At 40.1% G+C, this 72,089-nt stretch overlaps 1 protein-coding gene across 1 annotated transcript; it reads left to right on the top strand.

Moving 5' to 3' along the window:
* The first annotated feature begins 31,702 nt into the window (after positions 1-31,702).
* On the top strand, positions 31,703-64,931 carry E2F7 (E2F transcription factor 7). The gene is made up of 12 exons (XM_054580300.1): positions 31,703-31,795; positions 39,304-39,579; positions 43,073-43,241; positions 47,197-47,487; positions 48,916-49,071; positions 50,507-50,641; positions 56,120-56,305; positions 56,793-56,865; positions 58,605-59,106; positions 60,722-60,977; positions 62,458-62,879; positions 64,761-64,931. Exons 1-12 carry the CDS (start codon positions 31,703-31,705, stop codon positions 64,929-64,931), a joined length of 2,730 nt encoding a protein of 909 aa, XP_054436275.1.
* Positions 64,932-72,089: the final 7,158 nt, after the last annotated feature.

Below are 72,089 nucleotides of genomic sequence, written 5' to 3'. Positions count from 1 at the left end.
AACTGGTATTGCCTGATTATAATATTAACTCTTTGGGCTCAACACGTGTTTGCTACTGAACAGAAGTAGCTAAAAATCATTAGCCAGAGTCAAGACTATCTTCTCATTCTCATTATGAGCTGGGCTGTTGATCTCCTGTTTTAGGACTTCCTTTTCTGAGACTTAAAAACAAACAAAAATCTGGGCATAGAGGAGAAAATAGTAATAATTTTATTCTGACTTTAAAATATGAGACCAGAAACAAGTTTAATCAGAGAGAATCTGGTATTAATTCCCTTTTATCCTGCACTCTCTCCATGCTAACCACCATGTTAGACCCTTTATATAATATTACCTCTAATTTAATACAACTCTTCAAGATAGCTATTACATCTTCAATGTACAGATGAGCACTCTGAGGCTTTAAGCAATGTGATTTTCCCTAGATCATGCAACAACCCACAGAAGCATCTTCCCATAATTATAACCTTCTACTGACTTGTGAGGGGGTGTATCCTGGTAACAGCAAATTATACCTACCCCAAAGTTGTTATAACAATTAAGTAGACAAAATAATACAACTAAAGCACTAAAACCAGTGTTCTCAACATAGTATTTAACACATGTTAGCTCTTAATGGGATTATTGTTATCATTATATATTTAGTAAGCTAGTAAACTTACCTTCTTTTTATTTTCTCTTGTCCTTTGGCCAGAAAAAAGATGCAATATGCCTTTAAGTAGAAAGGAGTGGCTCCATGACTTCAAAGATTTAAGTAAATGCTCTCCCTCCAGGACATCATCTCTGCTGATCAGTGCACAGTTCCTGTAGAACACAGCCTGTTCTGGAAGCCACAACATGGCTATTTAATGAGAGTTAGTGCCCAGTGTGAAACCTAGTTTCCTACCTGGCTTAGTCCTTCGGTAAGACCTGTAGTGAAGGACTCGGACTGTTTCCTGTGAGTTGCCAGAACCAGCACCATAAATAAAGTGATGTACATTGAAAGCACTTGTTCTTGCTCATTTGTCTCTCCCATAGACTCAGTAGAGATGAACACAAAGTAAGGTTTACGTGGACTTCTAGCCATCTTCAATTTGCCGACTCATGGCATGCTTGACTTGGATGTAAGCACAACAGCAGCCAACCTGCTTCTATCAACTCCTTTAATGCAATAGTTCCCATCAAAAGCCTCTATACTCTCACCTGATCAATGTTTTATAATTTCTTGTCTTATAATTTTCCCTGTGGGCTCCCTCACACATTCCCACATATGCTTAACACAAACTCTTTTCATCCTCTCCCAATAAATACCTCCCAGTTACAGGTGTGTTTTCTTCCCTTTTTCGCCTCGCATGAGCACCTCCACAGCTGGATCTAGTTAAATTTTGACTGCTTTTCTGAGCCAATTCCTCACTTCCCTCACTCAAGCTATTTGTGGATGCATAGCTGCCATAGGTTGCCCATCTCCTCCTCTCTTTAGGCCTCTCTTGGAGTTTCTTCTAACAATAATGTGAGAAGGGAGTCCTTCTGTCCCCTCCTCAGGTGTCTGCCCAGAGGGAAGATAAAAAGAAGGCTCTAATCTGGGAAACAACACTTTGTTACCACTCAGCACAACTATTTACTTTAATCCTGACAGCGCAATTTTTCTGCTATTACAAAGCATTACAATATAGCCCCATAAGATCCACATGTGTACACACTCATTCATCGATACACGAATCCATCCAATAAAAATACCTTACTTGTCTGCTATGTGCTAATTACTGTGGTGTGTGTCAGAAATACAAAGGTCAATCAGATGGAAACTAGATTGAGGAGGAAGGTCCCCAGTAGGACCAAAAGCCAGTTCAGACAATATGGCAATTTAGGCAAGAAATGTTTGGGTCCTCGCTGAGCCCAAACAGTGACAGTGAAGCTAGGGAGCAGTGACAGAGACAGTAGTTGTAAGGAGGTTATAACAGAAGGATGTAGGTATTTATTTGGCCTCACTCCTTCTGGGGGATATTTTGTTTTCTCCTTTATTTTTCTTTTTTGTTTTATTTGTTTTTTGCCTAATGCTTATTTCGTACTATTCAGTTGGACTTTCTTGTATCTTTTTAGCAGTTCAAAATCATTTCTGAGACAAAAATGTATGGTTTAGAGTCCATGAATCCTCAGCCTATAGATGGAAGTCACAGAGGAGAATGAGATGTCCACTGAGCATGTACAAAAGGAAGAGAAAAATGGATGATTCTCATTTTAGGGTAGGAACAAGAGAAGGAACTGGCAAAGGAGACTGGACAGAAATCATGAGATGACCCTGAGAGAACTGTGCCATGGAGGCCAAGGAAGGGAAGCTGACTGTGGGTCAACTGCTGCAGAGAAATTAACCATGAGGAAGTCTGAAAGCAGCCCATTGCATTGGACAAATAGGAGATGATGGCTAGAAATGGAAATTTCATTGGCCTGGTGGAATCAGTTGCCTGATTCCTAAGGAATGCGCCAAGGCAGAGAGTAAAGGCAATATACGTGAGGTATTTGACTCAGAAGAGAATAGGAGATATGAAGAGACAATTAGACATCATGGCTTGTGATCAGGTATGATACACACACACACGAATGATATGATATTTGGGTATGTTAAGATTAGAGGGAAGAACTGAATTGAGAGAATAGAATAAAAAAAACAGGAAAGGCAGTAAAAAGCAGTGGGTCAGGTTTTGGGTGGTTGAAGGCTAGAGGCAAACACTGAATTAAAGATTTCAGAGGTGGTGCTGACTGAGCCCAGCAGGTAGCCATGTGGCTACTTGGAATATAGGAAGGCCAGGAAACTTTGACACTACAGTATTGATTTCATCATTCACGTAGATAGTAAAGCTACCCACGATCATGGTAGGACTTGGAACACTGTGATCTAGATGCCAAAATCCTCAACAAATAAGGAGTGACCTCAATTGTGTGACAGCCAGAACAAGGTTAGATGGTAGTATGAACATAAGGCAGAGTCCACAGTGACCAAGGGTTTTGCTTAAAGATGAAAGAGAGATGGCTTTCCAGGGATGATGGCAACATTGAGAGCAGTCAGTGCTGCCTTGGAGCCTGCCCACGAGCTCTGACGGTGGGAGGCAATGTTTAAGCGTCTCCATGCAACACCCGTTGAAGGAAGGCATGGAGGAGGAATCCAGTCAGAAGAAACATGAGCTTCATTTAGGGCAAGATGGTGGGAGGTTAACCGAGACTCTGACGTCTACTGTTTGGAGAAAGGTTAGAGATGGAGGGTAGAGAAGAAAAGTTTCTATCCATCTGTCCCTTGTTTCCTTGAAAAAGTGAAGATGACCACAACATGCACAAGCCCCCAAGTAAATACCTAGATACCAGGTTAAGGATGTTGAGGCTGGAAAGCAGATCTGAAATGTTCAGGGTTTACCATTCCAGGAAACTTATTTGGCAGAGAGAGAAGGAAAGAGATGGGCGAATAAGATGACCACATCGCCAGTGAGAGTCTACTGTGCCAGCATGGGGGATAGGTACCAAAAAAGGGGTTAAAAAATGCTTTTTTAAGTCATTAACAAATAATAAATTAATAATTAGAGGCACAGGACACCAAACTCTTTCTTTCTTTTTTTAAATAACTCATGAGAATGAACCGTGTGAAGAGCTCTACCATCATCCAAAGGGAAGAAAATCTGAACTTGTTTGTATCTTTTCATAAATCAAAGGGTATCAAATATACTTGACTGTCTTGCTTTCTAACTTTTATTTTTAAAAATTAGTTTTTTTCATGTTGTGCAGCTAAGAAAATATGTTAGTTGCTACAGTCACTTTAATGTTATAATAGTTCTCAGAGAATATTTTTAAGTGAAATGTAGAAATCCATTAATGTTCCACCTGTGATTCAAACTCTTGGGTATTTGGGGCAGAAATCCAAGTAATAAAATATTTCTGTAAAGATAATTTTGTATTGCAGATTATTACACTTATATCCTTTTTTGTGTGTATGAGAAAATAACTTTAATGTGCCAAAAGGAAATAAGTGCCAATCTAGAAGGCTACACCCAGGGAAAAATATCTATCAATAATGACATTTCAGAACAATGACAAACAGAAACTAAAGTAGTCCATCAACAAGTGAAGCAGACATAAAGGGGGTCATTTCATTGTGTTTAGTTTCACTTTAGCAGGAAGAGATTACAAACTTAAAGTTGTTTATCTAAATAAAATAGCCTCAAAATACATGAAGCAAAAGAACTGACCGAAATCCAAGGAGAAATAAACAATCCACCACGCAGAGTGGGCCACTTTAACATCACTTTCTTAGTCACATAAAAAAGCTAATAAAAAGAATTTTAAAAGTAGGGGATATTGGAAGAACACAATCAGCAAACAACTTCACAGATCTATACAGAGCACTATTACAGGCAGTTTCAGGATACTGCCTGTTCATGAATACATAGAACATTCACAAAAAATTGACCATTCACAGCCTGAAATGCTATACAATGAGAATGAATGATATGTAGCTACCCACAACAATATGGATGAATCTCACAAATAATCATATTTAGAAAAAATGGCAAAACAAAAGTGTATATACTGTATAATTCCATGTATGTAAAGCATTAAAACAGTAAAACTAACAAAACTGTGAGAAGCCCGAGTGGTGATGACGCTTAAGTGATAGTGACTGGAGCCTCTGGTGTGCTAACAATGCTGTGTCTCAGTCGTGTTCCAGGCACACAGGTATATTCAGCTTGTGAACATTTATCCCCCTGTATGTTTATGATGTGCACATTTTTCTTTTTATTACACCTACATTTTAAAGAGTTGTAACTTGGACTTTGAATATTGCACAACCTGAGTAGCAGCCAGACTGATACAATAGATCTTAATGCTGCTAAATTAAAAAGTCAGTAGCTATTTGCCAACTAAATTTTGATTGGCTACATCAATTTTTTCATAAAAACTATACCCTCTAGAATTCTACATTTTTACAGCTCTTTCTCATAATGAATAGTACATAGTCAATGCAATGTTGAGTTCTGACATTTTTGCTTTAATTTTTCACATTTGTGTAATTTTCCAAGAGTATAATTTTCTAAAAAGCTAAAAAATGGACTATTTCAATGCTTACTTCCACAAAATTAAATGCATATTATAAAAGCAATTATAATACTTAAAAAACATTGTTGTCTTCCCTTCACCAAAAAAACCCACTTCCAATTTAGAATCTGGAAGAGGCAAACTGCTTCAATATTGCTACCTTATACATTTGATTTACAATAGTTATATTTTCCCCATCATTTTCATCTAATTTTTAAAAATATAAGCACCTAATGAATACATGATTCAAAGTAGAGGCAATCATTTAAAAGGGCATTAATAATAGTTGATACTTTCATAGCACTTCCAAAAGGCAAAACATTGTTTTTAATAATTTCTATAGCAACTCTAGCCAGTGTTGACCACGTTCTCACAATTCATAGGTAAGAACTGTGAAACGCCTGCGGATTTCCCCAAGATGGCACACCGCCTTGCTCCTGTCTGCTCCGTGTACCTTGCTCTGAACTCTGTCCCACTGTGAATCCCTCAGCTGATACCACACTTTTAATCCCTGTACATTTTGACATCTGCTGGGGAACATGATCCTCATTGTTCTTTTTCTTTTCGTGCTGTTCTCAGTCAATCATCACATAATTTTCATCATTAATTTGAAAGTTAATATATATTTTTGAATGGAATTGTATGAAGTTTACAAATTTGGGGGAATTTACAACACTGGGTTTTCCCATCCAAGAAAATGCCAAGATTCTTTATTTACCTGGATCTTCTTTTTGTGCCTTTCAATAAAATGTTATGGTTTTTCTCCATGTAAGTTTCACAAACTTCTTGCTAAATTTATCCATAGGCATTATCTATTTTTTCCCTATTTTTCATTATATTTTCCATCTTTCACAGATTAACACATCAATCAGAAAGCTCTTGCTTTTTGTATTTTTCTCTCACATCTTACTGAATTCTTGTATTCATTTCTAATACATTTTCAATTGATTCAATTGTATTTTGAGACATAGTTATATCTTCTGAAAATAAAAATAGCTGCATTCATTTTTTTCAATATTTCTATTTTTTTCTTTTGCTTTGATTAAAACCTGCAGCCCTGACTGGGCAGCTCAATTGGTTAGAGCATCATTTGGATACACCAATGTTGCAGGTTGAATTTCAGGGCACTAACAAGAACCAACGAACGAATGCACAAATAAGTAGAACAACAAATTGGTGTTTCTCTCTCTCCCTCCTCCCTCCCTCTTTGTCTCTCTCCTTCTTCTTTTCTCTCTCTTCAAAATCAATTTTAAAAAAAAAACAACAACTCTGTTGAACAATATTAAATAAGGTGATAAGGCAGGAAGTATTAGTTGTCCCCCAGAATATTTTCTTCATTCATAGGAAACTGTAGGTTTTAGATGAGCAACACAGTTACTTAGACTAAAGGCTAGTCTCCAACATTCTTTGCAACAAAATGAGGTCATGTGACAAATTACTGGCCAATATCAGAAATACTGCGTGGCAACTTCCATGGGCATTCTTCAAAAACAGCAGATACCACACCAGCCTATTTTCTTCTTTACTCATTGTACTTTCCTCCATCTTTCTGCCTTAAATAGAGATATGATATCTAAAACTTGAGTTATCATCTTAAAATCTAAGAATGAAGACCATACCCTAAGTGACAGAATGAATCTTGGTACCTGAAGAGCCCATAGAGTCAACCCACTTGACCAGCCTTAATTGCACTTCTACGGTTTTCTTTCTTTCGTTCTTTTTTAAATCAGTTATTATTTTAAAGATCGTATTTATTTTTATTTTTTTAGAGAGGGGAAGGGAGGGAAACATCAATGTGTGGTTGCATCTGATGCGCCCCCTGCTGGGGACCTGGCTTGCAACCCAGGTGTGTGCCCTACACAGGAAATGGAACCGGCGACCCTTTGGTTTACAGGCCGGTGCTCAATCCACTGAGCCACACCAGCTAGGGCTCTACAGTTTTCTTGAACAAGAGCAAAGACAGAACTAAAACCAAACCTAATCCTAATAGATACAATTGTGATAGTGATAATCACCCTTTTTCCTGAACATAATGGAAATACTACATGTATTCACTACTTAGTATATTTACCATTGCCTTTTTACATACACTATTTCTCAAGAAAATTTCCTTCCAGCTCTAATTTACAAGAATTTTAAAATAAAAATTACTATTTTAAAAAATGACTCTTAAGCATTTATTTAGATCAGCACTGTCCAATAGAACTTTCCACAGTAGTGAAAATGTTTATATTAGTGCTAATACCAGAGCCACAAGCCATATGTGGCTACTGAGTAATTGAAATGTGGCCAGTGGGAATAGAGCTCAATTTTTAAAAATCATTTAATTTTAATTAGAATAGCTACATGTGGCTAGATTCTACCACGTTAGAAAGAGCACACCCAGATGATCATTAAGGTGCTCTCTTTTAATCTATAAGATATTGAAATAGAGATATTGTAATTCTAAACCATCTTTCATTTCTGGAACAAAATCTACTTAATAATGTTCCATTTGACTTGCAAATATTATCATTAATGTATTAAGATGAAGAAAATTGCATTCACTGGGATTCTTAAAGAAAGTAATATATTCTTCAAACTAGTAAACTTTGCGACAGCATGGATGGAACTAGAGAGCATTATGCTAAGCGAAATAAGCCAGGGGGCGAAAGACAAATACCATATGATCTTACCTATAAGCGGAACCTAACCAACAATACAAAGATGCAAGGAAAATAAGACCAGCAACACTGAAAGGCAAAGAAACCAACAGAGACAAGAGGGAAGGAGGGAGGGGGGTGGGGGAAAAGGAAGGGAAGGGGAAAGTCAAAGAACATATAGCAAGGACACATGGACAAAACCAAAGGGGTAGAGTTGAGGGAGGGAGGGAGGGAGCAAGGGAAAGTGGTGAGGGGAAGGCAGAGACAAATGTAGTTGAAAAAAATAAATTAATTAATTTATTTAAGAAAAAAGAAAGTAATATATTCTTCAGAAGAAATGCTTCAGAAGGTCTCTTTGGATGGGATATGAGACCTGAGGGAATGTGCAAATAACAAGGATAATGAAATTTGCTCTCCATAATGAAGGAATATAGAATTTTAAGTCCCAAACAGAAAAACTGAGAGTGATGGCTGAGAACTAACTGCAGGCTGAGAACTGCAGTGAGGCTGAGAACTGCAGGAGGTAAGAAGGAAAGAAAAAATAAAACATTAGTGACGAAAGGAAAGGAACTATGAAGAAGAGAAATTTCAGATGGGGATTTTCTGCAACATTCTATACACATGTAATATATTGGGTTGGCCAAAAAGTTCATTTGGTTCTTTTCCATAAGATGGCTTTAGTAGGACTTAGTTGTCTTTAACTTCATTCAAAACAAATTTTTAGATTGTATTGTGGCAGCTGTCATATCAGCTTGCACTTTTTAAAAAATCAAAATTGATTAATTTTTGTAGTCATTTTAATATTGAAGATGGAAGAAAATATACAACATTATCAGCATACTATGTTTTATTATTTCAAGAAAGGTAAAAACACAACTGAAACAGAAAAAGATTTGTGCAGTGTATGGAGAAGGTGCTGTGATTGAATGTGCCAAAAGTGGTTTCCAAATTTTCATGTTGAAGATTTCTCTCTGGATGATGCTCAATGGTGAGGTAGGCCAGTTGATGTTGATAGCGATCAAATTGAGACATTAATTGAGAACAATTAATGTTACACCATATGGAAGATAGCTGACATACTTAAAATATCCAAATCAATAAAGTTGTTGGTGAAAATGAAAAATGTGTCTTTTATTTTACAGAAAAAACTAAACGGACTTTTTGGCCAACCCAATAATTTCTCTTTTCATCCCCACAAATTTTCAGTAAAGTTCAAAAAGATCATTAATAGTGCAGTGTGTGTGGGAGGGGGTATTAATTGGTATGTTCACAGATACTTTATTTCTCTGTCTTTCCAGAGATATGGCAGGATTTAATATCCTCAATCTCTTAAAATTAGTTGTGACTTGTATTGACTAATAAGTGTAAGTGGAGATAACATGGATTATTTCTAGACAGGCGCCTGCAGCGCCCATGCATGGTTTTCTACATTCCCTTTTCCCTGTCATGGCTATTGGCCATGTTCCAGATAATGGAATCTCTGAAAGCCCATGTCCCTGAATGAGGACTATATAGAGCAGACCCACAGTCAACCTGTGATGAACACAGTGTAAGCGGAACATAAATCTTTGCTATCATAGGCCACTAAAATGTTTAGATTGTTACTGAAGCATAACCTGGTCTACCCTAATTTATATGGAAATTGATAGCTTGTAGTGGAGTGTTGCTGTATTAAAATATTTGGCATTGGATTAAGGAATGGGAAGTTGGTGGTAAAGAAGGTATTATTGAAGCTTGAAAAGATTAAAATCTGTCATACAGTGAGAAATCATGTGGTACAAGGCAAAGCAAATAAAGACAAATAGCAAATATGAGAATTGTTTCCAGAAAAGAATTGTGGCTACACCTCTTGGCAAATGGAGCTGGCTGAAATCAAATAGGGGAGAAGCCATGAACGCTTTTAAGAGATTTGCACTGCAATTATTGAACAAGAGGTGAGCCAATAAAGCTGCTTGCTCCAATAAAGGACATAGTTCCAGATGCCCCCGTCAGATATGACCAAAGAGAACAATGGAAAAGAAGGAATCTCTTAGGGGTAAAAACTAAGAACAATGAAGAATATGCATGATCAAGGAAGCCAAATCAGGACTTGATCAGGAATAATCCCAGAAAAAGGGATCTTTTCCTGTTACCCAACCTCTGTATGTATTGAATATGTGAGGGGCAGATAACATTCTAGTTCACAAGTTTCCAAATCAAAGGAAACCATATTAAAGCCTGACAGAGACTATTAGGCATTACCTCATTCTTATCAAAGAGACTACCATACATCACCTGGAGATCCTGGACTTTGAGTCTGGTGTTGTAACGCTATGGGAATTTTGAGTAGTCTCCCTTGGAGGTGGGGACCATTGTATTTTTAATGTAGAAAACAGTGAACCAAATAAAAAAAGTAGTGTCCAGAAAGGAGTTCTCTGATAATCATTAGGACTTTTTGCAAATATTCCAGTCCTTCCTACTTCCAGGATTAAGGTGGAATTGCTTTTAATCAATCTGTAAAAGTTAGAGGCAGACATGTGATTTGCCTTAGCCAAAGATATCTAAGTAGAAGTTACATATATCATCTCTGTGACAATGCACTAAGAGCCAGAATATGGTAGCCCATGTTTCTTCCTATGGTAGCCATCACTACGTAATTTTCCAATTGGTTGACACTCTGAAAGACTGTATCCCTGAGTAAAACTATCTTTCTTACTCTACTGAGCGAAATAAGCCAGGGGGCGAAAGACAAATACCATATGATCTCACCTATAAGCGGAACCTAACCAACAATACAAAGATGCAAGGAAAATAAGACCAGCAACACTGAAAGGCAAAGAAACCAACAGAGACAAGAGGGAAGGAGGGAGGGGGGTGGGGGAAAAGGAAGGCAAGGGGGAAAGTCAAGGAACATTTAGCAAGGACTCATGGACAAAACCAAAGGGGTAGAGTTGAGGGAGGGGGCAAAAGGGAAAAAGAGCTTTCATTGTTTTAAACCACTAAGAATTTGGGGTTATTTGTTACCATACAAAATCTTGTCTATCCTGATAGATATAATGTGTTTGGGTTTTCAGAAAAAGGGGTGACTTCTGCCCTGAATGGTGCAAGGACAAGCAGAGTCATCCCATGAAGATAAGGAGACAGATATCTTCTGGTTTACATTCAGGATGTAACCATCTCTATCCCCATATATTCTTTTTGTGTGCTATGATTTTTTTCAGTTTTTAGATCAGAGTTATGTTAGCTTTATAAAATGGACAGACATTTTGTGGCATTATTTTTTCTGTGCTTTGGAGTAGTGAAAAGAACAAAGGAATTATCTGTCTCTTAATTATTTTCTAAGATCACCTATAAAACCATTTTTTAAGATCATCTATAAAACCATTGATCATAAGTATTTCACTTGCATGTGAAAGCTAATTAGATTAGCTTTAGTAAAAACAATATTAAAGAAATATTTTGCTCTACATACATGTAAAGGGAGGACAGGTGTAGCACTAGGGACTCAAACAATGTTAGAATCTATCTCTTTTCTTTTTTCTACTTATTTATATATCTGTGTCCAAGATCTGCCTATTCATCTGTATACATGTGCCTCTGACAGTCTCCATCTCTCAGAGAGTTTCTGTCTGTCTGTCTGTTATGTGTCAGTGTCCCTGACTCCATCCATCTCTGTCTCTCTCTCCCCCACCATCCTATCTCCCATTGCATATGGACTCAATTCATGTGGGACAGGGTAGCTGTATCTATACCCAGTTCCAGGCTTACATTGCCTCCATTTAGCAACCCAGAAGAAGAGAACTTTTCCCATGGTATGAACACATAATCATAGGAAAGGAATCTGATTAACTCTATTTGGGTCACATGCTCCACCTTGGATCAATATATTCAGGATATGCAAATATGGTTCAAAATTAAGGGTTACTCTTGTGGCAAGTAATCAGTTTATTATGATTTCCTGCTACCATAGTACCATATAATTGGGGTTAGGGGAGCATCCATCCCCAAAGGAAAGAGTAAAATTGACCAATGTAAGGAAAAAGAGAGAGTAGAATGTAGGGAGAGACATAATTGCTAGACCAATAACACACAAGATACCCACTCCAAAAAAAAGGGGGGGGGGGCTTAGCTGTGGAGGGGAATAAATCTTTGGAAACCTTCTTCAATTACCTCCATAGTCATATTCAGGTTTTCCACTTGAGTCAATTTAGATAATTTATGTTTTTAGAAAATCACCTATTTTCATCTAGATTTTCAAATTTATTGGCAAAAAGTTGAACAGGCTTTTCCTCATAATGTCTATCAAAATAAAAGCCAATTGCATAATGTCAAGGGCAACTCCATAAAAGCAATTCTCTGGGGAACTAAAATAAAGGTATTTCAGGCTGAAGCTCTCCCTTGGTTCAGCTTAATCCAGGAATAAAATTGAGCGTGTCTGGAGAATGGATGGGCTGCATATCCTTCAGGCAGTTCTCCATATATATTACTTTTTTACAATTGAGCTTTTGATAGGTACTGGGCAGCAGAGACTTCTAGGTTACAGCCTCTGACAAGAACTTGGAGTATAAATTATTTTACCGTGCTCAATTTCATATGTCTCTTTAGTCAGTCAAAATATAGAAAGTTGACATTCTCATATGGAAGTTGAGACAGCTAAATAGGACATACGTCTGCAAAGAAGACACCTTAGGACCACACAAAGGTAGCTCCATGGAATAAGTACTCACGGACAGGGCCAAGCACTCTCAGTACAATTGCACAGCAGAACAACACACAAGACAGAATGATAAATAGCATTCTGTGAGGGCTGGAAGAAGCTGATGTACAGCCATCAGAGGGTATGCATACAGCAGGTGAAAAGAAAAATGTCATGTAGGTTTTGGTGAGAAAGTGGTAGCGGATGTGGACTCTGTATGATGAGAGGGATTCAATGGGCAAAACATAAGCAGAGGTGCAAGAGAGGGCCATGAGCATGTCTTGTGAAACATATTTCTTTAGAGTTCAGGGACTGCATGAAGGGACAAAACAAAGGTTGGATGAAAAGATGAACCAATTATTGTCCAGCCACTGTGATGTCAGAAAGTCCAAGCTGAACACTTGAGTGATACGGAACGTGGCCCTGAGAAACAAAAGGCTCCACATGGCCCAGCACCAGCTGAGCTCCCAGATGAATCCAGCCACATAAATGACCCCAGACACAATCACGGAGGCAAAGTGCAGCTGAGCCCTGCCAAACTCAAATTAACACTGAGAAATAATAAACCAATGTGGTTTTAAGCCACTGGCTTTGGCTGTGGCTATTCTCTTAGGTATATGCCCAGGTCCTCAAACTGCTTGCCCAGACTACTATCATCCTTGTAACTGAAGTGAGTCATGGAATGGTCACAATTCTGAATCTAAACCATCCTTCAAAAAGGAACCATGAATGCTTCCTTTTTTGGGAAGGAGCACAGAGTTATGGGTATTGAATTTAAAAAGTAATCTGATGTCACTGTTAATTATACTGTCCTATTTAGTCACCTAGTGTGCACTTTCTGTTGTTTCCCCCACGTTATAAAATGTTTCCCGTTACTGTGATTTCAGCAATGCTTTGAATTACTGTCTAGATGTTCTAAACCTAACATTTTCCATTTTTCCCACAAGATGTACATGACGACTGGCATTTACAGGAGTGACACTCACATGGGCTTATCTAGGGGCTCTGGCGGCCCACTCCGCTGCTGTATACAATCCTCTTGCCTCTGTTCTTCGGTGCAGCCCTTTTGGAGGTATTGATTTGTGACTATTTGTGAAAATCTAGAACACCACTTGAAAATATGGTGAAAAGTTTGTTGGAATAACCTGTTCCTTGATTCAACATTCCCAGACAATGGGAGCAAAAGTAGCCTGAGTCTTTGCTTATGCCATTCCCCTCTATGTAAACTGCCCTTCCCTTCTCTTCCACCTCGAGACAGCTCAACCTTTGCTAGCCACTTTCTCCCTCTAATCCTCTCTCAAAAGTAGAATCAAGTGTTCTTTCATCTCGTTCTCATAGTCTTTTAAATGTACTTCTATAATGTGGGATGCATTTTATTGAATTACTGCTCTACATGTCTCTCTTGCTGTGAGAACAGGTCCAGTTATCATCTTGACTCTTCCAGTTTCAGTATCAGTGCATAGCAAATGAGACACTTGTTAATTCTCAGCAGAATTAAAATTAAAGGTGAAAACTAAAAATATCACCTGTTTAAATAAGATGGAAACAAAGTTAAATGAAAAGAAAATATTGTGATTAATTTGGCATCATCTTTTTAGAAAGAAATTATTTGTGAACATTATAACTAATTGTAAGTTTATTATAAAAGCAATGGTGGAGGATAAAAGAAAAGCTCAAATAAAAATGTAATAATTGTGATTAATTTTAGAAAATTATTAATAATGCAGTGATAAATATGTTGCTTTTTCAGTTTTCTAATGTCATCTATTCTTCCTAGGACATGAAATCTCGTTCATAATTTGACCCTGGAAATGATTACTATATTCCAAGTTTGTATATTATCTAAGACTATATGGAATCCTTCTTCATCATTAATCTTAAGGCAAAATCTATTTTTTAATTTATTTTTTTGTTCAAATACATTTGTCTCCACCTTCCCACCATCACTTTCCCCTGGCCCCCTCCCCCATCTCCCTTCCTCAGTCCTTCCCCACTTTGGCTTTGTCCATGAGTCCTTGCTATATGTTCCTTGACTTGACCCTTACCTTCCCTTTCCCCATCCACCCCTCCTTCTTTCCCTCTTGATCTGTTGGTTTCTTTTTCCTTTCAATGTTGCTGGTCATATTTTCCTGGCATCTTTGTTTTGTTGGTTAGGTTCCACTTATAGGTGAGATCAGATGATATTTGCCTTTCAACACCTGGCTTATTTCACTTAGCATAATGCTCTCTAGTTCCATCCATGCTGTCACAAACGGTAGTAGTTCTTTTTTTCTTTCTGCTGTGTAGTATTCCACTGTGTAGATGTACCATAGTTTTTGATCCAATCATCTACTGATGGACATTTAGGTTGCTTCCAACACTTGGCTATTGTAAATTGTGCTGCTATAAACATTGGGGTGCATAGGTTCTTTTGAATTGGCGTTTTGGCGTTCTTAGGGTATAGTCCTAGCAAGGGGAATTACTGAATCAAAGGCAGTTCCATTTTCAGCTTTTTGAGGAAATTCCAAACTATTTTCCACAGTGTCTGCACCAGTCTGCATTCCCACCAGCAGTGTACTAGGGTTCCCTTTTCTCCACAGCCTCACCAGCACCTGTTGTTTGTTTATCTGTTTATGATGGTCATTCTGACCGGTGTGCAGTGGTATCTCATTGTGGTTTTAATTTGCATTTCTCTGATGGCTAGTGATGCTGAGAATCCTTTCATATGTCTCTGGGCCCTCTGTATCTCTTCCTTGGAAAAGTGTCTGCTCAGATCCTTTGCCCATCTTTTAATTGGATTGTTTGCCTCCTTGGAGTGGAGTCTTGTGGGTTCTCTATATATTTTGGAGATCAAACCACTATCTGATGTATCATTAGCAAATATATTTTCCCATAGGGTTGGCTCCCTTTTCATTTTGCTGATGTTTTCTTTAGCCGTGCAGAAGCTTCTTATTTTGATGAGGTCCCATTTGTTTATTCTTTCCTTTATGTCCCTTGCTTTAGGGGACATATCGGTGAAAATATTGCTGCATGGGATATCTGAGAGTTTCCTGCCAATGTTCTCCTCTAGGATTTTTATGGCGTTGTGACTTATATTTAAGTCTTTTGTCCATCTGAGTTTATTTTTGTGTATGGTGTCAGCTGATGATCCAATTTCCATTTTTTGCATGTAGCTGTCCAGCTCTCCCAACACCATTTGTTGAAGAGGCTATTATTACTCCATTTTATGCTTCTGCCCCCTTTGTCAAATATTAGTTGCCCATGTAGACCTGGGGTTATTTCTGGGCTTTCTATTCTGTTCCACTGGTCTATGGGTCTGTTCCTGTGCCAGTACCAGATTGTTTTGAGTATAGTGGCTTTGTAGTAGAGTTTGATGTCCGGTATTGTGATCCCTCCTACTTTGTGTTTCTTTCTCAAAATTGCAGTGGCGATTCGGAGTCGTATATGGTTCCATATAAATTTTTGAAATGTCCTATTTCTGTGAAATATGTCATTGGTATCTTAATAGGGATTGCATTGAATCTATAAATTGATTTGGGTAGTATGAACATTTTGATGATATTAATTTTTCCAACCCATGAGCACGGTATATGCTTCCATTTATTTGTGTCTTCCTTAATTTCTTTCTTCAATGTTGTATAGTTTTCTGCATACAGGTCTTTTACCTCCTTGGTTAAATTTATTCCTAGGTACTTTATTTTTCTTGTTGCTATATTGAATGGTATTTTTTTCCTGATTTCTTCTTTTTCTATTTCATTGCTGGTGTACAAAAATGCCTTTGATTGCTGAATATTGACTTTGTATCCTGCTGTTTTGGCAAATTCACTTATTAGGTTGAGGAGTTTTTTGGTGGAGTCTACATGGTTTTCTATGTACACTATCATGTCATCTGCAAACAATGATAGCTTTACTTCCTCCTTTCCTATTTGGATGCCTTTTATTTCTTTTTCTTGTCTGACCACTGTGGTTAGGACTTCCAATACAATTTTGAAAAGAAGTGGTGAAAGTGGATATCCTTGTTGTGTTCCCGATCTTAGTGGGAAAGCTTTTAGTTTTTGCCCGTTGAGTATGATGTTGGCTGTAGGTTTTTCATATATGGCCTTTATTACGTTGAGGAATGCCCCATTTATTCCCATTTTGCTGAGTGTTTTGATCATAAATGGGTGCTGTACCTTATCAAATGCTTTTTCTGCGTCTATCGAGATAATCATGTGGTTTTTGTGTTTTCTTTTATTTATGTGATGCATTACGTTTATTGACTTGTGTATATTGAAGCATCCCTGGGATGAATCCCACTTGATCATGGTGGATGATCTTTTTAATGTACTGTTGGATGCAGTTTGCCAATATTTTGTTGAGGATTTAGCATCAATGTTCATCAGTGAAATTGGCCTGTAGTTTTCTTTCTTTGTAGGGTTTTTATCTGGTTTTGGGATTAGGGTGATGCTGGCCTCATAAAAAGTCTGGGAGTCTTCCCTACTCTTGGATTTTTTTGGAATAGTCTGAGGACAGGGGTTAGCTCTACCTTAAATGTTTTGTAAAATTCTCCTGTGAAACTGTCCGGCCCTGGGCTTTTGTGTGCCGGGAGTTTCTTGATTACTGCTTCAATTTCCCCAGCTGTTACAGGTCTGTTCAAGCTTTGTGCTTCTTCCTCCTTCAGTGTTGGAAGTTTACACTTTTCTAGAAATTTGTCCATTTCATCAAGGTTTTCAAATTTCTTGGCATATAATTGTTCATAGTAGTTTCTTACAATCCTTTGTATTTCTGTGGTATCAGTTGTTATTTCTCCCCTTTCATTTCTAATATTATTTATTTGGGTCCTCTCTCTTTTTGTCTTGATGAGTCTGCTTAAAGGCTTGTTGATTTTATTTATCTTTTCAAAGAACCAGCTCCTGGATTGGTTGATCCTTTGAATTGTTCTTTTAGTCTCAATGTCATTCAGTTCTGCTCTGATCTTGATTATTTCCTTCCTTCTACTTGCTCTGGGATTTATTTGTTGTTGCTTCTCCAGTTCTTGAAGTTGCAGGTTTAGGTCATTTATTTGAAATGTTTCTATCTTTTTTAGGTAGGCCTGTATTGCTATGAACTTCCCTCTCAGGACTGTCTTTGCTGTGTCCCATAGGTTTTGGACTGTTGTATGTTCATTTTCATTTGTTTCCAGAACCTTTTTGATTTCTTCTCTTATCTCATTATTGACCCATTCATTGTTTAGTAGTGTGCTGTTCAGTCTCCATGAGTTTGCAAGTTTTTGAGGTTTCTCCTTGAGATTGATTTCCAGTTTCAAGCCCTTGTGGCCCAAGAAAATGCTTGTTATTATTTCAATTTTCCTGAATTTGTCGAGGCTTGCTTTGTGTCCTATCATGAGGTCTATCTTTGAAAAAGATCCATGTGCATTTGAAAAGAATGCGCATTTTGCTTTTTTGGGATGAAAAGTTCTATATATGTCAGTTAAGTCCATTTGATTTAATGTGTCATTCAGCTCCACAATATCCTTGTTGATGTTTTATTTGGAAGATCTGTCCATTTTTGACAGTGCGGTGTTAAAATCCCCTACTATCAGTGTGTTGCTGTCTATAGCTTTTTTGAATTCCTCCAAGATTTTCCTTATATGTTTGTGTGTTCCTATGTTGGGTGCATAAAAGTTTACAACATTTATGTCTTCTTGATAGATTTTTCTTTTAAGTATGATAAAGTGTCCCTCTGGATCTCTTTTTATGGCTTTTGTTTTGAAATCTATTTTGTCTGATATAAGTATTGCTACCCCCTGCTTTTTTTCTTGCCCATTTGCTTGGAATAATTGTTTCCATCCTTTTACTTTCAATCTGTGTAGGTCCTTTGTTCTGAGGTGGGTCTCTTGTAGGCAGCATATGTGTGGGTCATATTTTCTTATCCATTCAGCTATCCTGTGTCTTTTGATTGGGGCATTTAGTCCATTTACATTGAGAGTTATTATTGATAGAAACTTATTTTGTTTTTTTCCCTTGTACCTGTGTTTTTCTCTTTCTCACTCTTTTTCTTCATATTCTTAAACCAATCCCCTTAGCATATCTTGTAGTGCTGATTTGGTGAAGATGTATTCTTTTAGTCTTCTTTTGTCTGGGAAACTTCTTATTTCACCTTCCATTTTAATTGAGAGCCTTGCTGGGTAGGGCAGTCTTGGTTGCAGGCCTTTGCTTTTCATGACTTGGAATATTTCTTGCCATTCCCTTCTGGTTTATAGTGTTTCTGTTGAGAAGTCAGCTGTTAGCCCTATTGGGGCTCCCTTGTATGTTACTACCTGTTTCTCCCTTGCTACCTTTAGGATTCTTTGCCTTTGATATTTGCCATTTTAATAATGATGTGTCTTGGAGTCGGCCTCATTGGGTTTCTCTTGAATGGGACCCTCTGTTCTTCCTGGACTTGTATGTCTTTTTCTCTCCTCAAATTAGGGAAGTTTTCCATCATTACTTTTTCAAACAGGTTCTCTATACCTTGCTCCTCTTCTCCTTCTGGTATCCCTATAATACAGATAGTACTACGTTTCAGGTTGTCCTGCATTTCCCTAAATGCCTCTTCATTTTTTCTGAGTCTTTTTTCATTTTCTTGCTTTCTGGGAGCTTTTTTCTACATTATCCTCCAGCTCACTGATTCAGTCTTCTGCTTCGTCTATCTTGTTTTTGATTTCTTCTACTGTGTTCTTCAATTTAGAAATTGTATTCTTCATTTCCTCTTGCCTCTTATTGATAGTTTCTATGTCTCTTTTCGTGCTGATATAGTTTACAGTAAGTTCCTCGTAGTTTCTCTGTAGTCTTTTGTAAATCTCTCTGAGCTCACCGAGCTCTTTGAGCTTCCTTAGAGCCATTGTTTTGAATTCAATATTTGATAGTTTACTTGCCTCTATTTCATTTAGCTCTCTCTGTGGGGATTCCTCCTTTCCCCTCATTTCAAGGGTATTTCTTTTCCTTTCCATTATTTGTGATAGTCTCTCTCTTTCTTTCTTTTTTTACTTCTGCTTCAATTGATCAGTCTGATTTCCTGACTTTGTGGATTAAACTTCTATGGTAGTAGCCGGGTCTTTTTATTTATTTGTTTGTTTGGGGGTTTTTTTGTTTATTTTCTTTCTGGGTCTGCCTCTGATGATGTCAGTTGTTGACCCTGTCTGACCTTAGGCCATTTGTTTGAGCCTTCCAGGAATCTACTGTCTGTGTCTGTCTCCTGCAATTGTTAATCTAGTCACTCTGCCCTCATTTGTCAGGCTTAAAAATTCAGGCAGTGCCTCCTGAGGGTGGGACTATCATGTCCTTACAGGCTGCTGTAACTCAGGGGAGTGGTCTGTCTGAGCAAAATGGAGAATGAGGGATGGGGAAGGAGTCAGTACCAGGATCCCCCTGGCTACTCCCTTAGTTCTCTCCCCAACGCCTCCGCCTCCAATCTCTCCTCAAGAGTCTCCAGGCAGCTCTGTTCCCCCTTTAGCCCAAGGTCTACTATCTCTGCCGGCAGCTCTGCACTCAGCATCAAGGCCCGCATGCAACTCCTGTCCAGGGCTGGACTGTCCTGAGGGCAGGGCTATGATTTCCTTTCCCACTGCTGCCTCTTTGGGGCGTGGCCTGCTTGCACAAAATGGAGACTATGCAATGGGGAAGGAGTCGGCTCCAGGAATCCCCTGCTACTCCTCCAGTTCTTTCCCCAATGCCTCTGTCTCCAGTTTCTCCTGGAGGGTCTCTAGGCAGCTGTGTCCCCTTTGGACAGGGATCCACTATTTCTGCCAGCTGCGCTGCACTCACCACCCCAGCCCCTGCACAAGCCCTGCCCGCTATTTGCTTTCCCACCACTGCCTCTTTGAGGGCGTGGCCTGCCTGCGCAAAATGGCGACTAGAATGGAGAAGGAGTCAGCTCCGGGAATCTCCATCTACTCCTCCAGTTCCTTCTCCAATGTCAAAGCAAAATCTAAAACAGCAGGGGAAAGGAGCAAAGGGCGAAAAAGAATCCTGACCCATTAGGTCTTTACTCCTTTTACTTATCCTTACAGCTTCAGAGGAAACAGTGATAAATTAGACAACAGAGGGCATTATCATAAAATTCCAATTAGTATATTCAGATAATTTAGGAACTATTACATTCACTGAAATAAAAACAGATGGCAATAAAAAGAGCAATCAGAGAAATTTCTGGGAAGGGAGTCTCTTTACCAATCATTTCAAAACATCCCTGGCTGCAATGCCCAAATTAGCAGCCATATTTCCAGGAACGCAGTTTCCACTGGTCATGTAGAACAGCAGTGTTAACTAAGCTGAAGAGATCTGACACACTTTTTTGCCATCCATCTTTTCATCAACTTTATTGAAGCATAATTTGTATATGATAAACCACAGTTAAGATAATCATTAGAAGAGTTTTGACAATTTATAACTATCATAATTTGTAACCATCACCACCACACTCCAAATACAGAACACTGCCTCACCCAGAAATGTTCACTGTGGTTCTTTGAGGTCAATGTCATCTCACTCCTGGCCATAGGAAACCATTTATCTGCTTTCTCCCAGTGGGTTAGTTTTTACTTTTTAGAATTCCAAGTAAATGGGATCACAGAGTATGTATGCATCCTCCATTGGCTTCTTTGCTGCATACAATAATTTTGAGATTCTTCCATGTTTTGTTGTCCTTTCTGTGCAATATTCCACTCTATGACTCTACCAATTTGTTTACTCACTCACTTGCTGATGGGCCTTTGAGTTGTTTCCAGTTTGGTGCTTTTATGAATATAGTTGCTATGAATTTCATGAATAAGGCTGTGTCAACATATATTTTTATTTATCTTAGGCGAATACCTATGCATGGAATTACTAGATAATATGATAGCTGCATGCTTAATTTCAACTGCAAAACTGTTTTTCCAAAGTTTTTGGAAATGTGTGTACCATTTTACATTCCCTCCAGCAATGTATGAGTTACAGATGCTCCACACTTTTGCCAACACTTGATATTGTTAACCTTTTTCATACTTTTAGGGATTCCAGAGGCTGAGTAATGAGGTACTACTGTAGTTGTAGTTTGCATTTTTCTGATGACTAAGAATGTTGGGCATCTTCTTGTGTGTTTATTGGCCATTTGTATATATCTTTATTGCCAAATATCTGTCCCAATCTTTTGCTCATTTACTATTGTGTTGTTTGCCTTCATATTTTTGAGTTGTGAGAATTCTTTGTATATCCTAGATATAAGTACCATTTTCATATATATGCATTGAGAATAATTTCTCCTAATCTGTGGCATGGTTTTCATCTCCTGCATGGTTTCTCTCAAGGTTTTAATTTTAATGAAGTCTAATTTATCCTTTTAAAAAATTTATGGTTTGTACTAAGAAATTATTGCCTACTTCAAGGCAATAGACCATCTCTTATACTTTCTTCTAGAAGTTTTATAGTTCTGGCCTTTACATTTAGGTCTATGATTCATTTAAAAAGAATTTTCATATATAGTGTAAAGTACATGCTGAGATTCATTTTATTCCATGTATTCAGTTATTCCAATAACCTTTGTTGATAATGTTACCATTTGACCCATTGAGTTACATGGAAATCTTTACCAAAAATCAATTGTGTGTGTATATGTATTTCTGAATTCCTTGTTCTAGCCCATTGATCTATTGTTTTATTTTATGCTAATATTCACTATCTTAAGTTCTGTAACTATGGCATCTTAAAATTAGATAGTGTAATTTTTCTACCTTGATTCTTACTTTTCAAAATTTTATTAGATATTAGATCTTCTGTATTTCCATACAAATTTTATGCGTGCCAATATCTATGAGAAAAAAGAATACAGGATTTTTTATTGAGATGTTAAATCAATAGAACAATTTGGAGAATTTTGAAATTTTAATAGTTCTTATTCCTCCATTTCATGAAAATAATATATATCCCCACTTGTTTAGATCTTCTTTAATTTTCCCAAGCAATATATGGCAATGTTTTATGTGCAGATATTAAACATATTTTGTTAAATTTAATGTTAGATATTTTATTTTACGCTCTGTAAATAAGTCTCTTTTAATTTGATTTTTAATTGTTCATTACTAGTATAAAATTAAATAGAAAAAAATTCAAGAGTTTTGCATACTTGAACTTGGATCATGTCATCTGGCTAAATTTACTTATTAGTTCTAGAAGCTTCTTTTGCAGATTCATTAGAAAATTTTACATGTACTATCATATCTCCTGCAAATACTAAAACGTTTCACTTCTTTCTCTCCTATCTATAGACCTGTTATTTGTTTATCTTGCCCACTGCAACAGCTAGTGTCTCCAGGGAAGTGTTGAAAAAGAATACTGAAAGAACATATCCTCATCTGCTCCAGTCTTCGAGGGAAGACAGCCAGTCTTCATTATTAAATATGCTGTTAGTTGCAAGTTCTTAAGACTCCCTTTATCAGGTTGAAGAAATTTTCTTCTGTATCTAGTTTCTCAAGGATTTTTTAAGAAAATCATTAAAGAGTATTGAAGTTTTAAAAGTACTTTATTGTTCCTATGGAGATATAATCAGTTTTTCTCCTTTATTATTCTTTTAATATGGTGAGTTACATTAATTGTTAAATATTAAACCATTCTTCCATGTCTACAATCAGCCTAATTTGGTCATGAGGTGTTCTCCTTTTAATATATTGTTGGATTTGATTTGCTAATATTTTGTTAAAAATTTATCTGTCTTGTTCCTGAAGGGTACTGATCTTTAATTTTATTAGCTTTTAATATCTTTGCTACCAGGGAAACTCTGGCCTCACAAGACGACTTCTAAAGTGTTCCTTTCTCTTCTGTTCTCTAGAAGGTCTTATGTATGACTAGTATTACTCCTTCTTAAAATTTTGCTCGAATTCACTAATAATTCCATCTGAGACTAGTTTTCTTTGTGGAAAGGCTTTTTATTATAAGTTCAAATTATTTAAAAGGTATAATGCTATTCATATTTTATTTTTGTGTGTTTTATTTGTGACTTACTGATGTCCATTTTGTTTATCTCAAATTTTGGTAATGTATTACCATCGTTTATGTCTGTTTTATCTGATGCACATGTGTAAGAATTCCCTGGGATATATACTTCGGTGTAAAAGTTAAGGCTTTGTTTATCCTTCCTATCGTATCTGCTTTCCTTTGCATTAATCTTTTTATTTTATTTTCTTCTACTTTTTTTTCCTGAACACATGCCTAAACTTCTTGTTTTCCAACCTACATTCTTTTTCTTTTAAAAACATTACTATAAATTTCTTTCTAAATACCTTTCTTCCCCATCCCTGAAATTTTGATATTTTATATATTCATCATCATTGAGTTCTAAGTCTATTTTAACCATTATTATACCTTCTCCACTTAGAGTTATTAAAAATATTTTTAAATGTTCAAATGTATAGGGTTTTACTTTTTAAAAATATTTTTGTTATTGATTTTATACTAGCTTGCACTGTTGACAGAAAATATGAGCTGTATGATACCTACTCTTTGAAATTTGTTGCAGCTTGTTTTATGGTCTAGGACACAATCAGGTTTGTTTTATTTATTATTTTTATTAATCATTTTCATCTCAATTTCCCCCCTTTTGCCCTCCTCCACCCATTCCACCCCCTACTCCCACAGTCAATTCCCACTCTGTTGTCCATGTCCATGGGTCATTCATACTTGTTCTTTGACTAGTCCCTTCTCCTTCTTTCCACCATTATCCCCCTCCCCCTCTCTCTTTAATGTCCCTAATGTTTGTGAGAATATGTATTTTTTAATCATTGCTTCTATAAACATGATCCTCTCTATATATATATTATTAACTCTGTTTGCTAAATGTGTGATTCAAGTCTCCCATATACATCCATTAAACTTTTGATCTACACCACTATCAATAATTGAGACATGTTGAAGTTTTCCACTAAATTATTGCACTTCTCCACTCTTCATATAGTTATATTAATTTTGCTCTAGATATTTGGAGATCTTATAAATTTTGTAGTGCATGTTATATTTTTATTGAGTTCTGAAAATTTTGAATAATTGAAATTTTCTGCTGAAATAAACCTTTTATTATTACATTGAGTTTCTATCTTCAATGATATTTTTGTCTGAAAGTCTACTTTAATATTAATATTGAAACTCCAACTTTCTTTTGGCTAGCATTTTCCTGGTATATCTTTTTTATTCTTTTACTTTCAAGCTTTCTTAGTCCTTATGTTTCAGGTGTATCTCATAAATATGCAAATGAATTTTGCATTTTTCTATCTAATAATCTCTTTTAGCTATTGAGTTCGGCTGATTTACAGACATTGTTACCTTGACTTGTTTCTATCTTCTTGCTTGTGTTTTTTTCCTCTCTGCTATATCTCTTCATGTTTTCATATTCTCTCTTCAGGCAAATTGCAGGTTTGCTTTTTTATATTTTAAGGTAAAATATATATAATATTCTGTCTGCCACTTGACCATTTTTAAGTGTGTAAATGAGTGGCACAATGTTGTGCAACCATCACCACTACTTTCCAAAACTTTTCTGTTTTCACCTCAAAGAGAAACTCTGTAACCATAAAGCAACAACTCCCTCATTTCTCCCTTGCTCCAGCCCCTGGTAACCTTACTTTACTTTCTGTCTATATGACTATGCCTATTCTTGATATTTCACATAAGTGAAATCATATACTCTTTGTTATTCTGCATCTAACTTATTTCACTTGGCATAATGTCCACAAGGCTGTCCGTGTTCTAGCATGTGTCAGAACTTCGTTTCTTTTTACAGGTGAATAACATTCCATTGCACATATACACCACATTTTGCTTATCTACTGATCTATTAAAATAGATATTAGGATTGTTTCCACTATCTGGCTATTCCAAATAATGCTGTAATGAACAAGGGTATACTAATTATCTGTTCAAGTCCCTGCTTCTAATTATTTTGGTTATATAACTAGTAGTATGTGGTTTGTTCTGTTTGATTTTTCCCTTCAACTGGTTGAAGATTACAAACTCTGTATCTACTCTTTATTATCTCTTAAATAATACCTTGCATTCATAATAACTAAATCTACAGTTAGTATTTTAACAACCTCCAAACAAAACAAAAGTTTAGAAACTTAACTCTGATATCCTTCCTCCTGCCTTACTTAGATTTGTTGTCAGAATAGGTTCTGTCTTTTTTTTTTAAATCTCCGAAAGAATTTATTACCATTATTATTACTGGAAACTGATATGATATGAATTAAATACAGAAAGAAGTGAAGTAGAGAGTTATGCAGCTCTCAGTACTCCAAGCAGAGGGAAGAGTAAATGCCTGGCCGTCAGGCAGAGTATGTGTGTCCAAGGATTAGCAAGAAGCCTAACGGTGCTAAAGCAAAGCAAACAAGTGGGAAAGTTGAAGATAAGATCACAGCTGTAAAAAGAGGCGGAATCCTGAAGACCTTGCAGGTCATTGTAAGGACCTTGGCTTGGCTTTTACTCTAATGATTGGGGAAGACATTGGAATATTGGGAGGAGCACATGGTCTGACATTTTAATGCGGATCGCTGTAGCTAGTGCCTAAGAACAAATTACAGAGGAATAACAAAATGAGAGACCAGTTTTAACACTATAACAATCCTCAGCACTGGCCAGGTGGTTTAGCTGGTTGGGGCATCGTCCCATACACAAAAAGGTTGCAGGTTTGATTCCTGGTCAGGGCACATACCTAGGTTACAGGTTCGATCCCCAGTGGCGGCTCATAGAGAAAGCAGCCGACTAATGTGTCTCTCTCATCTCTCTCTCTCCCCCCCGCCCCGCCCCGTCCTTCCCTCCACCCCCCTTCTTTTCTCTCTCAAATCCATAAACATATCCTTGAGTGAGGATTTAAAAAAAAAAAAAAAGACAACCCACGAAAGAGATTAAAGTGTGAAATTGGGAGGTTTTAGTAGAGGCGGTAAGCAGTGTTTGGAGTCTAGATACATCTTGAAGGTAGTGCCAAAGTGCCTTGTCTGAAATTCAGGCGTATGTGACCATGCTCTGCCTGGCTCAAGTCAGAGACCTTACACATGCAGCGAGAACAGAAAATGGCTCCTAAGCGCTTGGTGTCCTCTGCAGCAAAAAGGACTCTGTTGATGCACAGTAGTATTATTTCATTACAGGTATTAATAATTAATGTGTAAAAAATAAATGAAAATAACCTAAAGTCTTATGAATGCTGAGTTACTCAGCCCATAAAAACTTCATTGAGATTTAATGCTATTAAAATATATTCATCTTCAAGGCATCTTTAATATTAACCATGAGATTGCCACTGGCCTGAGAGACAAGATTGCTTTGTGTCCTTTTAAACAGCCACTATGACTGTTCCAAAACAAACCAAAAAAAATTAGTCTACCATTTTAAATAGTAAAATTATCAAAATGTCAGTTTTACAGCCATGGAACTCAGTGAAGCTGGCCTCATAGACTGTATGGAGGTTTCTTTCTCTTAATTTCTAATTGTATATTTAACAAGAGATCATTAGAAAGTGATGAGAGCAAAATTATTTTCTTACTATTGTAAAAATTTTAGTTCATCTCTTGGAACAGCTAGAGCTCGATTTGCAGCCCTGTAGGTACACATGGGGCCTCCCCCACTGGCAACGTCACCTGCTTGCCTCTTTTGATCGTATGTTTCCAGTTACGCTTCAGCTGAGTTTGTAATTTTTTACTCCTTGAGGAGAGTCACTGTAAAAATGGTAAATTGTTTCTATAACGGTATTGGTCTTCAACTAGCAACTTTGCTTGGTTTATGTTCACATGGACTGAGGTGGACTCTTTTTGAGAATTTTAATTGTCAAAAAATCACAAGATCACAAAAAATTTAAGAGCAAACACAAATTACCCTAAGCAGATACCCTGGCATTATGCCACTGTGATTGTAAACATCAGTAAAATATTTAACAACCATGAGACAAGTAAACAAATCAGTAAAATCGAAACACAAATTTCCAGAGTGAACCTCAGCAAGCTTAATAAAATAGCAGAAGTGGCTGCATGGGAACATAATTTTAACAATAATAAATCCAGTAAAACGAGGTATTGAAAACAGGAAGGAGTCAAAAGGATAAGGCAGAATTTACCTTAATCAGCTAAAATAATGTTGAATACCTAAAAGAAGAATTCAACACACACACACACACACACACACACACACGATATTAGACCAGTTTAGTGAGTGGTTGTAGGCCTGAGAGAAGATAAATAAATGCAACAAAATATTAGATATTTTGAAAAAAAAAACACGTAAGGACTTGAGGATATTTTTCTAAAACTATTGAGTCAGAAGCATCCAAAGGGATCAATGAGTAGGCAAACTAGCACAATGCTGATGAGCAAGACACTGAACATTGAAAAAATACTTAATACCCAAGTTCAATTCCAGGTGAAGTAAACTAGAAATCTATAGGTGTGGGGTCCAGATATTGGTATTTTTAAAAACCTCCCCAGGTGATTCTAAAGCCTGGACAGGACTGAGAGCCAATGGGCCTAGCACAATACAGCGCCATGGGCACTGTTGCCATATGGTAGCAATATACTGTGTCCAAGTCCGTGGCCTTCCAAGCAGAGATTGTTGAGGTAGAACTGAAAAATACTTCCATTAGCATGAAACTAGGTATGACAGTTTTAAAAAAGGGCCCCAAATTCTTCAACAGTTCTCTCACTGAGGGGCAGGATGTACATTCTCTCCTTGCTCCTCATAAATATGGGTGGATCTTCACTGCTTCATTGAAAAAATAACTGATACTACCTTAGTTCTTTCTGAGGCTACCTAGCAAAAGGCAACATAATTTCCACCTCAGAAGCTGGGACACTCTTGGACCTCTGCGCCAGGAGGCAGCAGGGAAGATCAGGCCCCATGGAGAAGCCACATGCAGGAACTGATGCCCAAACTGATGCCCGGCCCATCAGAGTCCATTGAATAACTGAGAGATTGAATGACTATTTTAAAATTCTGGGACTTGAAGGCATCCATATAAGTAAGTGTGTTGGAGTAATGTCTCTTAATTTGCCCATCAAACGTTCATTTTCCAGTTTTCCTCTAAATCTAAGATCAATCTTATTTTAAACAATCAATGAAATTACAAGTGCCTGAAGCTATATACATATTGAGCTTTTCTCGTTTTGAATAGTGGCTGCATTTGAATTGAAATAGAAAATAAAAATGTTGAAAATGATGGGAAAAGGTCTGTAACATAAAACTGACCTTAAAGGAACAACTATTATTTTGAAATATAGAAAAATGAATGAACTTTTAATCATTTTAATAAGGACCTAGAAGGCTGAACGGTGCTCCCCTCCATAAAAAGGTATATCCATGTCCTAATCTCTGGAAACTGTAAATGTCACCTTTTTTTGGGAAAAGGGTCTTCACAGATGTAATTAAGAGTTTTGAGATAAAATCATCCTGGGTTATACAGGTAAAACCTAAATTCATTAACAAGTGTCCTCACAGGAGACAGGAGAGATTTAACAGACAGAAGGGAAGGAGGAACTTGACTGCTGATGCTGAGATCTGAGAGATCTGACTGAGGCAGCTGTAAGCCCAGAATCGCTTAGAGCCACCAGAAGCTGAAAAGGCAAAGAACAGATCCTCCTCCACCACCCCAGGAGCGTGGGGCTTGATTTCGGACTTCTGGCTTCCAGAACTGTGGGAGAATAAATCTGTTGTTTTAAACTAACCAGTTTGTAGTAATTTGTTACAGCAGCCACAGTGAATTAATACAGTTAGGGAAAAAAACAAAATATTTCCCCATCAAAATTTAATAAATTTCAATTTTATTCTTTACACTTGTCTCCTTATGCTTCTATCTACAAGATAGATTTCAGTGCAAAATATCACTTCTAATATAAAATGTCAAATTTTTATTACCACTGTTTTCTTTAAGCTTCCCAAACTTTTTTGTCTATTTAATGTGTAACCTAACAGTGCTTTTTAGGCATTTTTTATCAGCAATCTAAACAGTACAAAGTGAAGGATTAAACTGAGTATTCTGCATTCTGCAAACAGTTCCTTTAAAAACATATGTATTGGGGAGGTGAGGGGTGCAAAGTGGAGCACTTACTAGAAGAATGACATCCTTGCTACAAAGCACATGGTTTGTAGGGAAAGGTCTGCGGACATATTTTAAAGAAGGCTGTCTCAAATTCTATTAGGGACGCATCCTACAAAATGACTTACCCATACTCTTCAAAACTGTCAAGGTCATCAAACATGAGGAAAGTACCATATGACAAAATGTATAGCCAAGAGGAGCCTAAGGAGACACGAAGTTTAAATATAATGTGGTATCCTGGAAGAGAAAAAGGGCATTAGGTAACCATTAAATCTGAATATGGTAATGACTTTAGTGAAGAATAATATATCAATAGTGGTTCATTAATTTTAACAAAAATACTGTACAAACGTAAAATGTTCATAAATAGGTGGACCGGTTGCCGGATATACAGGGAACTCTGTCCTATCTTCTCAATTTTTCTGTAAAGTTAAAACTGTTCTAAATACTAACGTCTATTAAAACACAGGCAAGACTGTCTCTATCAATAGTTCTATTTTAAAGAAGAACTATTTAAATAAGAAACTAAAGTTGAAGGAAGTGAAACATTTAATACAAATCAGTATTGTTGAGGAAGTTTTCTCGACTGTTTCCCAGAATGCTAGTCCTTCCTGCAAAGGATTACTTAAAGCGTTTTTCCTCTAATTATTGGCGATGTTCTGAAATGGGTACACCACCAAGACTTGCAAGAAAAGGGGGCGGGGGGGGGGCCGAAAAACAGCTGGCTCTGCTGGCAGGCTAGTTTGTAGGGCTAACCGGCGTGCCATCTGCTCGCAGCACAGCGGTAACCATGGTTCACGTGCACAGCGGTAACCATGGTTCACGTGCAACACCGGCGTTCGTGTTCGGAAGCGCCCCAACAAGCCTGGGCGACTTGGCTTCTGCGCAGGTTGCTGGGGTTAGGGGGTAGCGGCAGCAGCATCCAAAGTGTGTACATCGTCTTCCCAAACTCCATCTGCTTTACCCCTCCCCGGCTGTGCCCGCGGTCTCCCCGCGCGGCAAGTTTAGAGGACCTGAGCGGGTCTTTTATGCATAACAAAAGAACCCTCCTCCCCGCGCTGCCCCTCCCGCCCCCACCTTGGCTTCCCGCGGCCGCCCGGGCCCGCGTCCTCAGCTGGAATTGGCTCCCGGACCCGAAGTTTCCAGGTACCCGGAAGGGGGAGGGGGCCGAGGCGGCAACAATTGGGCGGGTGTGGGCAAAACGCGCGGTTCGGAGCGCCAAGACTCCGAGGGCGGGGAGCCCCAGCCATGCGGCTGCGTGATAGGCCGGGGCCACACCACAGGCCACCGTTGATTGGTGGATTCTCAAATTCGGCCTCAAGGCGCCAGAGGAGGTGTTTTAGCGGGGACCTCAATCCTAGACTGCAGTCACAGTTGGCTTATCGGGACGCTGGTGCTGTCCTGACTCCGCGGGGTCCCCGCCAGCGCAGGGCATTCAGAGCTGGGGTCTGTGTGCCTGGCTGTCCCCGCCCGATGTCGCCATCCGGCTGCTGATCGCCTCGCCTCACTGATCACGCGCGAGTGTGAAGCGGTGGAGGTCCAGGTAGAGGCAGGAAACTTCCTTCGCAAAGCGGGAGTAAGTAGCTCGCGGCTCCTGCGCTGGCGGGCAGGCGGGACTTGGGGGGAAAAGGGAACCCTTCCACCCGGCTGCCAGCCTTCCACCCCTCCCCTCGTCGGCTGGCGGGGAATCGAGGAATTTCTGCCGCCAGACCCGGCGGGCGTGGGGTGTCCTGGCTCCAGCTCTTCCTCCGACCGGGCAGTAGAGAGAACCTATCTTTGCTCACGATTTGGGGGCTTCATTGGGAGAGTTTATCTTTGGGGTCTACTTGGGAGCCTGGGAAGGGGCTGCGCTAAGAACTGGATGAATTTGATCTAGCGATCAGGTTTCCTTCCCCCTCCCCGATTCAAACTTTCTCAAAGCCGAATTCCTCCCAGTTCTTTGCGCCAAAAGTAACTGACCTAGGAGACCCTGTACTTTCTGACAGATTTGCCCTACACTACACCTTCCTGAGTTGGTAATTTTTACACTACACCTTCCAGAGCTTGGTTATTTTCTGTTGCTTTTTATAAAAGATTACTATTTTGTCGATTTTTTTTCTTCCCGTTTTCAGTAATTAATGGGTGTTTCTATTCGTTTTTGTGCATGCTAGAGAGTGGAGGGCGAGGGGCTGTGTTCCTGGAAATTCCCAGGATGAGTTTAGGGAGGGGAAGTTCATGTTCACGAGCAAGTAATAAACAGATATTTTTGTTGGAGGAGAAAGCATCTAACTGTAACATCATTTTCTAATGTAATCGTGCATTACAGATGGAAGTAAATTGTTTAACACTGAAAGACCTGATCAACCCCAGGCAGCCCAGACTAGATTTTACAACTGAAGATGGGGAAAATGCACAAAAGGTAGGTGCACTAAGGTGTAACACATTTAGGATGGTGGTGGGTAATTCTATTGTGTTTCAATATGCCTCCCGTATTTGTCTTATAAACCTAATCATTATGATGAACATTGTAGAAATATACTTTTTTTTAATGGAGGCATCCAAAATATTATTATTGAGTTTCTCAGTCATTGTGCAGTGGAAAAAGGTTAGATGTAGTGTTGGAACAAGTTTATATGAATCAATGATATGCTGGACACCACAGTCAAAAGTATGTAATATTCCTAGTTGTCAAAATTGAAATTCACTAATGCTGTGTAGGAATATTAAGCCTCAGTTCCCAGGAAAATAGACTCTTTGGTATAAAGACTGGATTATTTATTTCAAAGATTTTATTTATTTATTTTTAGAGAGAGCGGAAGGGAGGGGAAAAGGGAGAGAAACATCCATCAGTTGCCTCTTGTATCTGTCCCCACCCAGGACCAAACCCACAATCCAGGCATGTGCCCTGACCAGGAATTGAACCAGCAACCGCTCAGTTTGTGGGATGATGCCCAACCAATGGAGCTGTGCCAGTCAGGGTTAATGCTAGATTGTTAAAAGCGCTCTGAAATGTTCTTCATACCCATATATCAGCTCCTAGGAGCTGTTTCATTCACCCATGTAGGGAGATAAGTGACTGAGCCCAGCAACATACTCTTTGAATATTGACAGTACTATTGCTGGTCTAGTTTTGCACTGAGTCATTGCTCCTTTTTTGCATCCCTGTGATTTTTAAGACCATGGTTGTGTCTTCAAGAAATATCACTAAGTAAATTGGCTATTCCAATATCAAAACTATCACCGTACCCACATCAGCATACTTATGCTCACCAACCAGTGCCCTACCAAAAAGCTGTAATAGGTTGTTAATAGCAAGCATTTAAGCATTTTTAGGCAAAGACAAATAGATATAATAAACCTGGATGCAGAAACTTTGAGTATAAATATGAGCTAGCAACTTCCTGGGGCATTGAGCCTGGTCTAACTTTTAGATTTAGCATCAGCAATGAAACTGCCTTGTTGCAAAGAACCTGTTATATGGCCCTTTGAAGGCTATTTGACAACCATTAATTTTAAATAGGTACAAAATTGTGTGCTTTTCCATGTAGGTATGTTTCCCCCTTAGCATTTGATTTATTTTTATTAGGAAAGCAAGTATACCAAAGCATTATTGTTTTAAAGAGGACTTTTCAAAAATATTACCTAAGCTGTATGAGGGTGGAAATGCCCAGAGTTGCCGAGTTGTGGCTTTGGAAGTTTCAGAGCAAAACTTTGTCTTTTATTATTTGGATGGGGCAGCCTTGAAAAAATATGTGTACATTTATATAAAGCTGAAGTCAGTGTCCACTTTTTTGCTTCTGGGTCAGTGACTTTATCAAGTGCCTTCAACAAGGGCACTTCTACTCTAGTTAGCATCAGTAAGCTCTATGTCCAGCTGAGCTTTCACATTCTCATGGATTAGGGGGAAAAAGAAAAAAACACGTAAGTGACTCAAAGGAGAGTGGGGAAGTAGTTAAAAAGTTTGAAATGGAATGTCTACACAGGAATTATTTCATCTCAAAGAAAAGGCAAGAGATGAAACCAGTGCTTCTGACTAGATACTTGGAGGGGCTTTTGCCCATCTTTTCCTGTTGCCGTGAAGGATTTCCAGGGATAGTGTGAACATGGGATTTGGAGTCAGATCTGGGTTTGCGTTTCTGTTCTGCCATGTATTAGCTATGTCACCTCAGATACACCTATTCGGTTTTTCAACAAATATTTATGTCAAAGGTACTACGGGTACAGTGATTTAATAAACCTCACCTTGTTAAGCCTGTTTCTTTCTTCCATAAATTGCAGCTAATACATAGCACCACCCCCTTTGGGTTTCTGTTATGCACTCTTCAGCACATGCTGTTCATACTGTGCTCAAACTGGCAGCCCAAAGATGAATGTGAGACAGGCCCGGCCCTCAGTTTCCACCTGAGAGACTTTCAGGGATTCATGTAAAACCAATTCTACAGGGATTTGGTAAGTGCTATAATAACAGTGGCAACAAAGTGGCCCCCACAGAGCAGAGGAGCAAGGAATAAATTCATGGGGAGTCTGGGGAGAGTTGGAAGGCCTCAGAGGAGCTATCATTAGAGTTGAGGATGTCCAGCCTAAAAGAAAACAAGAGTGAGTAAGAGAGACATTTTAGTCAGGAGTAACAACATAAAGTGTGCGCATTTAAGAAGTGTTCAAAAGATTTAACATGGCCACAAACTCATGGTGCTGAGTTGTTCCTTCTTAAAACCCTCTGAAGGATGCCTGCTACAGTGTCCTATGGATCACGTTGGCATGTAGAGCATTTATCTTCATTGACTGGTCAAGAACTCCTCTAAGTACTGTATTATACATGCATCTTTTCACTACCCTTGGGGAAACTTACTTTAAAATATAAAGGAGTTTTCAACTTGATTATACAAATTTACTGTGCCCATTTGTGAGATTATAAACAATTCTCCTAAGTTGTTTACAGTGCATTTAGGCATGACAAAAGTAGAAAATGGATGATTTGGGACAAAGAGGTAAGCAGTAAGGATTGAGCTGCAGTTAACATGTGAGCTAGGGCTTGAAGGAATGAAGGCGGAGATGTAGGCAAGGAGAGAGGAAAGGAACTAGCAAAGAAGTAGAAATAAGTGGTATATTGGGGGACAATGCCTAGACTTAGTGAGCACAGGAAGTTTTCTGATGGTCATTCATCTCTTTTGGGAGTGGTTAAGAAAGAAGAGGAGTTCAATTTGAAATATATGTCTGTACCTATGTTATAGGCAAGTAAGTATGTGCAGAAGGCAGCTGGTTGCCTGACTTTGGAATTCATGGAAGGTGCTAGCCAGACACAAACATAGGAATTATCAGCATACAGGTTGGTTCTAAAACCATGTACACGAAAGTGGTGAACTACCCCAGAGACAGCAGGTAGAGAAGAGTGGAGCGCTGAGGTTTGTAAGAGGGGAAAAAGAGGAACCAGTGAAGGAGCCTGCAAGGGAACAGAGAAATAGAGAAGAACCTGCGGAGAAAGACCTGCTGCCTCAGAACAACTGGCAGTTTTATAGAGCAGAGAACAGTCAGTAGTCTTCACCATTACAATGAGCTCAAGTGAGGTGGGTATTCTGCCATTGATGTGGCACCCGAAGGGTGGCCTAAGTGAGAAGCATTGGATCAGAACCCACTGTGATAATTTGAGGGCTCCCTGGGATATGAGTAGAGGAAAGCCCTCAGTGTGGGTTACTCATTCTAGAAAGTGTACTCTGAAGGGAAGGAGAGTTTTTAGTCAATATCTAGGGGAACTTCCTAACAGGCAGTCTTTGCAATGCGACTTAAACAATAGGTAGGGTTTCAGCAGGCCATGTTTAGCCGAAGACATTAAAGATAAAGTGATGGTGTGAGCAGCAGCTCAGGTGTGATAAAGTGCAGGACAGGTTTAAGAAAGGCAAGTGGACTCTTGGGGCAAAATGTGGAATCTCCATAAGATGGAACCGGAAAAGAAGGTAGCACAATACTGCCAAAGGCCCTGGCAAGGCCGATGCTGTATATTTTTTAAGGTTAACATGATCAAAGCTGTATCTGAAACAGAAGCAAGAATGAAACCAAGATCTTTTAACCACCAAGACCTTTCTGTGGCAGCAGACAGCATAGTCGGAATGCTGGTAATATTAATAATGTTGATGAACTTCTATGTAGCACTTCACCGATTATAGACTGCTTTCGCCTTCATTATCTGATCTGATCTGATTCTCGCAGTATCTCTAAGTATGTGTTCCCTTCATTTACATATGAAAACTAGAGAACCTATGTCATGGGTACTTTCTCCAGGCTCTAAGGAAGGAAGTGATTTCCAGGGTGTTGCAGATTAGATTTCCTGACAAGCTTAGTGTGCTAGAGATTTATAGGTAGTGTTCTAGGGATCAGTGCCTGGGGAAGGGAGGGGAAGGGAGGGGAAAGAAAAGCAGCACATATAGACAGAAGAAGAGGCCGATCTGCAACAGTTTCAGTGAAAGTCTGAGTTCCCCCTATGGGGAGTTCTGGGATGACCCCTCAGCATAGTCCTGAGTTGGGCAAAGGGCCAGGCTTTTAGTATCAGAGCTACCTCTATCAGCCAGGCAGGTACAGACCTCCTGGGGAGAGGCATGACCCCAGATGAGTCAGTCCACTTCAGCCAAGGCGTTCCAGTTCAGGACTTCCGGTTGGCATTACTTGCTGCAGCTAGGGAAATGAATCATTCGTTCCTGAAGAGGTCTGGCTGCATCTCAGTGTGCACCGCGAAGCTGAGCAGCCTTGCTCGAAAGCCTTGGAGCTTGAGGCTTTAGTCTGAACGTCTTGTTTTATGGATCAGGAAACTTAGTCTGTATTCAATATCAAAAAGATACAGAGCTGAGACAAAAACCAGGCTTCCAAATTCTTGCTTCAACCCCCTTTCCACTGCCTTACACAGCATCAGGATGGCAGGATAAACAGATAAGTGGAGCAGGGCGTGGTTAGGGAGCAGTTGATTTTCTGCCCACCTGAGACCTAGTGAGACAATTTGCTAGGGTTTTGTTTTGTTTTTTTTTCTTTTGATGTAGAGGTGTGATACAATCACAACCTACCAGCTAACCTAATTCCCTTCTACTTTGAGTACAGATAATCTTGACTGAAGATGGTTCAACTACAATTACTCCGCTTCTCACTGGTGTGAAAGCGACACGCATTGGGTAGAAATTGTACCTCAAATCTTGAATTTTGTTCTTTTCCCAGGCCAGCGATATGCAGTACGATGCTCTCATGGTGCTGGGCAGGGCAGTGAGCCGCAGCGCCCAGTCAGGCCTGCAGTCACAGGGTGAACAGGCCGTGCTCTGTTGCCAGTGTTTTTGGATATTGTGTTTCATGTTTTCACATTCCATCATGTCTACAAAATGCCCGTTTGGGTCTCCTGCTTCTGGTGAGAAGGAGAGGAAGGCAATTACAGGTGCTCCCCATCTTAGGATGGGGATGCATCCCCATAACGTGAGTGTTCAGAGCACATATAAGGTAGGGTAGGCGAAGCTATGATTGTCAGTAGTTTAGGTATATTAAATGAAGGATGATATTTTTCAATTATAATTGGTTTATCAGGACATAACTTCGTAAGTCAAGGTATAATACTTCAACTGTAGTGAAAATATATCAAAGTGTTCGAGGAAATGATCTGAATTGCTCCCTGGTGAGGAAAAAGTAGGAGCACATCTTTCCTGTGGCTACAGGTACCATGAAACGTAGAGAAGGGTGAATCTTTGCCTCGGCAAGCTTAGGCCACACCCTCTGCTGTAGGGATACTCTTTTGGATAACTAGATAATCAAAGCGCAGCGTTCTCTGAGCACCTATACAGGGCAAGGTATTGTGCCAAAGATTGTGAGGAATGACACGTGTGGAACTTACTCCCTGACCTCCAGAAGTGCACGGTCTCGTTAATGAGACAAGACATACACCCAGGAAGTACGATATGTTCACTCTGAGTGTCAGAATGAATGGTAATAAAGACTGGGAAAGCGGGAAAAGGTAATAGCTAAGTTTTACTGCATGCTCACCCGATGCCAGGAACTATTCTCATAACCCTTGATGTAGGTATTTTTATGAACTTATTTACAGTTGAGAGAATTAAAGCCTGGTGAGGAGAAGGAACTTGCCCGTCCCCACGCTGCTAAGTAGCTGGCCCCCGAACCTGCGTGTGGAACTGCTTCCCACTCTGCCTGTCTACGGCAGAATGCTCTCCGTGGATACCGGCGGGGCCTGCTGGGGCCTGTATGTTGGAGCTATGACAAAGATAACTGCCTCCCAGCCGGCACCCAGGACCAGCTTCTTTCTAGAGGCAGAACTTCAGAAACTCCTGCTTTCAGCTATTGCTTGCATACCAATTACTTATATGCACAGTGAGCAAATTATTTAACCTTCTCTGTGCCTCAGTTTCTTCATCTGTAGACTGGAAAAATAATAGTGCCAAGGTTATAGGATTTGATGAGTTAATATACGTAAAGTACATGAAACACGGTGTGGCACATAGTAAACATTCAGTACTTTTCCCTGGAGGGCTCCCTTGCAGAAGACTTTATCAGAATTGCATACCAGCAGGAAATTGTAACGAGATGTGGGCAGATGCAGCGCCCCGGGCTGGATGCTTACTGCTGCTGTGGCTCCAGAAACCGTCCCTCCCATCGCCGCCCCCTTCCTTCCTGCTACTGGAGACAGAACCTCACCATGGCTAGCGGGCAGCTTCTGCCTGTCCAAGGAGCGAGAGTTGGCATGCTAACACAAACTCCAGTTTCTCACAGTCTTCTCCCTCTTCATATGTTGCTCATTTATAAGAAAGTAGTTCTTTTTAAACCACTGTTCAGCCACAGTCCGAGCAGGCAGTCCCTGGAGAATGATACTTGTGCTGGAAAGGGGTGACAAATAATTACCGTACCCACCTTCAGAATCCTATAAAACGCTATTGCCTGGAGGTGAATTCTGCTATAAGAGCAGAATCTGTTTTTGAATGCCAACAACTGGTTTTAAGGAAAAGAATTTTGTTTTAATTACTTGGTAGTTCCAAATGTGGGCGCTCTACATAAAGGCCTGTTTTACAGTGGACATAATGGGCCCATCATTGATCTTTTCTTATAATTACCTAAGGCATTCTACTCAAAGTGTGATCTGAGGGTAGGTTCTACTCCACAAACTATTACCAAGCTTCAAAAAATTAAGAACAGAGCTTGAGAGTTAAGCACTGAGAATACAGTACAGCAATTTGATATTGCCCGCATGACATCTAAGCCTGTGATTGGTGTTCTCTTCCTATTGAATAAGCTGTCCGTCGGTTTGATCGGCAAACTCAAGTGGGGAGTCACATGGGGTGGGGCTCGCATACGAGTCCTATGAAGTAAGACCACATATCAGAGTGCCGGAGTTAGAAAATTAAAAGCCCTGGCCCTTCCCCATGCATGGTGTGAAAAGAACTGCTTTGAGGGAATAGCATTACGCAGCTCTCCAAGTTTTCTTGAAATGTACATTTTGTTGGATGCACTCCCATTAGTTGGTCCTACTAATTGTTGTATTAGCATCGGTGAACACTGAACTCCAAAAGCATAATTGCTCTTCACTGGTTAGTAGAAATTTATAAATAGTGTTTTAAAAATATGGCACTTGGGAGCATATGGACTCGACTCACATTTGCCCTTCTCTTCAACTATTATTACAAGCATCCACCAGTGACAGATACACTCTTGACTTCTTTCACAGAGATGCCATGAAAAATATGTGTAAAAGGAGTAGCAGATTGTAATCAGTTTCTCATTGGAGCCTCTCCTTGATTCCCATGAATCCTTCTGTCTGTTTTCATTAGTCCTATCCTAACATTTTCCAGCCCTGAACATATGGTCTTTTTGTATTTTCATGGTGAAAACTAACTGTCCTCTTAGCTGAGAGCTGACCTTTCTTACTCTTGCTAAAAAGTCTCTTTTTTAAAATAGGAAAATGTATTCGTTGATCGATCAAGAATGGCCCCGAAGACTCCCATAAAAAGTGAACCAATTGACTTATCGAAGCAAAAAATCTTCACTCCAGAAAGAAATCCCATTACTCCAGTAAAGCTTGTCGACAGACAGCAGACGGAACCGTGGACGCCCACAGCCAACCTAAAGATGCTCATCAGTGCCGCCAGCCCGGATATAAGGGATTGGGAGAAGAGAAAGGGACTGTTCAGGCCCATCGAGAACAAGGACGAAGTGTTTGCAGACCCTCTGCAGGTAAGCAGGCTCTGCTCCCAAGGGCTTTTATAGACTTTACATTTTTTACTTCATTATTAAAAAAATCATAGAATTCTCAATATTTCAGCTACTATTGAGCCAAAAGCAGTATTAAACTTAGTATCTTCTCTTATATAGCTGAAATGCAATTCTTTCATTTCTCGCAATGAATGCTTTCGTCTCTTTACGATATTCCCTTGACCATTACACATTTAAAAATAAGTTTTAAGCAATGATATTTAATAATTTTGACCTAATAAGGGAACTTGTTGTTTTTTTCCAATGCTGCCGTGGCTTTAATTTTACTCCAATTATAAGGATAACATTAGCCTAAGTATTTTTGACTTGGAAATTTTATTATTGTCATGTATGTTGAGTTTGTGGGTTTTGGGCTTCAAAGTTATCTTTAAATTACATGTCCTATGGCGAACTGGAGCTATGGAATAAGCAGCATACCTATACTTTAAAGTAAATCAGTTGTCAATAATTTTCACTCTCCCATCGGACAATTTCCCAATCTTGCTAAGAAAAGTTACCCACAGATTTTAATGTTATTTCTCTTCCATTTTTCCTCATTTTGGTGGATTTTTTTTAATCAGTAAAAATTACTAAAATAAATACATTGGGACTACAGAAGAGAAAAAGATGCCCCAAATTACAACTTGAAATTTATAGACCAGAATGAATTGAAGCTGCTTATACACTTTATTGCAGTTGTAGATCTAAGAGATTCTTTCGTGTAACTGCATTCAAATCAGATCACACATTGAGAACCACTGCCCTTGAGAAACTCCTGTATATGTTCCCAAGGAGATATAAACAAGAATATCATAGCAGTATAGTTTCAATTAGCACAATTGGGGAACCAACCCTAATCCTTATAAACAGGAAACGGATAAATAAATTGCAGTTTATTCATGCAATGCATTATCATACAGCAATGAAAATTAGAGAACTGGTGCTGCACACAAGAACCTGAATGAATCTTAGGATATACAGTAAATCTGAAAATTGTCAGTAGGTTCTGCAACTTGAAACAAAATGATGTTGAAAAAAAATTTTTTTACCATAGGCTGATATATGTAAATCAGAGTTAAGTTCCTGTAGCATCTTGTCACCATTATAACCAAACAATGTTGAACTGATGATGTTATTTGAGGTGAGAATTTGCAGTATGTTGATTGAAAAAAAGGCAAATCCCAGAAGACTAAAACCCAAACAAAATAAGCCTAAGCACTATATTATGTAGGACTATACATGTATGTGATAGAGTGATTTAAAAATGGCAAGGAAATGATAAATACAAATTCAACAGAGAGGTTACTCTGTGGGGTAGGCAAATGTAAATTAATAGTATTGTTCTGGTTTGGGAGTTGGTTGGAAGGTAGATTTGTGGGTATTAAGGACATTATATACATGATAAGTATATTTTATATGACCAGATACTCTATCAAAAAGTAATAAAGAACCAATTTTTTACAAAAGTATTCCCTCAGTAATTTTTAAGAATATAAAGGGATCCTGTGACAAAAAGTTTGAGACCCACTTACTGTTCTAGGGTATACACCAATAGCAGAATTACTAGGTTATTGGATGTTCAAATACAAGATAATGCCAAATTGTTTTCCTGAGTGCTGTTGGCTTCCACCAGTAATGATCCACATCCTCTCTGACACTTGAAATTCTCAAATTTATTAGTTTCTGCCAATCCAGTGTGTGTACAGTTGTGCATTTTTGTGGTATTCATTTGTTTTTTTCTTGGTTACTAATGAGGTTAAGCTGTCCCTGTCTTTACTGGCCACCATGTTTTTCCCTCTTCTTTCTTGAAAGACCTGTTCTTGTTCTTTCCCGATTTTTATTGATTTGTAGCATTTTTTTGTATATTTGTGAAACTAAACCTTTATCAGTTACGCGTGTTACATTTCAGTTTGGTGCCTGTCTTATCCCTTTGTGTTGCTTCTTATAATCAATTGTCCTTGTATCACTTATTCAGTTCTTCCTCTTCCCTGGAGTCAGTGCTACCTCTGTCATATGTCAAAGTTCCACTAATGTGTGCATATGTTTCTGGGCTCTTTTCTGTTCCATTGGCCAATTGACCAATACCATATTGTAGTAAGCCTTCATATCAGATAAAGCAAGAACCTCAAATTATTTTCCTTCAGAGTATGTGAGCTATGTATGCTTTGCCCTTTTCTCGTCCATATGTACTTTAGATTGGATTTTAATTGTAATTGCATTGCATGTAGATTAATTTGATAATTAACCTGTTTATGATATTGAATCTCCCATCCAAGAGTACATGTTTCTCTTAAGTTTTAAGCCTATTTAAAATCTAAGTTTTAATATTTTATGCAAATAAATATTTGCTAGATTTGTTCCTAAAAATCTTATTTTTTTGCTAATATAAATCATGTTTTTAATTCATTTTCTGTTTCTATTGTATAGTAATGCACTGACTTTAAAATAGTCTTGTCTTTTCAGCCACCTTGCTAGATTTAGATTCTCTTACTATTTTTAATAATTTGTCAGAATCTTGAGTTTTTCATGTAAACAATCATGTGTTCTGCAGAATGAACATTTTGCTTGTTTATTTCTTTCCAATTCTTGCATCTTGGTTTCTTTTTCTTGTCCTCATGCACTGGCTAGGCTCTCCAATACAATGTAGAGCAGGAGCATCCTTATTATTTTCCTGATCTTAAGAGAGTACATCCAAGGTTTTCTCTTTAAGACAGATGTTTGCAGATGGGTTTTTATGGATACACTTTATTAAAGTTGTCCATTCCTAGATTTCTGAGGGCATTTTTGAAAATCATGAATGGATGTTAAGTATGTTAAATTATTTCTTTCTGCAGCTATTGAGATAATCATATTGCTTTCCTCCTTGAGTTTATTTATTGAAAAATCTTTTGCTTTCTTGGGATTGAATTCAGCCCTTTTCCAATGTGGGTTGATGAGACAAGGACACTAGTGTTGCGTACTTGCAATAGGAAAGAATAAAGAAGAATAAGATTAGGTGCTCTTGTTCAGTTCCATCAATTTTTGGTCACTTGTAAACACAGAAAAATAGTTTAATGACACAGTGGAGGCCAGTGCACCTCAACTTCCATGTCAAGAGAAATCACCCAGGATCTTATGACAGGTCAGGTCTGGGATGAGGCCTGAGATTCTGCATATCTAACAAGCTCCTAGTGATGCTGATCTACAGTCCAACAAACACACTATCCATAAGTCTATAAATGACTGCGTTCTTCATTGTTTAAGCTTTTAATCAATAGAGTTGGCCTCAAATTGCAAAGGAGAAAAAAATTCAGTACAGAGAAGGCACTAGTCTGTAGAATGTTAAGAAAATTAGCTTAGGAAATCTATTTTAACTAGAATCTGGGATGGGATGGATTGGGATGTCCTCCCAACTTGCCAGTACTGCCCATTGCAGTTTGTCCTTTAGGATGTTACCTGTGACATCTCTCCCCTCCCTTCTGTCTGCCCTCTGTAGCTTCATGTTGTTGGGAACAGTGCTGTGGACAAATTTGAAAAGCGAAGAACAAGCAGAAAACAGAAAAGTTTAGGACTCCTGTGCCAGAAGTTTCTAGCTCGCTATCCAAGTTACCCCTTGTCAACTGAGAAAACTACCATCTCCCTAGATGAAGTTGCTGTCAGTCTTGGTATGTATGATCGGTTACCTGGAGGCCTGTCTCCGGCTATAGTGGGAAGCTGGCTGCCTCCGGCAGGCTTTAGGCCCCAGGGTGCGTCTTTTATTAAGTAAGGAGTGGGCCTTCTGAAAGAGTGAGGGCAGAGGAGCTGGTAGAGCTTCCATCTGCCGCTGTCGTGATGCGTCGGATTGCAGGGAGCCTTCTGGGCCAGAGGGTCAAACAAAAATTTGGTTTTCTTAATCTTCAAAAATACTTTCACAAGACTCACCTTACAAAGTAATACCTTACATTTTAATTTCATCTTATTTCAGACAGACTGAAAAAATTTTTGAAATATCCTGCTGTTTATTTTTTATAATGTTTCTAAGGATTCAGAACTGGTGTTAGCTCTACTATAAAGCAAGAGCACTGTGTCTGAAGTCCTGTGCTGTGATATGCACAGCAAGCCTGCCAAACTGGAAAAAGCACATCGGGATATAACTCAAACAGCCAATACATGTAACAAAGAGGAACACTTGTGCTCACATGGATGGGTGTGTATAATGCACAGTGGTGTATGTTCTGTAAATATGTACAACAGCTTCTGAATAGAGACCTCTAGTGGACGTGGACTGTAGCTGGTTTATGGACGAACATGTTGACAATCATTAAATAAGCAGAAATCACAGAGATTTGAACGTGTGGAGTGTCTCCTTAAAAAATGAGCCTTTCCAAACAGGTTTTGTACACATAATTTTCATAGGTTATATTTTTAGTTTGTTTATTAGTTCTATTTCTTCCCACAGCCCAGAGAAATCTGTGCTAATTGGTGATTGTCAGTCTAAATTATTCAAACTGATGGCTAAAAAGATTGTATTTGCTAAAAACTGAAATAACTGGGAGGCAGTGGGTTGTGCTTGATAAACCAAGGTCTGGGCATTGGATCAGACCGGGGTGGGTTTGAAGCCCAACACTCCAACTTACAGGCTATGAAAGCTTTAAAAACTTAATTAATCTTTTCTCATGGGGATCATAGCACTACCTGGCAGAAACTTAGCAAAACTGGGATAATGTCAGTAACATGCCTAACTCGGGGCCTGGCATGAGTGACTCATACTGGTACATGGAAGTTTCACTCAGCTCTTACTAGATGTAGCCCCCGCCTCCCTAAGCTGTCCTTTCGACCTCCGCAATTAGGAAGAGGAAGGAGAGTGCTTTGATTGGGGACCATTTTGCAACCCAGAAATAGAACACAGTATGTGGCTCTGATGGCAGTGTGACAAGAAGGAGAAAGCTACCCAGCTAGAGAGAGGCTTGGTGTGGATCCATTTGAGGCACAGCATCCTAGAAACCAGTCTTAGAGAGGATGAGGTTAAAACAAATCATAGTGTCCTTATCATCCGGGCTCCTGAAACCAGGACCTTGCATGAATGTCAGTGCAGAAGACAAGCTGTTAGATGTCGGAAGGCCGTGTTCCAGTGCCGGAAAGTGGGCTCCTGCTCATGGGCTGCAGGTCATTCTGCGGATCCCCATGTCCTGAGCACCAGGAACAGAACTCCAGAGATTCTACAAGAGCTTCTTAAGGCCTCACCTCACCCAGACCTGCACAATGAACTCACCATCTCCCTTCATGTGAGGTTGAAAAATGAGCTCCCTTCTTGGAAGACTGATGCCTGTCTCTTTGGATTGAGTCTGAACTCCCTGCTACATCCCAGGTTGCAAGTCATAAGGCCATATTTTAACCAAATGTGCAGGGCATTCGAACTGCACACTTTCTCAGATTCTGGTCCCATGTAATAGATTTGACATGGATATTTTAGGTAAGAAGTTAAAGAACTGGGAGTGACTTTAGTAAATGGAAAATAGTCCTGCCTAAGAAACTATCATATAGGGCTGAGAGATGTTCTTGATCAGCCCCATCAGGGACAAAAGGAAGCCTGGTAAAAATCGGTAAATCCGTGCAGGCATAACTAATGCCATGAATAGGATTAATAGGATTGCCTTGATATAGAAGGCAAAGAAGGCTGAGTGCCAGAGAAAACTTCCCTGGCAGAGCAAGGCCCAGAGTAGCTTGCACGTCTTGAGCCGTATGAAATGAGATTTTTCAGTGCACCAGCCAGAGGACCGTTAAACTCAGTCCAGAGAGAAAAAGGTGAATGATTATGCAGGCAAGCAGCTGCACATGCTTTTACCGGCATCACCTACTAAACACCTACCGTGCACATTAAATATCATCTTACTCTCCGGGTGGTCAGAACCTTCCCTAATTTTCCCTTCTTGGGTTGTCTAGCCACTAGATGGAGACGTAACAGCTTCTATCTAACACAAAAGAGCAAAACAGCCCAGCATATGGCTGGCCCTGGGGTGTCTCGGTTGCGTTCACATGACATTTCTAATGGGAAGGTTTATAGAATGTTACACACTCAACAAGATGTGTTAATATATGAGAACAGACTGGAATGAGGAACCAGACTGGTCGGGACAAGATTCTGCTTCTGCCCCTGCCACCGCCTCCCAGTAGACATCTGGCACGGAAGCTGGTGCCTCTGAGGGTAAAGAGCCTTTCAGGGTCATGAGCTGAAATGTCCTGATTGACTGTGAAGTGCCTCTTCATGCACGTGATAGAACTTCCTCTCAGCTCCCGAGTTCGCATTATAATTTGGTCTATTTCTCCTGTTAAATTTTCAAAGGGCCAAAAGCTACATTCGCAGAGTCTGCCCTGATTATATAGCAGCTCCTGGCAAGTGAACAGAAAGAGGGCTGGTTTTCTAGGCGATGCCTGGAGCCTCTGTTACGGATTCTTAGACAAGAGCAAAGGAGGCTGGTGCGTTCCAAGAGCCCAAGGCCTGTTGCTCAACAGTATGAGTCACAGGCAGGAGACTTTTAAAATCTGTTTCTACTAATCCTCTTAGGCTAAAAGGGATCTTACGGATCCCCAGTGCTGTGCAGAAGTAGTTGCAAAATAATACATAAAGTGAACATCTATTGGAGACCCTTTAGGTTTGTGGTTGCATTTAATCCTTGTCATTTTAGGAGATAAATACTAAGGCACATAAGGTTAATTAACTTCCCAGGATCACCTGGTTGGTAAGGGACAGCACAGGGATTCAAATCCAGGCAGTCTGACCCCAAAGTCCCCACACTAACCACCATAAATATTTTTGGTAAATTGAATCGAGAGCTCATAATCCTAGCCATTTGGGGAGTGTTGGGCAAGGGGGTAGGGAATTGATGAACTTGATGGTCCATCTGTACTGTACATGAAGTCTGTTTCACCATTGGGCTGCTGGGCGGGATACGGTGAAAGAGAGCACAGGGAGAGTTGTTAATAGCCGTGACAAACCAAAGGATCCTTGCACGTTCCAGCCCTGGCTGTACCTTCCTGCATCAACTTGAGAAAGGTGCCCGAGCTCTTGACTCCTGAGTTTCCAATGTAAAGAACACACAACATTTACCATGTTTTCCTTACTGGACCATTAAGAGATTTAACAAGATAGTTCTTCCACTTCATTCAAATTCCAGGAAAGGATAGTATTGTCCAAACAAGGTATCAGTTCTTAGACACATTTTATAGTCTGCATAATTAGGAATATAAGTCAAAATCAACCATCCAGCATTCGTCAAGTCTCCATTGGGCATACCAGCACTTGTGTTGCGCAGTCTTACCCATTTTAACAGGCTGAAGTGTTTGTGTGGCTTGTCTACCAGGTCTAAGGACGTACTGCTGTATGTAATCCAGATGGGGCATCATCCAGCTCTAGGTGCACATTTTATCCTAGAGCTTAACTGGGGATTGGACCTCAAGAAAAGGAAAGAAAAACATTTCTGTTACTTGCATCCATATGGGATGAATTTGGGGTGCATCCACACTTGCTGGGCATTCCGCTGGGCATCGTGCAACGTAGTTCACAGTCATGGTCCAGGCTTTGAAAGAATTTATACTCAAAAATGTCTGCATGATGATGGCTGGCTTCTGTTTTTCAAACAGGCGTTGAACGGAGACGCATCTATGACATTGTAAATGTACTGGAGTCACTGCATCTAGTCAGCCGGGTGGCTAAGAATCAGTATGGCTGGCATGGGCGGCACAGCCTGCCAAAAACCCTGAGGAACCTCCAGAGACTGGGAGAGGAGCAGAAATATGAGGAGCAGATGGCATACCTCCAGCAGAAAGAGCTAGACCTGATGGATTTTAAATTTGGAGAACGTAAAAAAGATGGCTACCCAGACCCCCAAGACCAGCAGTTACTGGATTTCTCTGAGCCCGACTATCCCTCTTGTGAGTTCGTTGTAACCAGTGAGTCATGGCAGAGAGACAGCGATGGTCTCTTCTGAAGAGATTCACTGCTGAGGTGGAAGTGCCAGATTGACTTCCTAGAGGGAGGCTTCCTCTCATTCCCTCTCCCGAAGAAAGGGAGACAGATGGCTCCCCGCCTGGGTTGCCCACTCAACCTCACTGAAAACCTGTCTAGCGGCCGGTCACTTGGTATTTGGTGTTTGGACCGTAGATCACTAACAGCTCCCATTTCAGGTTGACAGCCCCGTGCTGATTTCTGTTCGTGAGCCTTTAAGGAAAATTTACTTTGAAAGAAGCTGTCGTTACATGAATTTAATTTTTCAAATTATATATTGGGGCAGATTACTTAGAAAAGAACCCCATTAGCAGAAAGTGTTAATTAGAAAGATAAGACAACCCCTGCTTTCATGGAAGCAGAATTTTTTTCACTTGCATCTGCATTGTTCTTCCCCTGCAGGCTCATTTATCCTCCTCCTGTTTTAATGGTTGATCTTCATCATTCTTGCCCTATTCCTCCCCCTTCCCCCGCCCCTGCCTGTGCTAAGATGATAAAGTGCAAGTATCACTCACATTTCACTTGCAAATTTAGGAAATATGAATGGAAAGGTGGGCCTGGTTTTCATTCAATTTACTGCCTCATGCCTCTTAGTTCCACCCCCTGAGCCAGTTCTCAGTAACCAGAGGAGACAGCCATCTGTTGGGGATGGTTCGCCTGCCATCCACAGCAACGCGCATCTCATCGGTGTCTCCTACTTGGTTATAGTTTATTTCTTCGCCTATTTTTGAAAAGAAATGAAAGCAGTGAGCACCTACCGTATTTAGAGTATATTCTAGATGCAGACATCTCAGAGCTAGTGTGGGTTGGGTTCCAGACCACCGCAATAAAGCGGGCTGTAATCTTTGCTGGTGGAGAGTCCTTGCCTACAGTTTGTAAAGAAAAAAAAATGCAATGTCTGTGAAGCACAATAAAGAGAAGGTGCAATAAAACGAGGTCCGCCTGTACTGTGGGCACAGAGAAATGAAAGTGGAGCCCTTGCCTTTGAGGGGAGAGTTGATGTTCTGAAAACAATTCCTTGCCCTCACCCTACCTTTTCTCCTTCCTGGCAAAAAGCTGCTTTGGGAAAACTACCTCATGGATTCTATTCCATGAAGGATGAGTTTAAAGCGTTAAAAGTGGTTTAACATACTCATTTCAGGGAATATGCCTGCTAAACTTTTATGAACAACAAGAAAATCTGTCTTTTTTCTTTATGGGCGATCTTTTGTGACGTATGTCCAGAAGCCTTCTCTCTGCAGCAAAAGTGATCTTTCCATCTACTAGCAGAGTTAGATAGTTCTGGCAAACTATAAGTACAGTCTTGCTTGCGGTAAGTTATCTGTTTTGATGCCTTTGTTTTGCTCGTTTTGTAGCATCTGCAAACAGAAAAGACAAGTCTCTGAGAATCATGAGCCAGAAGTTTGTCATGTTGTTCCTCGTCTCTAAAACCAAGATTGTTACTCTTGATGTGGCTGCCAAAATACTGATAGAAGAAAGCCAGGACACGCCAGACCACAGTAAATTTAAAAGTAAGCATCTTCACCTAAATCCACCTAGTACAAAAAAGGCTGGGACTTCATAGGTTGATGTTTTCTGCCTCTGAAAGTACAAGAATTATTTTTTTTGGAGAAGTGCATTCCTCCCTGCATTCAAAGGTTCTTGGTGCTCTGAGAGGTAAGTTAGTCACATACTAGAATAATCCCCACGGAAGTTCTGTCAGCTGCCTTTTCCTCTGCAGTCCGTGCAGACAGTGGAAGCAGAACACCACCCCACCCAGGCAGGCCAGGGAGGGTGCACGGTGCTTTGCGTTTCTCTTTAGTATTGCTGCATCCAAGACAGAATGTCTGAGTTTTGTTTCCCCTTTTTTCCTCGCACCCCGCTCACTCTTCTGATGGGTGGAGATGAAAGTTGTCTGCAGGTAAGAACCAGAGGAATGGACAGGGAAGGGGAGGGGTGGTGGGACACGGCTTCCGGCCAGGAGAGTCTTTCCGCGTTTCCCGTTCAGTGCGTCTTCCTCTCCGTCACGCAGTCGTCCTGAGCCAAGATGCCCTTGGTTGCTGGTTACCTTTTCAGCCCTGGAAAGCCATGAGCTCAACATACTCTGGCTTTTTGTTTGTTTCCGACTGGAATTTTAGCCCCACTGTGGGAGAAATGACGAAGTAAAATCTAGCTCTACCACGATCGGGAAGTGAATTCCATCTGGGATGAATGCTTGATGTTTCTAGGTGATACTCAAAGCTCCTTTGCTTGACCTTAGCCCTGAAGTCAAGTAGGTTTCCTACCTGCAAATCGATTTCTTAAAAAGAAATTACTTTGTGGGCATCATCCTGCCTGTATAATTTGTTACCACCCCTTCTGAATTTCTCCCATAGTGCATGCATTTTCAAAGGTGTCTCCCAAAACCTCTTAAGACTCAGGGATTATACATTCCACCCCTCCCCCACTGCGTGACCAGAAGGCCAGGATTTGAGGTGAGGAACTGCCTGTCTTCCGCACAGTTGTACCGCATAACCTTGAGTCCTGAATGCCTTATGTACTCAGACTGCTGCCTTGCAGGAAGCTCTGGGGAATCCTTGTCATTTTCACAGCCCAGCTGCCTGGTTGGAGCTCCTGCTGGGAGAAATTTGGGGCAAGCTTTTGACATGCCACATATCAGAATTACATTTACTAAGCCTCTAATTACAGCCTACTTCCCTCCCTCAGGGGTGTTTGCAATCGTGGCACTCCCTGCTTGTCTTGTACAGGTGTGAAGCTGTGGAAATGGAAGGACACGCTGACCTTAGTATGTGTCTCAGATACATAAACCCTGGGTGATTGCATGACATAGCCATTGGTCAGTTCATCTCACCCGACTGCCTTCCCCCTGAGGTTTATATGGCGCTCGAGGAAAGTGACCTGTCACATAAACTAAAATGTAGTGGTGTCACAGGCAGCGGAACCGTAATTGTGTTTTATATCTTCAAGCAAAGGTACGACGCCTCTATGACATAGCCAATGTCCTGACCAGCTTGGCTCTGATCAAGAAAGTGCACGTGACAGAAGAGCGAGGCCGCAAACCAGCCTTCAAGTGGATCGGGCCTGTGGACTTCAGTTCCAGCGGTGAGGCATGGTTTTGTTAGGGATCTACTTTATTTATAATCCCCAATTCCTTTTTAAAACCGTCTACTACAGAGTGAGATTGATCTTCTCCTTCGCTTTCCATTACCCAAGTCACATTCAGAACTATACTGGGGATGTCACTCTTGGAACAATGAGTGTTAGTCTGCAAACAGGGTTTGCTGGTTGGCTGACACAGGAGGAAGGGGACACTGAGAGCTTAAAATGTGGGAGTTTCTGCAACTGGTAAATTACAGCTAAAGAGCTAAAATACAATGAAATTAGGGTTTTTTGTTTTTTTCTTGGAAGTTTGGAACTAAGGATTAAAAATAACACAGACTCGGGTTATATCTACATTAGTGGAATAAAATATTGAAATTTCAGATAATGTAAAAATTAAATCAATTACTGTCACAAAACTAATATGTGGTTAAATGGCTTCTAAATATAGTATGGATGTAATGAACACCTTTTTTTGTAATGTACTGAAAAGATTGCAAATGCCGTAATTTTACTAAACTTGAACAAAAAAGTATTATCTTCTACCTATTTCACAGGTAATACCTGAGCAATTGGGGACTGGATCCTACTGTACCAGCCACTTTACATCTAATAAGGCTGCCTGGAAAAAAGCCATTAAAGTTATTTTTAAATTACCCTTCCAATTTCGGTGTTAGTGGTATAAATTCCTGCCACTTAACCCAGGCTTATAGAAGATAGAGTTCTCGGCTTCATTGTAACACATTATTCACTTAGGATCTAAATGAAACCACTTAACATCTAGCATAGCTAACTCAGCCCAGCAAGTACTTACAGAAGGTGGACTGTGCGCGATTACTATACCAAGCGGCGGGAGAGATTCAAAGATACATGTGACACAGTCCCTGCCCACATGAAATACACAACTTTGCCATTTTCTACGCCTCTGCCTTTGGCTTCTCTTAATCCTTTCCCCTCTAAAGCTGTCTTTTTTGACACGAAAATATTCTATTCAGCTTTTTAAGATATGTCGCAAATGTCAGCTCTTCTGTAAAACTTTCCCTGATCACCCAGAGCAAAGAGTTTCTCATCTGAGCTCTTGCAGCTTAGCATTGTGCTGTTGTACTTGGTGATGTTGATGTCGTACTATTGTCCCTGCTCTATGCGTTTGAGGGCAGAAGAGGTCTTTGTTCACTTTTGATTACCTATAGTGCCCAGACCAGTGCCCTACTCACTTTAGTTGGTTAATGAGCTTCTATTAAAGGTGAATAATTAGCACGCATTGGAAAATTAGAAAACAGTTAAGTACGACACATGGTGGTAGTGACTCTGTAAGAAATCAGAGAGGATATGGGTTAAGTTCTGCGGGACTGTTAGGTTTTGGAGGGATGGAGAGCTTTTTAGCTGAAGGAACTGATATCTAAGAACAAATCTAGTTTGTGTTTGGGAGATCAGCCATCCTAATTTAAATGGAGGGCTTAGGGTACAGAATGAGAAACGAAATGTAATCAGATGGAACAACATTTTTGGAGGACCTCAAAAGTTAAGCCAAGAGATTTGTAGTAGATGTAATAGACTGAAGTGACAAGGGGTCTTTAGACAGAGAGATTAAAAGACTAGGGACTGGAAGGTGGCGGTTATCATTGCAGAAAATGAGATAGTTGGGGAAGGAACTGGAGCTGAGAAATTGAGTGCATGTATTTGCATACCCAGAGAAACAGTAACTGGGAGAGCTCTGATCTGAGGAGGGAAAGAGGGCTTGGAACCAAATCAGGAACCTCAAAGTGAACTTACCTACCCTTCAGAAGTGTGATCCTCTTTCTGTATTCCTTAGTGTCTACTGACAGCACCATCAGCATCACCCCAGCGATCGAATTTGGAACGCCAAGTTGCCTTTGATTCCTTAATTCACTTCTCCTTCACTCCTTCATTAGTTAGCAATTTCTCACAGTAAAACTCTATAGATATCTCTTTCCTCTTCTCCACTTCCTCTATCATGGCCTTTCTTTTAATAGCTTTATTGAAGTATCATGACATAAATAGATGGCATGTGGTTAAAGTTATAATTTGATAAGTTTTGCATTGTATGCACCTGTGAAATCACCACCACAGTCGAAATGATGAACCCATCACCCTCCAGAGTCTCCTCCTGCCCTTCCATAGGCCCTTCCTCCCCGCCCCCGCCCCCATCCCTGGCGGGGAACCACTGGTCTGCTCTTTCACTCTAGATTTATTTGTAGTTTCTAAAAAAATGTTATCAGTGAGCCACATATAGTTGATGTTCATTATTCACGGATTCCATATTTGCAAGTTCACCTAACTAAGATTTATTTGTAACTCCAAAATTGATACTTGCAGCATTTTCTCACTTGTTCACAGACATGAAAATAATGGTGAGAAATGTGAGTTGTCAACACACATTTCCAACTGAGGTCAAACAAGGCAGTGCTCTGCCTCGTTTCAGCTCTCCTACTACAAATGAGTGTCCTTCTAGTGGTCTTTTTAATGATGTTTTCACATTTGTGTGCTTTGAGTTGGTGATTTCACTGCTTAAAATGGTTCCCAAGTATTGTGCTGAATGAAGCATTGTCTAGTGTTTTTAAGTGATAGACTTTACAGAAAAAATACATACAGTTAGTATGTAGTATGTAGCGCAGTTAGAGGAGCTTCATTTGGACAGGAGCTCTAGTGCTGTTGGCTGTGAGTTCAGGGCTGATGGACCAACAATATATATTAAGGTGTCTTTGAACAGAAACACATAAAACAGTGTTACTTATTGATAAGTTGACCAAAATGTTGTGACCAGAGGCTCGCGGAAACCTGACCCCGTATTTCCTCTAGGAGCATTGGTTCAGTGTTTGCTAATTCAGTGTTCATGCTGACTTCATAGAATATAACAACCACAAATAACAAGAATAGACTGTACTCTGTATACTCTTTATCATGCTTCTTTCACTCAGCATAATTATTTTGAGATTAATCGTGTTGTAGGCAAGTACCAATAGTTTATTCCTTTTATTGCTGAGGAGTATTCCATTGTATGGATATGCCATTCTTTACTTATTGATGAACATTTGGATTATTTCCAATTTTTGGCTATTACAAATAAAGCTGCAGCGAATATTCATGTACATGTCTTTGTGGTAGATATGGGCCTGCAGTTCCCTATTTGAGAAGGTTTTTAACAACAGGCTCAGTTTCTTTAATAGCTGTAGGGATATTCAGGTTTTCTCTTTATTGTTGTAGTTCCTTTCTTCTGCTTTGAGTTCCATTTGTTCTTTTTCTAGTTTCTTAAGGTAGAAGTGGAGGTCATTAATTAGAGACCTTGTGTCTTTTCTAATAGCTATTTAGTGCTGTAAATTTCCCTCATTATCTCTATACCGCAGTTTCTTTGAATATTTTTTGTCCCCTCCTCTCTTGTCCTTTCGAGTCCCCAGTTGTACTTTTATTTGGCTGCGTGAAGTTGTCCCACAGTTCACTGATGTTTTGTTCATTTATTTCCCTCTCTTTTCTCTCTGTGTTTCATTTTGGATGGTTTCTTTTGCTATGTCTTCAAGTTCACCATTTTTTCCTGCAACATCTAATCTTCCATTAATCCCACTCACTGTTATTTTCATTTTCAGTATGGTTATTTTTATCACTCGAAGTTTGGCTTGGGCCAAGATTGTCAATGTGCAGTCTCTCCTTTACTTAACCTATTCAGTCTTTTCTCCAACTTCTTGAATTTATGGCATACAGTTATAATAACTGTTTCAATGTGCCTATCTACTAATTTGATCATCTGTGTCACTTACCAGTTCATTTTAATTGCTATTTTATCATCACTGTGGGTTATATTTCCTTGCTTCTTTGTGTACCTGGTAACTTTTAATTATATGCCAGACACTGAGAATTATATATTGTTAAGTGCTGGATAGTTCTGTATCTTTAAAAATGTTCTCTGTTCTGTGATATAGTAAAGTTACTTAAACAGTGGTCCTTTCAGATCTTGCTTTTAAGCTTTGGTAGGCAGGATCCTAACAGCATTTAGTGATAAGGACACACAGTCCCCGCTATTGAAACAACATACTTTTTAATATTCTAACCAGCGATCCATGAATTATGAGATTTTTCTGCTCTGGCTATTGGCAACAAGCAATTGCCAGCCCCGTAGGAGCTGCAGGCACTATTCCTGCTGTTCCTTTTCGGGGTTCCTTCCCCGCCAGCCTTGGGTAGTTTTCTGACTGGTGTGAGTACTCCTCTGCACACTCGTGGGGCACCTGCTGCCACCTTCCCTGTGGCTCTCCTCTCCAATATTTTACCAAACAGACCCTATCTGCCTTGGCTGCCCTGGCTTCCCAGCTCCATCCTCATTGGGGAGACTTCCAGGCTCTCTCTAGGTCCCCGGCTCTGCACCCGAGCCTGGAGACATTCTCCAGGCAGTAAACTGAGGCACTCACAGAGCTCATCTCACTCGATTCCTATCTCTAAAGGATCATTGTCTTTCATGTCCTGATGTTCAAAGTCTTGAGAGCCATTGTTTTATATATTTGGTCCAATGCTTTGTTTCAGGAAGGAGGGGAACTATGATCCCTGTTACTGTCTTGACCCATTTTCTTGGTTTTGCTTCTGTCATTTCTGATTTTCTAAAAAGAAAATTTATTGGGTTTTTGTTATAAAAACTAGAAAGCCATAAAGATGGTTCTATTTTTCAATTTTTGTGTGTTTTAGAGAATGTAAGTGTAGCTGGACCTTTTGGTTTATTTAATCGGTCTTATTAAAACACATGCTTTGAGCTTAAAAAAAATAGCACAGATGAACAGGGTAGAAATAACCATCTGAGCAACAGGGACCACTTCTGCATAGAAATATTGGCCTGGCTCTATGTAGAAATTCTGTCTTGACTTCATATAGGCTCCTTTAAGCATAAAATGGGCCTCTAGGGCCCAGCCTTTTATTATCCTTACTGTTCTGCAGCACTTCAGCCATGAGGTTTCTGCTGACCTTATTCCTTTGGTCACTTAGTAACGGAGCCTCCTACTGCCTAAGAAAGAAATAATAAAGCAATAGAAAATAGAAATTCTTATATTCATTGCCCTAGAGATTTGGCATGAGAGGCTGATTTCAATTAATGTTAAAATCTCAAAATTCACATGTTGGGCTGAGTATAGCCAGGTTTTCCTTTGATACTCTCTGCCCAGTAAAAGTACAGGAAATGTCAGGTCCATTTTAATTTGGGGTAAAGAACTTCTTGCTCTACTTTTGGTGTAGTTTAGATAATTTTAGAATATGTATGGATTCATTCTCACTTTATAATCATCCACTAACTAAAAAAAAATTCTATATCGAAAGAAATTGGGGTTTGAGACAATGCTCATAAAATTCCTTTGAGTGTCTTAGTTTTTAATTTATAGGGTAGTTCCATTACAATTATAGGCTCTCAAAGCCATATCTTAAAAAGGGTAAAATTATCCTGAATAACTATCCTGTATAACAACACTACCAAATCTCTCATTTTTCTAGATGAAGAACTAGTGGATGTTTCTGCATCTGTCTTACCAGAAATGAAAAGAGAAACATATAGCCAAATTCAAGTCTGTGCAAAACAGAAGCTGTCTCGTCATGGTTCTTTTAACACAGTTCAGGCTTCTGAGCAGATTCACAGGAGAGCGAACTCCGAACCCAGCAGCCCTGCCAGAGAAGAACAAGGTATCTGCCTTTATTAGTTTATGGAATTGTCAGTCCCATGTAATTGCAGCCTTTCCTGAGCACTGGCACTTTAAACTGAGCGACTCTGTAGGTCCTGCCTATTTTTTCACTTAGCTGAAGTGAAACAGTTATTGGGGGGTAAGAATCAGTGACCTCACAGGGTATGAGCATGGCCCCGTTCCCTGAAATGGATCCTAGTCAGCCTTGATGATCAATTAGCTTGCCACCTTTGGTAAGCCTGTTTGGTGCATCTCAAAAATTCATCCAACTTACAAAGCAACACTTGTATTTTCTGTTACTAATTCATAGTGAGACCTGAATTTACCATTAACAGCTAGCTTCTAAAAATTTCTCTCTTTGAATCAAAACCAGAATGGATTTGAGATAGTCTTACAATCCCTGCACTGTGAATAATGAGTCCTGCTGTATATAATTGTTATGTATAAGTCTCGGGCTATATTTGTTAGACCTTCATTTTTCTTCATAGGATCAGGCAGCTTCTCCTTAGAAATTGGAAGTCTGGCAGCTGTTTACCGACAGAAAATAGAAGACAGTTCACAGTAAGTAGTCTTTACACTCTGGGTGTATTCTTTTCTATTTCCAAATGTTAACTTTGACTAAATTGAAATGCCACCCATCAAAAGGTAAATTTTAGCAATCTTACTTATAAGTCAGCCATTTGTTTATTAAAAATTTTGTACATCTTCCCTGTAAACCACTGTGCATGATGTAGCATCATGGCCACAGAAGTACAAAAAAATTATCCCCTAAGCTCTGAAAACTTATAAGGAAAAGTTTTTTAAAAAAACACTGAAAAAAGACCTATCACTACTAGTGTGACACTAAGAAGTAATGCATCACAGTCCCATGAGTCACTTTGTCATCACTGTAACCACTGGGACTACCAGGTACTGTTCTAAAAGTTCGATGTGTATTAACTCATCTAATCATAAAAAAGTCTTTTGAGGTTGGTACTGTGATCCCCATTTTACAGAAATCACATATTATCAGAGGGAGCAGAGGAAATGCCAAAGGAAGGAAGAAGAGAAGTTTTTAATGACAGATGTGGGAAGAAACAGACCCTGAGGCAGCCAGGAAGTAGGGGGACAATAAGTGGATTAGTGACGATGATCCATCCGAATAGGATAGTAGAGCATTTGCCGTCGTTCTGGTCTGCAGTGCAGGCCTGAGCCAGGTCAGCTGGAGGTGGCAATCCGTGCAAGACAGTGGGTCAGCAAGACCTACCAGAGTAGAAAGAGGCATCATGAAGAACCCCGTCTCAGGTGGTGATGATAATGCTGGGGATGGCGAGGTTGAAGGTGGATGGCTGGAGGTGGGTTGGTGGGTGATATACTCAGTGTGGACGCGCTGCGTTTCACAGAGCTGAACAGTGGCAATTACTAGTTCGGAGGGGACTGTGGCTGGAGAGATTTACTCATCGCTACAGCCCAGTGCACTCCATTTTATTCCTAGCAGCACCGTGGACAGTGAGACTGAGAGCAATATAAGGTCTCAGCAGTTCCATCGGAAAGGTAGCGAGAAATCCCTGTCCTCTGTTGACTAGTTCCTAAAGGAGTCATAAAAGGGTTTCCCTCTTCTATTTCCAAAAACATACTGAGCATATACACATTTTTTTAATATATGGAATTTTTTTGGTATAAAAGGTCATTGTTTATAATCTCTCATACTTATAGGCTTTAATTTTTAATGTATGTTGGCTGAAAATTCTATTGTAATACTGAGAAGAATGGGACAAGAATGACAGAAAATAGTAATTTTGTAGATAAGTTCATTTTCTCACTCATGCCCACTTCATTTATCTTGCAGTGGATTTGAGACAAACAAAATATGTCCTTTAATCAGTCTGGTCCCGTCTCACTGCACCCAGGATCTCTCACCGTGACCAAGTGAGGCCCCGCGGGTGACCTTCAGCAGGTTGCTTAGCCTCTGACCCTCAGTTTTGCTCCCTAGGAAACTGGGGGGAATGACAGTGACTATCAATATTATAATAATTATGTAAATTATGATATTATGTGAAATATCATAGTATCTGTGTGCATGGTAAGGGATATGTGCTGGGTAACTGATAACTATTAGATGTGGAAGAGGCAGGTGAGGAGCAGTATTAGCTCAAACCTGAGGTCCTCCCAGAGTAACCCCCAGTTCAGCTCCCCCATCCCTAACCGCGTCCATCCTGGTTGTATCTGGTCATCTGCCTCTGCATAAGTTAGCTAATGTATGTTCAGGGAATACACTTTACAGTAACTCAGTGGTTGCATTTGTGTTTCTTTTTTAACAGGAGGAAAGCTTTTGACAGTAAGAAAGTGATGCCTCCTTCAAGCAGCCTGGACCCCCTTGCTCCTTTCCCTGTCCGCTCTGTGGACTCAGAATACTGTGTTAATTCTTTAGCCCACCAGGTATTTTCTGCACCTCAAACGGACTTGCATGCCTTCTCCATGCATAATGGCCTGAATAAACAAGCGGGTGTCTCACGTGCTCCTGCGGCCTTAGATGTGGAGGGCCTGAAGCCAGCCTTGCTAGCAGGCCAGCCCTTGCTGTATGTGCCCTCAACCTCTCTGTTCATGCTGTATGGGAGCCTGCAGGAAGGGCCGTCTCCGGCGCCAGGGTCAGAGAGGGACAGCAGCAGCTCAGACGTCTCCGCGGCAGCAGAGCTGTCTTCTACACCCGCAGCACAGAAGCGCCTCGGTGAGGACAGAGAGCCTGAGGAGGAGGGGGAGCCGGCCACTAAAAGACAAAGTATGGACTATGAAGTTGGCCCTCTCTCTCTTGTAATGCCCAAGGTAAGGGGGTACAGGTGGACATGTTTAGTGCCCTCCTGTTAACCAAGAGCTTCCTTCTAATAAGGACACACATATTAACAAGCTGTTGAGTCTGGAATATGAGGTATTGCATGTGTCACTTGTGCCATTAAGCCCCTGAACCAGCTTTCCCAGAAAATCTTGCGTAAAGTCGTACTATAAGAGAAATGATTTTTATAAAAGTCACATTTTGTATAAAATGATAAAAACTTTAAAGAAATAAAACCTACCATATGCCACCACATAGAGGCGATCCCTATTAACACATTTGTATATTTCCTAACAGTCTTTCTGCTGTACTTCTGTTATAAATACGTTGAGGTCACTGAAATAATCCAGGGTGCATCTGAGTTCCAGAGCCCGGAACGTCGATGCTATTTGACTTTCAGAGCATGCGCCTAGTCTCTTATCATCTCTGCTCAGAGATCCTGTTTCCTTAGCCGCAAAATGAAAAGAACCAAAATATGCGCTGTCTCTATCTCCCATGTAGGAGCCACTCAATGGCTGATGAGACGTGACCAGCGAAACTGTGAGAGCAGAAGCGCTGCCGTCACAGCAGTTCCCAGGGGGTCAGCGGGGCACCCTTCATGGCAATCAGTTCATTCATTAGGACCCTTTTCCCTATTCCTTTCTCTTGCCAGAGTGAATTTTCCTAAGTTTGTTGCTCGGGTTGCAGAAGGGAAATGAAAGACTGCCTGGTAAATGCCTTAGATTAGTGGTCCCCAACCTTTTTGGCACCAGGGACTAGGCACAGCGACTGGTTTCGTGGAAGACAATCTTCCCACGGACCGAGGGTGGAGGGGGTGGCTTTGTAGCCTGCCACCAGATGCACCTTGTCACTTGCCACTTACAGATAGGGTTTTGACATGAGTGTACAAACAGTTGATTTACTATGGTCTCCATGCAGCCACACCGTCTGCTAATGATAATCTGTTTTTGCCGCTGCTCCCCAGCAGTAGCATCACCACCTCAGCTCCTCCTAGATCATCAGGCATTAGATTCCCATAAGGAGCACTCACCCGAGATCCTCGTGTGTATAGTTCACAGTAGGGTTCGAGCTCCTATGAGAATCTAATGCCACCATTGATCTGACAGGAAGCGGAGCTCAGGCTGTAAAGTGAGCGATGAGGAGCAGCTGTAACTACAGATGAAGCTTTGCTTGCTCACCTGCCACTCACCTTCTGCTGTGCAGCCTGGTTCCTAACAGGCCACGGACCGGTACCAGATTGTGGCCGCAGGGTTGGGGATAACCAGGACAATAACCAAGATAGCTTTGGGCCTCCCCACAATTCTCATCAGGCCCCTGAACGACTGGTATCAACACTCTGTGTTAGCAGCTCAGAAATTTATTTCACAGTCTGAACACCGTGGCCAGTTTTCCATTATTAAATCTCCATTTCTATGCTTGAGACATGACACTGATTTTCAGACCAATCCTATAAATATGACGGCAAAAACTGACGTACACAAATCACTGTGGTTCACAGCTATGTTTGACCTTTTTGTTTGTATGTTAACTACATTGATAAAGCTGTTACTAAGATTTGCTACTGGGATTTTGACTTGCTTTTCTGGTTCCTGGTTTGGTTGTGCTTAGAAACCCCCAGACTCCACAGACTTTGCCTCTCCCAAGACGCTGAGTAACAGGGGACCTGTGCCCCTCGAAGACATGCACTTGAATAGCCAACTCCCTGCTGTGAAGGAAGTTTGGGGAAAGGCTACAGCAAACAACTTCGTTTCTTCAGAGTGGGGAAATCTTTCAAGAAATACAGAGATGGAAAAGCCTTCAAAAGAAAACGAGGGCACCAAAGAGCCCTCTTTGCTTCAGTGTCTTTATCTGCAGTCACCGACTGGTAAGGGCTATCATTGTGTCTTGAAGTCCTTTGGGGTAGTCAGACCATAAGCTGGATTTTTAATCTGTGTCGCCTGGCCAAAGCAGTTCATTTGTGGGCTGCTGTCTATGGCCCAAGTCATTTTACTCTAGGCCCTCTTGTTTCCTGGTCAGTGGAATGAGGGGAGAGGCTGCTTTCACATCCCCAACCTCAAGGTATTGGGAAAATAATTAGGACAGGTGATTTTAAAAAAACAAATGCATTAAACTTTATTTGCTAAAACATACAACAAATTCAAAAGATGATTCTATTGTTATAATTCAGCCAAGTCTGGCATTGGTTCGGTATGACAGTGTGAACAAGTTGGCCACTGTGTGCACCTAGTGCGCACTCTCAGTGCTCCAGGGGTGGGGGAAGGGCGGGGCATTAAAGCCACTTAGTATCCGTGTGAACTTAAGGCACGTGTTCAGCCATTCTCATTGGTAAAATGGCAATAATAATAGTGATTATTATTAATAATTATTGCTTCATGGGGGAGGGGAATTTAATAATACATCTAAAGCATTTAGAATAATAATGCCTGGCACTTAGTAAGACTCAATAAATGCTGTTACTATTTGAAATAAAGCTGAAGTATAATAGATACCTAATTTTTAAGACATGCACAATGTACATAAAGCTGCTCTTGATGCAAAGTGGTAGGTTATTAGTGATTTTTCACTCATCATTATTTTTCACTCATTTGCTATTTATTCCTTTAGCAAATTTTTTTGAGAGTTTTATATAAGCATGAGACTCAGTGTTGCAGACACACCGAACGAAAACCAGACCGAGCCCTGCTGATTGAATGACAGGGATTGTGTGCAGCCTTTTCTAGGCCACTGGGGTGCAGCCCATGGATTCCTTCTCAGTATGTTTACAGGTGCACAGAACACAGGGATTATAAAGGAGGCCAGTTGTCTTGAAGTACAGTGAGAAAAATATTTAATCATAGTAAAAAGAGATGTGCCAGAAAATCCAATACTCTCATAATTTCAAAGTTGTGATGAGCTTAACAGTCTATTCAGAATTCCACCATAGCTGTAATGTTCTATGAATGTCTCTGTGCTTTTTTCTAGTGACAAGGTCAAGGTACTATTAACGCTGTTGTGATTTGTTGCCGATGACCTTAACTGAGGGAAATACAAATTTCAACCAGAAGCTTATAATAGTAAAGATAGAATTTTTCCCATTCAAGTTCACTTTCAGTGGAGTTCACATTTAAAAACCTCTCAGGAGATACAGGCATCCATCAAATTCCCACACAGGAACATGTGGGATTTCAGTAAAAGCCACTGCTGCGAAGCAGCAGTGTGGGGCTGGGAGAGCAGGGAAGAGGGGCTCACCTGCTCAGGTGGGGTGGATGGGTCGTGGGCTCCCCTCTGCAAGGGCCACGAGGAAGGTGAGCCTGAATGCCGTCCCCATGCTGTGCTCATTTTCACCTGTCCTGCTTCCGTTCCAGGATTAAATGGTCTCGGTGTGCTCCTACCAGGCAGTCAGACCCCTCATGCTGCGGGACCACCTTCAGGTCAGCGGCCACCCCTCAGCGTCCCTTGCATGGTCTTACCACCTTCGACACTGGGCCCGTTTCCTGTTCTCTACTCTCCGACGATGGCCAGACCGGTTTCCCCGGCTCCTGGCACTCTCCCGCACCCGGGACCTGTGCATTTTGGCTTGCCAGGCCTCGGACCAGCGCCTCATATTCTCATCAGCCCTGCAGCCGTGGTTAATCCAAAGTCCTCAACGCTCCTTTCTGCAGACCCTCAGCTTCAGGGTCCTCACTCACTTACCCAGAGTCCAGCGATGTCCAGACCACACAACATCATCCAGCCCGAGTCCCCCGTTCATGAGGGACACCCAGGATCTGTGGTAAAATTACAGCAGGTGAGCCCGGAAGTTTCATTTCCCTTTGGCACAAGAAGGCTCATCGCCCTGTGACGGGTGTGCCTGCATTTAATTAGCTTTGGTTTTGGTCACCTGACTGCAGGACCGGGGCTCTAGGTCAGGTTCTGCCAGCTTCCATTATGACCCTGAGCTATCTGCTTGTTCTATAGAGCACAAAGGCGGAAGGCAGGAGATCCATGCTTTAAAGACAGAAATATGGTTTAGTTTTTTTTTAAATTAGAGGGATTTCTTTTAGGCTTAGTTCAGGTTAATTTTTGATGAATGCTGAATATTCAGATCCTCCATGCTTTGATTTCATTAGGTTCAACCAGGGAAATTAAAGTCTTGATACTGACACAAAGATGTTTAGCACCTGCCATTTCTTAAAATACAACGTTTAGGAGGCAATGGATAAAAATATATATATAAATAAATATATAAATATATATTATATATATATGTAAAAATATATGCAATATACGAGGGGGGACCCAACAAAAACCAAAATTACCTTCTGGAGGGCAAGGCCCTGGGAGTACAGGCTCCCCCCCCCGCCCCCAGGTGAGTGTTCTAGGAACCCACCTGCATCGGTGAACCAGCTGGCTTGTTGTGGGAGGCTGTGTTTGACCTCAGTGAATTGTTTTGAAGACTTTCAATGCCTCTGGCCATTTCATGATGAATGAGTTAAAGCACGCCTGCCCATGCGCACTGAGTGTTCAGCAGTTTTTGACCAAAAATGGCATGACCCCCATGCCCCACCCTCCCTATGCACCCATTTTGCCCCTAGCAACTTTTTGTTTGTTTGTTTCCCTGGATGAAAAAAGTCCTCAAAGGGAAACATTTTGTGGATGAGGAAGAAGTGAGACAAAAAAATGGCAGAAGTACTAAGAGGCATCAAAATTGATGAGTTCAAAAACTATTGAGCAGTGAAAAAAAATCCTTCATAGGTGTTTTGCATCAAATGGAGAGCACTTCAAAGGTGACTGAAGTTTAAATGTGTAGGAATACATACACAATTTTTTATAAATAAATTCTGGGGTTTTTGGGTCCCCCCTTGTGTATATACACACACATGAACTATATGCAAGATCAATATAAATTAATCAGTACTGTATCCCCCCCCAAACTCCATTTGTACTTCAATCAATAAGTATTTGTTGAATTCCTATCATGCATTAGGCATAGTTTAGAGTGATTACTTTCTCTCCCAAAGAGTTATATTGTGGCCATAAATATTTTAGACATTGAAATAAACATGTTAATTTTTAAACAAGGTGATTATAACACAACATGCTTTTTGATCACCAGTTATGTGCTAGGCACTGATCTAGGCAGTGAAGATATTACAGTAAACAGAATAGTAGTCCTTGCCCTTTTAGGCATGTTAAGGGGATAAATATTTAAAATTTAACAGGAGAGAATAAATATTAGTAAACAAAGAGCCAACATACTATACTTAACTATTTGCCTCATATGCTCTGAAGTGCTTTATAAATATATTGTTTAATTTTTACAACCACCTTAAAGTCAGTACTTGTATCATCCCTATCGTATGGGTGTAGAAACTGAGGTACATAGTGGTTAAGTCCTTTGCCCCAGGCCACACAGCTAATTATGGAAGAGCCCAGACCTGGCTCCAGGTGCCACGCTTGTAAACTCTTTGCTAGGCTGACTTTCTGCACACAAAATAAATAAGTTAATGTCCAATTGTGATAAGTGTTGAGAAGGAGATGAATTGGATGAATGTGATAGAAAAACAGAGAAGAGGGATCAAAATGCGTAGGGATCAAAATGACACAGGTCTGGGCTTCCAGTTCAGAGACTGAGAATGATTTGACTTTGGTTCTGCTTTTATTTACTTTTTTTTTTTTCCTTTTTTAGTCACCAGCTCCAGTGACCCCCAAGAGCATCCGACACACACAGCGTGAGACATTCTTCAAGACGCCCGGCAGCCTCGGAGACCATGTCCTTAGGAGAAGAGAAAGCAAACAGTTGCAGAACACCAGCTCAGCACAGAGACGACTTGAGATACCCAGCAGCGGGGCCGACTAACCTGACGCTTTGCCAAATGGGGGTGGCATCGAACCACCCGAGTTTCCCTATGTCACAGGTCATGTCCTAATTCTGGAGCGGAAAGCAGAAGGCACACCATCGCGCCCCTTTCCTCTTTCATCCACCGGTTCTAACATTAACTTCCCATCACCGTCATTTTCCTCAACGTAATTGTTACTATTTGTGCATTTAATACCAGTTAGAGTCCAAACTCTGTGCCTGGTGTCACAGTGAAAGCACCGACTGACTTGTGGTTTTGCTTCGAGAATTATGTTATTGCTGGAAGTAGATCTGAACAGGCTACTGGAGCCTTGTGGTTTTCCTAAAGGTGGGGCCTACCTAGCACTTAACTAGGGTGAGCGTTCTTGACGGTATTTCCACTCGCCCTGAGTAGACCTGTGGTGAGAGAAGCTTCCTTTCTGCAGTTTAAAAAAGCTACTGCTTCCTTAGGCCTTCTCAGGAAGACAGCTTCAGTTGTGAATCCTATGGCATTATTTATTTTTGTCCCTGAAATGGGATTTAGTGCAAAAAGTTTACAACTACAGCAAAACATTTTTCAGGGTATGACGACTTGAATGTTTGTACTTTTTTCCTATAATTTGCCCTGCACTTACTTTACAACCTAGTGATAATGTGGATAAATGTGTACACATGACGGAATGTCAAGACCAAAATCACTGTGAATGGCACAGCCTTCTAGAGTGAACTGTGCTAACCCTGTCTGGGCGTGAGAACTCAGATGAACTCCAGCAACCTAAGGGCTGCTTCTCAAATAACTGTGGACACACGAAACCCTACCATGTTCACTACCCTTCATTACAAGCCCCTTTGGTTTTTCTTTTCTTTTTTTTTTTTTTTTTTTTTTTTTAAATGTTAACTGTAGACTCAGCAGAGTTGTCCAGCCTTTTGGCACCTCTGGGCCACACTGGAAGAGTTGTCTTAGGCCACACATTTAATACATTGTGACACGTAATCACACACACAAAAAAATCTCATAACGTTTTAAGTAAATTTACCATTTTGTGTTGTGCAGCATCGGTAATCATCCTGGGCTGCGTGCGGCCTGCAGGCTGCAGGTTGGACACCCCTGCTAGAGGGTCAGGTATGGATGCCTTCACACAACTGCTATTTGTGGAATAAATCAGGATGGTGGAAAATAATTGTATGGAAAATTGGAACCTGCATAGGACCTTTTGGTAGAATTCTGAAGAGTTAATATAGAAATTGATAAGAGGACAATAGGTGATTATTTTTTTTCCTCCAGTTTGAAAGGGTAAGAGGAAAATGGACACATTATGTTCAGCATCCAAGAATATTCAAACCAGAATTATTTTTCAGAGTACTTCAGAAAAATAAGAATGGTGAATGTAAGAGTTTATTGTTCTCTAGTATGACTACAGTTCTGGAAACTGTTAGGCAGTATCCCTTTGTTAAACTGTATTACTTTAGGGCTTCAGAAAGTGGCCAAACTAGATCTTTGTATGTGTAGATTTATTGATATTTATCTCTCTCTTGTCTCTTGAGAATAAATGGCTTTCTCCTTCCCTCCTTTCTTTATTCCCTTCTCTCTTTTAAAATTTCTATCTTAGATTTGAAATCTTGGTATAGGGTTTTATTTTATTTTTATTTTTGGACCCAATAAAACGTTATATGAAAAAATAAAACTATTAATTTAAGAGACTCTAGGAGTCTGTGTAAAGTAGCTTTATATTAACTACAGGATAATATTAGTCTTATTACCCCCACAAGATCTTTTGAAACTTGAGGTAGGTAGTCAGATTAAATAAATTTGCTACTATACAAAAATTTAATTAACACTAAACTTTTAAAGTTTACAAGATGATATTTTCCCCTTTTTACAATAGTCTCTAGAATTAAACATAAAAAAATGTTCAGACATCAACAGTTGCACGGTATGATTATCTTGAACTAATATGATGGGGTTTCCTGTTGGAACCGATGAAAATAGGCCCTTGTCAGGACACGCGGTACATAAGTCTGCACAGGGGAACACATTTAAATGCGCCGTGCTTGAGACGTCCCCCAGAATATTTTCACTTGACAGATCTGCATTTAGATTAAAACAAACTTTTTTTCTCCTAAGTGTCCCCAGATGTTCTTCATTTGAATAACCTCTTAAAAATTCTGTCCACATAAACCTCAGAGAATTCACGGTTCTTAAGGGGTGTTAGGAAGCAACCCTACAAATGAGAACGTTATGTCTCCGTGACCATACTTAGCGATAGAAAACTAAAAACAGATTCCTTTGTAGTCAGTACCCACTTCTTAATGTGGCTGTGTGATATGTAAAAATAATGCAATGGTTCTGTCAGGACGATGAACCTGTTTCTTACAGAGCAACTAATAATAGCAAAGCTGCTGGGCTAGACTTGGGTGTTTGGGGCAGTGGCACAGCAATGCCAACCTTGAGTCTATCATTGTATAACTTAATAAAAGAAGAAAGTCATTGTTGATAATCCTGCTAAGGAAATGCAGCTCTGAGTTGGCCCTGAGGAGGGCGTGTGTCCTACACTGTCCAGGGTTTGTGAAACCCTTTCATTCTGGTACAAGAGTTGGGGGTATAGCTTTTATACTTGAATCTACCTACCGAGTTTACATTTCTCAATTCCTTTTTGTAAGGTGCTGTTTCTGTATTTAAATAACTTTTTCTTTCAGTGTAAAGCTGCTTTCTGCTTGTCTGTTGCACTGCTAGTTTTATGTAGGTATTAATTTTATTGCTGCTTAACTGCTTTTGTTTTCCTATTTAGTTCTCTTTTTTTAATGGCTATATTATCTATAGCTATTTGTAACTTTCCTACATGTAAACTGATTCTTTTTAGAAAAATATTAAACGTTACAAAACAGCAATAAAATTTAAGAGATGTTGGTTATGTTTGTTGGTAGACTTTGTGTGTGTGCTGTTTTCAGGAAAACTATTAACCGTCGCAGGACAGCCAACAGACCTCATGAACCCAAGTTAGATTTTTCTGCTGAGACCTTCCCGTGGTTACCAAACGTCAAAACCTACTGTATCAGAATGACACGGGAGATCGGGAAGGTTGAGGGACTGTGCTGTTAAACATCTGAATTCTGAGTTAGAATCTCTGGAGGTTTGGAGCTTCCAGACGATTCTATGCTTATGCAATATAAGAATCACAGGTGAATGCAGACTACCTCCCCAACTTCTCGTGATACCTACAAGGTTAAATGCTTCTCAGTCGAGCCAATGCGCACCTTTACTACAAAGCCAAATTCCATTGTTAACCCTCACTTTTAAATGAACCTCCAGGCCCACTTACTCTGATTCACACTAGCTCATCATATCCTAGAGTCGGTTCTGTTGCATTGTTGTCAGTCTCCCCTGGTAAATTGTGAGGTGCTAAGGGAAACAACAGCTTTGACAGCCCACCAACAAGCCCAGTGCGAGGCACCCAGTTAGAAGCCCCCAAAATAGTGGACAGAGGAACTCTCGGACCCACAGTCGGGCTTGCCCCTTTGCCAAGATTCAGTTAGGTTCAGCTTGTGCCTCCCTTATTTTACTGTGTCCTCTTCTAACATGTCACTTGTTGCCCCAGTCCCCAGTGTCACAAGACAGAAAAGAAACTATTCTACACAGCGCCAGGATTAGAATTTTACTAGCATATATTTAGTGGCATATTACATAATAACAGGATCTTGCTCTATTGCAGGCATTTGCCAATATCATATGCCCGGTCTTTAACGGTGTAAGCTGCATTGACCAAGCAGGACTCGTGAAGTAATCATGAAAGCAGCTTTGATATGTCTCCCAGGTCAGTGCGGGTAACCCATTTGCCCTTGGATGAACACTAGGTTAGGTGCTATGAACTTCTATGACTATGGAAATTCTGTAGTCATTTCAAGCTGCAAGGACAGTCTTGATTCATTATGTGGAAGTATTTAAAACTGCACCTGGAGCTCATTTACAATAGAGGCAGGTGTGGTCCTTTGTCTGTGGAGCATTTCTCCTTCCTCAGCCTGCTTGCCCACCTTTCTAGTCCCAGCAAGGTCACAGATTCCTGGGCAGGATTTGGACCAGTCCCAGGCTGGCTCTACCATCAGCCCACATTGGTGCCCTGTGCCTTGATTCTTGGAGAGAAGGCCCAGCCGCACTCAGCAGCCTCTTCCTCCCGTCACTGCCGCAGCTGCTGACACGCCGCATCCCTTCAGTGCCCCAGGCCAGTGCCACACCAGCACACATTTACTTTTGCAGTGACAGGGTGAGAAGCAAGCAGCACTCCGCACTTCCCATTGGCCGCTCTGAGGAGGCAGAGGTCGAGGAACACAGCATAACCCTCCAAAGAAGGCTCCACAAAACCCATTTCTCCTTCCATTGGTTCAAACCTTTCAAGGCGTTGAGGGTGCAGGAATTCAGTATTAGTGGAATGATGTGCAAAACCTCTATCCATTCTTTGGAATGCAGCATTTACTACAGTTGGGTGCTGCAGCCAAACTCACCATTTAAAATCCTGTTACAACAGGAACAATCTTAAAATGTCCAAGATTTGTATCATCCTGGGTGATTGTTATGACGTTTAATGGCTCATCGTTATAAAAGTAAATTTTGGTTGCTATTAATTTTAGTGTTAAAATCAGTTTGATTCAATGTTCTTTTTGATCTGAAAATGCTTCTGAAATTAAGAAATTATACCTAAAACTCAAACAGTTTTCTTCATTTTATTCTCTTATATCTAAATCCTTTTTTGGAAATAGCCCACTGGTAGTCTTCAATATGATATACAAGCTCTTAGATACACAAGCATCCAGTCTCTTCAACTATGCCCTGAAAAACTCAAAAGTGGGTAATCCTGGTAAAACAAAATTAAACAGTTATTTTGTTTCAATACAGGATTTATTAGAGACTTAAATTCACAAGATGAAATAAATTTAACCAGTTGGATATAGGGGCAGTTTTTTTTCTTAGAGCATCTCACAAGGTTCTGCAAAAGGTACCACGATAAGCAATGAATTAACCCACTAGACAACCCTCTAAAACTTTTTTAGTTTTCACTGAAAAGAAAAGGAATCAACATTAGCTTCTTAAGGGCAGAGACCATAGAGTGATTTATGTCTGTATTCACAATTCCCACCACAAAATGTGCAGACACCTAAGTCATACTTAATCATGTATTCACTCAATAAACATTTACTTTGCAAACGGAAGTAACCTTGTGGGGAGGGGCATTCTATTTCCTTTCCTCTCTTTAATAATGGTAGAGAATTATAGAAGTGTAGTTCCTAAAGGAACCTGAAAAGTCATCTTATTCGCTCACCTGTTTTACAGAGGGGAAATCGAAGCAAGGGTGTTATGTGACACATCTCGGATCATTCAGCTGTTTAAGCAGAAAGCTGAACCAGAATATAAGACTCACAATATCCCAGTCCAGCACACTTAACCCCAAGCCATGCTACTTATCAAGCTAAGGCAAAATCTTTTCACAAAATGATGAAAGACTTGTGTACACAAACCTACTCTATTTTTAGGATGTATGAATTTTTTAGACCACAAACTTGGGTGTGCACAAAGTTATGACTTCATTACACAGGCACACATCTCTTTGCATAGCCAGCTGGAACTGTGCAAAGTAATCTTCACATTTGAGCTGGTTTGGGAGATGTGCATGAGACCGTTAGGCAAAGCACAAGAAACAGGCGTGGGAGGAGGGAATTGGGGGCAGAGGGAATGGCTGATGTTAAGGAATGGATGCAAAATGTCAATTGCTATGTGATCTTTAAAATATATCAAAACATTAAAAATGCTTACTGTTGACTATAAATATCTTGGGAAATAAAAAAATAATAAAACTAGTATTTAGTTAGAACTTAATTTAAAACATTAGAAACAGTCAGAATTAAAATGCTTTATTTCTTTTTTAAAAACTTACCAAGAATAGTTTAAACAGTACTTATCGTCTCATTGTATAAATTAGGTAAGTACTAATCCTCATTTCTATGTTACGGGTGAATTGTTATACTCTTCTAAGTTTGGGACAGCTTCCAAATTTTATCCTTTTAATTCCATGAAATAGCTCCAAGAGTTCACTTAGCGTTTTTGCAGACATCACTTTCTCTGGGGCATTGTCATCCTTTTTATCACAATCACTTTTCTCCCTTTAGTTGATAAATTCACTTCCATTAAGTTCCTCCAACTGCATATCTAGAGACTCCCAAATGGTGGCCATGTCAACACCCCCAACATCAACTATTTCCTCCTCATTCCATTTGTGTTCAAGTACTTTTCACCTCCAGTATGACCATTCTTTGTTTCTTAGCTTCACTTCATCTTTGCCAGCTAATCCCCTCTCGAGTAGAGTTAACCCTTGAATATGGGGTTTGGGGTGCCAACCACCCTTGCAGTCAGAAACCCAAGTAAAACTTAAGTCTAACATAGTTGCCCTCCATGCATGTGGATTTGCAACTACAGATTGAAAAAGGAGTATTCATTCTATTAAAATGTTATGTGTTTTATCTTCAGGAAGCACAGAGACCGCCGAAGTACATGCTTTGCTCTTTGCATGAGAAGACTTCGTGCACAAACAGGCTTTGAAAGGAGTGATGCGATTGGCCATTGGTCATGATTGGTTCTTGTTTTTGTTGTAGTGGTTTGTGGATTAAAGAAGCAAAGTTTCTACTTTTATACTATTACTTATAATTAATATACGAGGGAGGACCCAAGAAAAACAGAATTATCTTCTGGAGGGCAGGCCACTTGTAGTGCAGGATTCCCCTGCGAGGTGAGTGTCCTAGGGACCCATCTGCATCATTGTACCAGCTGGCGTTGTTGTGAGAGGCTGTGTTCAGCTTCAGTGAATTTTTCTGAAGACTCAATGCGTTTGCCCATTTTATGATGGGTAATTTACAAGCACACCTGCCCGCACTGCGCTGAGTATTCAGCAGTTTTAGACCAAAAATGGCGTGACCACTGCGCCTCACCCTCCCTAATCACCCCATCTCATCCCAACTGACTTTTTTTTGTTGTTCCCCCTCATGAAAAAAGTCCTCAAAGGGAAACATTTTGTTGATGTGGAAGAGGTAAAACAAAAACCAGCAGAAGCACTAAAAGGCATCAAAATAGATGAGTTCAAAAATTGTTTTGAGCAGTTTTCTCCACTGGTGGATTGCATCAGATGGAGAATACTT

Source organism: Pteronotus mesoamericanus, unplaced genomic scaffold, assembly GCF_021234165.1.
Source record: "Pteronotus mesoamericanus isolate MK-2021 breed Mesoamerican mustached bat unplaced genomic scaffold, CSHL_Meso_final contig_56, whole genome shotgun sequence".
NCBI lineage: Eukaryota > Metazoa > Chordata > Mammalia > Chiroptera > Mormoopidae > Pteronotus > Pteronotus mesoamericanus.
Note: the sequence above shows the minus strand (reverse complement) of the source record. Positions and strands in the feature narration are given on the sequence as shown.

What these genes read in the sequence shown, in the direction of transcription:
- E2F7 (XM_054580300.1), top strand. Translation starts at nt 31,703, where the DNA reads ATGGAAGTAAATTGTTTAACACTGAAAGACCTGATCAACCCCAGGCAG. An exon ending in TGAAGTTGCTGTCAGTCTTG is followed by an intron (nt 43,242 to 47,196) that starts GTATGTATGATC and finishes TTTTTCAAACAG; the next exon opens with GCGTTGAACGGAGACGCATC. An exon ending in TGTGGACTTCAGTTCCAGCG is followed by an intron (nt 50,642 to 56,119) that starts GTGAGGCATGGT and finishes TCATTTTTCTAG; the next exon opens with ATGAAGAACTAGTGGATGTT.